This window comes from Pelobates fuscus, chromosome 6, assembly GCF_036172605.1.
Source record: "Pelobates fuscus isolate aPelFus1 chromosome 6, aPelFus1.pri, whole genome shotgun sequence".
NCBI lineage: Eukaryota > Metazoa > Chordata > Amphibia > Anura > Pelobatidae > Pelobates > Pelobates fuscus.
Genome location: NC_086322.1, coordinates 303,404,653 through 303,476,741, shown reverse-complemented (window position 1 = coordinate 303,476,741; position 72,089 = coordinate 303,404,653).

The window sequence follows — 72,089 nt, the reverse complement described above, 5'->3', positions numbered from 1 at the left end:
AATCAGGTGCCCCAGTGTTTAGATTTTACAGGTATACAGGTCAGCTTATTTGGACGTTCCCATTTCCCACAATAAAAGAGGCCGTATCAAGGTAAATGCAGCTTACAGACTGCCTCTGTATTAACACTGATCTCATACTGTGCGATCCCCAATCAGTGACACAGTAAGACCATTAACTACAAAGCTTGGCTGGTCCCGGCCTGCTGGGTCCCCTGCCCTCCCAGGCCCGGCTAAAATCCATTCCTCAGGGAACCTTTAAAAGTCCATCACAACCTGTTTTTCTTCTTTATAGATTCTCCTGTTTATACCTTTTGTCATTCTTCCTAATCACATTGTTTCTATCTCCCAGGATAAATTACTCTGCTATTAACAGGCCAAGCAGCCCCAGGGCGTATCTTTTACACCTGCTGGATCATGGCTATCCAACCTCATTGTATCAGGGGCCAAAATGGAATTCTGCTGTGAGTGATACACGTAGAAAGAGACACACAATAACACACACATTGACACACTGATAGACTGAGACACACAAACACATTAACACACACATTGACACACTGATAGACAAAGACACACACACTAACACACACATTGACACACTGATAGACTAAGACACACACACTAACACACACATTGACACACTGATAGACTGAGACACACACACTAACACACACATTGACACACTGATAGACAAGAGACACACACACTAACACACACATTGACACACTGATAGACAAGAGACACACACACATTGACACACTGATAGACTAAGACACACACACTAACACACATTGACACACTGATAGACTAAGACACACACACTAATACACATACTGACACACTGATAGACTGACACACACGAATACACATACTGACACACTGATAGACTAAGACACACACACACACACACACTAACACACACATTGACACACTGATAGACAAATACACACACACTAACACACACATTGACACACTGATAGACTAAGACACACACACACTAACACACACGCACATACTGACACACTGATAGACTAAGACACACACACACTGATAGACTAAAACACAAACTGACACACTGATAGACCAAGACTAAGACACACACACTGATAGACTAAGACACACTAACACACACACACTAACACACTGATGGACTACCACACACACAATGACACACACACACACTGATGGACTAAGACACACACACACACTAACACACTGATAGACTACCACACACACAATGACACACACACACACACACTGATAGACCATGAGAGACACACACACACACTGATAGACTAAGACACACACACACACAAACACACTGATAGACTAACACACACACACACACACACACACTGATAGACTAAGACACACACACACACAATAGCACAGACACCCACAGATGTACACACTAAAATAATATTTACAGACAGATGTGCACAGGGTTATTCAGAAAGTGTGAATTAATTTGTAGGGTGTTTGAAATATTAGGCTAAAACCTGGAAACAAAAAACAAACAAAAAAACAGCTGCCTGTAGAACTTTTTCAATTTTGCTATTGTAGTCTAAAATGTTACAATTGTTTTGAATTCCCAACAATTAATAGAAATAAAACTCACAGCAATGCGCAGAGTGTATCACAGAGCTCCACAGCAATAAAACTCCCAGTGCATCACAGAGCTCCACAGAAATAAAACTCACATCAATGTGCAGAGTGTATCACAGAGATCCACAGCAATAAAACTCACAGTGTATCACAGAGCTCCTCAGCAATAAAACTCACAGCAATATGCAGTGTATCACAGAGCTCAAAATAAATAAAACTCACATCAATGTGGGCGTAGGAACCGGGGGGGATGGGGGGACGCATCCCCCCCGGCAAATCATGCGGGGGGGGCATGTTATGGTGAAATCCCCCCCAGCTCCGCCGGCCCCCCTCATGCTGCAGCATGAGGAGAGGGGCTGACAGGAGGGAAACGCTCAGCGCTCCCTCCTGTCACTCCCTCACTGTAGCGTGGCCGAGCCCTGTATGGTCCGCCGGTACAGGGAGCATCTGTCTCCTGTACCCGGCCGGACTAACAGGAAGTGCACACTGAGTGTGCACTTCCTTTTAGTCCGGCCGGGTACAGGAAACAAAATCTCCCTGTAGCCGCGGATCATACAGGGCTCGGCCACGCTACAATAGAGGTAGGGGAGGGGGAGGAAGAAAATGACACGGGAGGGAGGGGGAGAAAAAGAGAGTGACAAGGGAGGGAGGGGGATAAAAAAGAGAGTGACAAGGGAGGGAGGGAGGGGGAGAAAAAAGAGAGTGACAAGGGAGGGAGGGGGAGAAAGAGAGTGACAAGGGAGGGAGGGAGGGGGAGAAAAAAGAGAGTAACAAGGGAGGGAGGAAGGGGGAGAAAGAGAGTGACAAGGGAGGGAGAGGGAGAAAGAGAGTGACAAGGGAGGGAGGGGGAGAAAGAGAGTGGGGAGGGAGGGAGGGGGAGAAAGAGTGACAAGGGAGGGAGGGGGAGAAAGAGAGTGACAAGGGGGGACGGAGGGGGAGAAAGAGAGTGACAAGGGGGGGACGGAGGGGGAGAAAGAGAGTGACAAGGGAGGGAAGGAGGGGGAGAAAGAAAGTGACAAGGGAGGGAGGGAGGGGGAGAAAGAGTGACAAGGGAGGGAGGGGGATAAAGAGTGACAAGGGAGGGACGGAGGGGGAGAAAGAGTGACAAGGGAGGGAGGGAGGGAGGGGAGAAAGAGTGACAAGGTAGGGAGGGGGAGAAAGAGTGACAAGGGAGGGAGGGAGGGGGAGAAAGAGTGACAATGGAGGGGGAGAAAGAGTGACAAGGGAGGGAGGGAGGGAGGGGAGAAAGAGTGACAAGGGAGGGAGGGGGAGAAAGAGTGACAAGGGAGGGAGAGAGGGGGAGAAAGAGAGTGACAAGGGAGGGAGAGAGATTGACATCCATCACACACACACACACACACAATCACACAATCATGCAACCCTTACACACACAGAAACACACAATGAATTCCTTACACACACTCAATGCACCCCGTACACACACTCAATGCACCCCTTACAGACGCACACACTGCATCCCGTACATACACAGAAACACACCTTGCAGCCCTTACACATACAAACACAGATTCACACAATGCATTCCTTACACACATATCAGGACATCCCCTACACACTCCATCCCCTGTGAACAAACTCATTGGTGGAACATGAAGGTGGACCCTGGGACCCAGACCTTGAGCTGTGTAAAGGGCCCCCCAAAAATGGAGCTGCTTCCCGTTCTCACAGAACATTGATTTTTGGGACCAGTTACAAACAGCTTCCAGAGAGCCTGTTCTACACCAGACCAGTGGAGCCAGACTGCAGCTAGAGCCCATCATCATCCTCATCTGGTTGTAAGTAGGCAATCTAGCATATTATTCGTGGCACTAATCTCTAATTTACCTCACATTAAAGAAACACTATAGTCCCCAGAAGCACTGCAGCTTAATGTAGTGGTTCTGGTGTCTATAGCCTGTCCCTGCAGGCCTTTTAATGTAAACACGGCGGCACTCCAGCACTGGCGTTAGTTAACATGGCAGAACAATAATTGGAAAGAGTTAGGGGGGCTACTAATAAGGATAGGGGGAGAGGGGTAGGTAGAAAAATAATTGGAAGCGTTTAGGGGGGCTACTAATATGGATGGGAGGAGGGGGGAGGTAGAAAAATTATTGGAAGGGGTTAGGGGAGTACTAATATGAATGGAAGGGGTAGGGTGGGTTATAATATGCATGGAAGGGGTTAGGGGGTACTAATACACATGGAAGGGGTTAGGGGGGTACTAATATGCATGGAAGGGGTAGGGGGGTTAGTATGCGTGGAAGGGGTAGATGGGGTTATATTGTGCATGGAAGGGGTAGTTCTAATATTCATGGGAGGGGTAGGGGTGGTTCTAATCAGGAGGATACCGGCGCTGTATCCGGGTAAGTAAAACCCCTTCCCTGTAGTGACCCTTTAATGTTATTATTTAATCATTTATATAGCGACTGCAAATTCCGTAGCGCTGTACAATGGGATAAACAACTCCTAGTTTACGGAATAAGAATATACCCGGCGAGTAAATATGCTATCCCCCCAGATTTTTTTGGGTTCCCACGCCCATGCCGTTTAGTCCCAGTCCCGCTTGCGCAGGTCTATTCGCCATATTACATTTTAAGTCAAATCACAGATTTGGAATATTAGAAGGAACATTTTCACTCAGTGTTTGATTTAACTCCTTAATAGCTGGTTTGTACCGGCTGCCATCTGAAATGTCCTCAATGGCCAACAACTTCTATCACACCGGACGCTATGGGGTGTAACTATCACTGGGTGGCTGAGAGTGATAGGTGCATATCAGGTCTGACATTGGGAGAGAGAAATGCAGGTCCAACGATGGAAACATTGCTGATACTATGAGCACTTACAAACAAGCCAAGTCTTCCCGGTGACATGTACGTCAGCAGGACAGGACGATTTTTTTTTACACATAAAAGTGGACTCATACACCGGCTGTATATAACGTAAATAATAATACGATTATTATTGTAATATAATTATATATAATAGAAGGATTCGGAGTTGCCATAAATTGAGCAGTTGGAATTGAAGGTTCTGCAACTGGATCAAGTGTCTCTTTAAGCAGGTGAACGGCGTGTCGCACTTAGTACTATCTGTGTTCGTCACCTGCAATATAAAAAGTGTTGTTTGTTCATTTTCCACTAGGGGGCTTGCAGCGTAAACAACAAACAGGATCAAATTCCATCGTGCTTTAACCCCTTCATGGCAAGGATATAGGCAAATCCCATTATACCACGACTTCACTTGTTAGTAACAAAGGGTCATTTTGAAACTTAATAAACTTAATAATATTTTTCATATCATTTGAAATAGGGGTTTAAAAAGTAAAAAATAAATAAAAGATGACTGCATGATTTAAAATAATATGAAAAGAAAATAGTGTAAACAAGCAATCCTCATTTGTTTGTTGATGTTTTAGCCAGCCCAACCCGCTGATCTGACGGACAGCAGTCACAGCGTTGCTTGTGTTAACCTTATTCTGATAACCTTGCTTGTGAAGTGCTGCGTAAACAAAAATAGATGTGACGTCAATGATTTCCCGAGCAATACGTCACCATATACACAATGTTATCACCAACGCCTCTCCTTTACATTGTCTGCTTCCTGCAGCCATACACCGGCACTTTCATATTAATGAGTGTGAAAAAACCACTAAAAGACTAAATGGATAAAACGAAAATATAAACCGGATGTGGTTAATGTTAAATGATTCTATTTTTTTTATGTAGTTTAGGCTGTTTGTGTCTTAGAAATGGATATGGGGCTGTATTATTAAGGGGCCAGGCTAAATAACATAATCTCTAGATAATCCATCCCCAGCACCCTCAGCCAAACCCAGCTGTCTATATTGGATGCAATCGATATTCTGTGAATCAATGTGTAAATTTAGCATTATGGAGATGGCTAGAAAGGGGGCTGTCTCTGACTGGCATGGACAAAAACCTGGGGGACTGTGCCCATAGAATGATAGCACCATAACCACTACAAGGAGCTGCTGTTATGCTGGTTAGAGCGTGGGGTGGCTCGTATTGCTTTTTGCCTATAATGTCCTTAAATTAAAGGAACACTATAGTCACTAGAACAACTACAGCTTATTGAATTTGTTCTGGTGAGTAGAATCATTCCCTTCAGGATTTTTGCTGTAAACACTGTCTTTTCAGAGAAAATGCAGTGTTTACATTACAGCCTAGGGATACCTCCACTGGCCACTCCTCAGACGGCTGCTAGAGATCCTTCCTGGGTCATGGCTGCCTAAAATGCATCCAAACATTCAGTATCTCCTCCCTCTGCATGCAGACACTGAACTTTCCTCATAGAGATTCATTGATTCAATTCATCTCTATGAGCAGATGCTGATTGGCCAGGGCTGTGTTTGAATCATGCTGGATCTGCCCCTGATCTGCCTCTTTGTCAGTCTTAGCCAATCCTATGGGGAAGCACAGGCCACCACATCTGATGATGTCAGCAGACTGTGCAGATCTACAACCTCAGGCTTGAATACAGGGATATTTTTACTATATTTGTGGAGACATGAAGGGCACAGGGGGGCTAGATGGTGGTGTTAACACTATAGGGTCAGGAATACATGTTTGTGTTTCTGACCCTATAGTGATCCTTTAACCCTAGCCATTTCAAGAGACCCTAACATTTTGGATTTGTAAAATGATATTCAAGATAAGGGCAAATACACCTTTTACATAACAATATGCGATGTAGCAAGATTGTGATTTTGGATAGATGGGGGCCAAGGTGGGGGTAAGACCTTGACACAATGCACGTCAGTGGCGTCTTGCAGCAGCAGAATTCTCAGGAACCTCTAACTCCTTAAAAATCCAGTTCTCTATCGATTGCTCCATGTTACGGATATACGAGATAAAGTCAGGTATTGCCAACTCCCACCATCTGCAAACAAAAATGCAAGAACCGTGTAGCAAAATATAAACACACATCAACATAATTCTAAAAACGATAAAAAAAAATGCTCATCTGTTGGTAAGGTAGATGCCCCCTAGTGGGAAATCCGGCCCTGTGTGTGGCTAGTGGTGGCTGTAGAGAAGAAGTGTGTGCCTTGCGCATGCACACTGGGTTAGCAAACAGCTCAGCAAGGAATCCTGCAATACAAGCATATTCTCACACGAAATCTTTTGCTTTGGCCTTTCGCTACACGAGCAAAAGCCGAACGAAGACGTCTTTAAGCCTCTTTAATGAAACCTTATTCCAAGGGCTTTACACACGTAAATGAGTCTCTTGTGGAGTCTTGCACCAGTTAAAACCAGAAATAAAAGCCTGAACAATCAGCCAGAGAAGACCGAATGTATTCTAGGATGAAAATGCTCTGTTTTATGTATAATAAATATTTAATGTAATCGCTTATGGAAATATATATTAACAGAAAAACACTTGGGAAAAAAATAAATAAAAAGCAGACAGTTTTCTCTGTTTTATTGCGTAAGGTAAAAAAAAATCCCATTATCGGAGAATTGTGGTGAATTGGCCACGGAAAACCAGATTTTACACCGAAATGGCCAAACGGGAACATTTTCTATCTCGGAAATCCTCCAGCTCAGCTATTTGGGATAAAACAAGGAATTCCATGATCAGTTCCTTCCAGTTTTAGTTAATAAGGCCTATATTCCAGGCGACATGGCCAGTTTAACCCCGTATTGCGAGTGCAATGCGGCAGAGAAAGGGTTTAGTTCCACATCGTCCAGACTGCGCAGTATGTAAGGAAGCAGGTGCTGTGAATTCTCCGAACAGATGCTACCTATTTCCTGCCCTAAGACATTTCTATAGCGGAGGAACACTGACTGCACTAAGGGTGTGTGTCAGGGCAATAAGCAGCTGGGAGGACAGACCGTGTGAGGTGCGGAAGCCGCATTAGCTCATACAGAATTACCTAATTGTTTTAAGCTTTGGGATATAGAAAGCACCAACAGAGAACTGCCGGACGGTCAACGCCAATGCATTGCAGGGGTCTTTGTCAGAAGAAATTCGCTCAGGGACGGTGCAGACAGAGTGTACGTCAGAAGACAATGCCCTTAGGTGTTTGTAGAATATGGCACAGAACGAACACTGACCTCTTTGTTGGTCACTCCATATCCCCAACATCTGTCCTGTTTGTGTACTAATATATACGTACAGGGTAACTTGCTACACTGAGAATTAACGATTTTTCCAGAGCAGCGATTTTGCTTTTTAAATATACGAGTTGGAGATTATTTAGCAATTTGGCGATTTTAGCCGAAAGTTTGTAATTCCTGTGTCAATTCTGCGGCGTTATCCTGTTTAGTATATAACAATGAATGCCAGCATTCTGAATTAGAATGTTATGGATATATAGGAATATTTATTTGGTTTCCATGGTGACCGCTACATTTTTAGAACTTTGTCCCGTCATTGATTTTTGTGAGTAAGCCTCCCATTGCTTAGTCAACAGGTAGAGATTCTCCTTGTGGGTGAATATTACCAATAATGACACAGAACAAAGATCTGTCCTAAGGATAATATTTATGTCCCGAGGTTTGTGGCCCCCATATACCTTTATTAAAATCCCTTGTATTATGGCGGGGCCAATGGCCTGTCCTATTCACAGTTTAACTCTTGCGTTTATTCACATAGCGCGTCCTATGTATTTCTATTAATTACTTTTAAAAGGAGTTTGTGTAAATCTAGAGATCGCCTTTCAGATGTTTTTAATTCAATAAAATAAAATGTGCTTTTAATAAAAGACGTGCCCGTAAGCTGCACTTTCTCTTTTTCTAAGCCAGCTGTCGCTTTGCCTTCACGGGGATAACCTGCAGCCTGGTGGGTTTCTGGACAATGAATATTGTACAGATTCTACATTAAGCGAATCCACCAATCCGCTGCCCTGTCCACGATTCTGCAAGACTGGGCTTTATTCACTAAACTGTTACAATTCAAAGTAAAATCGACAATTTAAAGTGGAAAACAATTACTGAAATCTACAATTAGAGATTGTTAAAAGTAACAGTTCTGCTGACATCATAATACACTGAGGAGTAAAGAAACTTTATCATTTTATTAAACAAAACATAAAACACAACAACATAACAAAACAAAAAAAAAATAAAAAAACAACAGCATATTTTTTTCTTCAGTTCCTCACCCATTCTAACAACCCGTCAACTTCCTTCTGGCAACTACAATCTGTCTTTGAGAAACAATAAACTAGCAAGCCAATAAGCTTTACATACTTGCAAAAATTCATGCATTTTCCTAAGAGCAAACAAAATAAAACAAAAATATTTATTTGGGAATTGAAGAAGTTTTTCATTTAAATTCACTTCGCTGGTTTTTATTATCCTGATTTTTTTTTTCTCTTTTGAGCTATTTTTGGCTGCTGCTCATAAAAACAATGTATTGTTCTAGAAAAAGAAAATATAGAGAATTGAGATGTTTTAGCTGAATTGGTCTATGGAAGAGGAGGGAACGGGAACGAGGAAGAAAAAAACAATCGTAAAAAAGGGGGGCGAGGGGGAGAGGATAACAGGAGTAAGAGAAAATATTTAAAAGTCAAGGGGGGGGGGGAAAGGAAACCTATAGAAAAATAATTAGAAAAAAATGGGGAAATAAAATATTATTTAAATAAAAATGAAGAAGAGGCAATTAGAGAGAGAGATACGTTAATTATTCTCAATTAGCCTAAGGAGTTTGAAGGTTTTTTGTGTATGGAGAAAGCGTAACATCTGTGCCTTAAATGTTACAATTTTTAAAACCTTCTAATAGCAGTAATTATGGGGCTTGGATTACTATGTTACTGTGGAAGGGAGGCCACAGACTGGGGATCACTGAAAGTAGTTTTGTGCTAAGGGCAATATAGGTGGGATTTGCTCTACCCATACATACCCCACCCTTACCTTGGAAGATATTTGTTTTCCCCAGAGGAAACGTAGCCGTGCTTGTAAGAAAGAAAAGAAAAAACTAAAAAAAAAAGGACAAAAAACCATATGGACAAGCAGATTGCTACCTTTCTCTATCTCAGTAAATCCTTTCTGCTCGCTTCTTGGTCTACAATGGGCAAAGTGCAGATTAAGGGGGATAGATAGCAAGATGTTGCAACCTGTTCCTGTAGGTCACACGGAGCAGGAGGCAGACTTTGTGGTGTTCGGATTACAAGGTGTCCTGTGTGATGGCCATATCGCCGGAGCAGAGGTTAATGATGGAGAAACCTGTTGGGTTTATTTGGTTGAATGGAATGGGGTATCAGGTGCCGCGTGTTGAATGTATCTCTGTGTAATATTAAGAATAGTCTACCTTCTATAGTTACCTCAACAGATACATTGATCGATGTCGTAATGGAGTGAGCCAACTCACACATTGTCAGAGTGCTCCAGAGCAGAAGAAGGGTTAGATCTATGAAGACATTATATGGCCTGCCGTACACCATCGTCTTTCATTAAACTACCGACGTGCTGACGAAGTTTGACATGGTCACTCTTTGAAAAAATATTATTTAATAGATTTGTAAATAGATTTTTTGTTTCTCCGTGTCTGAAAAATTCTCATTATAGGCCGCACCATCACCAATGTGTGATTGCCAGCTCACGTTGTATGTTTTATAATTTGAAATAAAAAAAGAATCTAAATCTTGGAGTGCCTGGACCTGTTTTTTATTACAGACTACTATTTGGGCCCTGGTGCTGGCACTTGGCTCGGCTGCACCAAAGTCTCTTTATATGGATGAGTGCCGTTCCTTGTTTGGCTTTTGAAACATAGCATTTTTTGTAAACATAATTTGGTGAATAGAAGAACCCCTTATCCATAACCCTTTACATGGGCGCTTATCTAGATAATTCACAGTGGCTTTACATGGGCGCTTATCTAGATAATTCACTGTGGCTTTACATGGGCGCTTATCTAGATAATTCACAGTGGCTTTACATGGGCGCTTATCTAGATAATTCACTGTGGCTTTACATGGGCGCTTATCTAGATAATTCACAGTGGCTTTACATGGGCACTTATCTAGATAATTCACTGTGGCTTTACATAGGCGCTTATCTAGATAATTCACAGTGGCTTTACCTGGGCGCTTATCTAGATAATTCACTGTGGCTTTACATGGGCGCTTATCTAGATAATTCACTGTGGCTTTACATGGGCGCTTATCTAGATAATTCACTGTGGCTTTACATGGGCGCTTATCTAGATAATTCACTGTGGCTTTACATGGGCGCTTATCTAGATAATTCACTGTGGCTTTACATGGGCGCTTATCTAGATAATTCACAGTGGCTTTACATGGGCGCTTATCTAGATAATTTACTGTGGCTTTACATGGGCGCTTATCTAGATAATTCACAGTGGCTTTACATGGGCGCTTATCTAGATAATTCACTGTGGCTTTACATGGGCGCTTATCTAGATAATTCACTGTGGCTTTACATGGGCGCTTATCTAGATAATTCACTGTGGCTTTACATGGGCGCTTATCTAGATAATTCACTGTGGCTTTACATGGGCGCTTATCTAGATAATTCACTGTGGCTTTACATGGGCGCTTATCTAGATAATTCACTGTGGCTTTACATGGGCGCTTATCTAGATAATTCACTGTGGCTTTACATGGGCGCTTATCTAGATAATTCACAGTGGCTTTACATGGGCGCTTATCTAGATAATTTACTGTGGCTTTACATGGGCGCTTATCTAGATAATTCACAGTGGCTTTACATGGGCGCTTATCTAGATAATTTACTGTGGCTTTACATGGGCGCTTATCTAGATAATTCACAGTGGCTTTACATGGGCGCTTATCTAGATAATTCACTGTGGCTTTACATGGGCGCTTATCTAGATAATTCACTGTGGCTTTACATGGGCGCTTATCTAGATAATTCACAGTGGCTTTACATGGGCACTTATCTAGATAATTCACTGTGGCTTTACATAGGCGCTTATCTAGATAATTCACAGTGGCTTTACCTGGGCGCTTATCTAGATAATTCACTGTGGCTTTACATGGGCGCTTATCTAGATAATTCACTGTGGCTTTACATGGGCGCTTATCTAGATAATTCACTGTGGCTTTACATGGGCGCTTATCTAGATAATTCACTGTGGCTTTACATGGGCGCTTATCTAGATAATTCACTGTGGCTTTACATGGGCGCTTATCTAGATAATTCACAGTGGCTTTACATGGGCGCTTATCTAGATAATTTACTGTGGCTTTACATGGGCGCTTATCTAGATAATTCACAGTGGCTTTACATGGGCGCTTATCTAGATAATTCACTGTGGCTTTACATGGGCGCTTATCTAGATAATTCACTGTGGCTTTACATGGGCGCTTATCTAGATAATTCACTGTGGCTTTACATGGGCGCTTATCTAGATAATTCACTGTGGCTTTACATGGGCGCTTATCTAGATAATTCACTGTGGCTTTACATGGGCGCTTACTAGATAATTCACTGTGGCTTTACATGGGCGCTTATCTAGATAATTCACTGTGGCTTTACATGGGCGCTTATCTAGATAATTCACAGTGGCTTTACATGGGCGCTTATCTAGATAATTTACTGTGGCTTTACATGGGCGCTTATCTAGATAATTCACAGTGGCTTTACATGGGCGCTTATCTAGATAATTCACTGTGGCTTTACATGGGCGCTTATCTAGATAATTCACTGTGGCTTTACATGGGCGCTTATCTAGATAATTCACTGTGGCTTTACATGGGCGCTTATCTAGATAATTCACTGTGGCTTTACATGGGCGCTTATCTAGATAATTCACAGTGGCTTTACATGGGCACTTATCTAGATAATTCACTGTGGCTTTACATGGGCGCTTATCTAGATAATTCACTGTGGCTTTACATGGGCGCTTATCTAGATAATTCACTGTGGCTTTACATGGGCGCTTATCTAGATAATTCACTGTGGCTTTACATGGGCGCTTATCTAGATAATTCACAGTGGCTTTACATGGGCACTTATCTAGATAATTCACTGTGGCTTTACATAGGCGCTTATCTAGATAATTCACAGTGGCTTTACCTGGGCGCTTATCTAGATAATTCACTGTGGCTTTACATGGGCGCTTATCTAGATAATTCACTGTGGCTTTACATGGGCGCTTATCTAGATAATTCACTGTGGCTTTACATGGGCGCTTATCTAGATAATTCACTGTGGCTTTACATGGGCGCTTATCTAGATAATTCACTGTGGCTTTACATGGGCGCTTATCTAGATAATTCACAGTGGCTTTACATGGGCGCTTATCTAGATAATTTACTGTGGCTTTACATGGGCGCTTATCTAGATAATTCACAGTGGCTTTACATGGGCGCTTATCTAGATAATTCACTGTGGCTTTACATGGGCGCTTATCTAGATAATTCACTGTGGCTTTACATGGGCGCTTATCTAGATAATTCACTGTGGCTTTACATGGGCGCTTATCTAGATAATTCACTGTGGCTTTACATGGGCGCTTATCTAGATAATTCACTGTGGCTTTACATGGGCGCTTATCTAGATAATTCACTGTGGCTTTACATGGGCGCTTATCTAGATAATTCACTGTGGCTTTACATGGGCGCTTATCTAGATAATTCACAGTGGCTTTACATGGGCGCTTATCTAGATAATTTACTGTGGCTTTACATGGGCGCTTATCTAGATAATTCACAGTGGCTTTACATGGGCGCTTATCTAGATAATTTACTGTGGCTTTACATGGGCGCTTATCTAGATAATTCACAGTGGCTTTACATGGGCGCTTATCTAGATAATTCACAGTGGCTTTACATGGGCGCTTATCTAGATAATTCACAGTGGCTTTACATGGGCGCTTATCTAGATAATTCACTGTGGCTTTACATGGGCGCTTATCTAGATAATTCACAGTGGCTTTACATGGGCGCTTATCTAGATAATTCACAGTGGCTTTACATGGGCGCTTATCTAGATAATTTACTGTGGCTTTACATGGGCGCTTATCTAGATAATTCACAGTGGCTTTACATGGGCGCTTATCTAGATAACTCACAGTGGCTTTACATGGGCGCTTATCTAGATAATTTACTGTGGCTTTACATGGGCGCTTATCTAGATAATTCACTGTGGCTTTACATGGGCGCTTATCTAGATAATTCACTGTGGCTTTACATGGGCGCTTATCTAGATAATTCACAGTGGCTTTACATGGGCGCTTATCTAGATAATTCACAGTGGCTTTACATGGGCGCTTATCTAGATAATTCACAGTGGCTTTACATGGGCGCTTATCTAGATAATTCACTGTGGCTTTACATGGGCGCTTATCTAGATAATTCACTGTGGCTTTACATGGGCGCTTATCTAGATAATTCACAGTGGCTTTACATGGGCGCTTATCTAGATAATTCACAGTGGCTTTACATGGGCGCTTATCTAGATAATTCACAGTGGCTTTACATGGGCGCTTATCTAGATAATTCACTGTGGCTTTACATGGGCGCTTATCTAGATAATTCACTGTGGCTTTACATGGGCGCTTATCTAGATAATTCACAGTGGCTTTACATGGGCGCTTATCTAGATAATTCACAGTGGCTTTACATGGGCGCTTATCTAGATAATTCACAGTGGCTTTACATGGGCACTTATCTAGATAATTCACTGTGGCTTTACATGGGCGCTTATCTAGATAATTCACAGTGGCTTTACATGGGCGCTTATCTAGATAATTCACTGTGGCTTTACATGGGCGCTTATCTAGATAATTTACTGTGGCTTTACATGGGCGCTTATCTAGATAATTCACAGTGGCTTTACATGGGCGCTTATCTAGATAATTCACAGTGGCTTTACATGGGCGCTTATCTAGATAATTCACAGTGGCTTTACATGGGCGCTTATCTAGATAATTCACTGTGGCTTTACATGGGCGCTTATCTAGATAATTCACAGTGGCTTTACATGGGCGCTTATCTAGATAATTCACAGTGGCTTTACATGGGCGCTTATCTAGATAATTCACAGTGGCTTTACATGGGCGCTTATCTAGATAATTCACAGTGGCTTTACATGGGCGCTTATCTAGATAACTCACAGTGGCTTTACATGGGCGCTTATCTAGATAATTTACTGTGGCTTTACATGGGCGCTTATCTAGATAATTCACTGTGGCTTTACATGGGCGCTTATCTAGATAATTCACTGTGGCTTTACATGGGCGCTTATCTAGATAATTCACAGTGGCTTTACATGGGCGCTTATCTAGATAATTCACTGTGGCTTTACATGGGCGCTTATCTAGATAATTCACAGTGGCTTTACATGGGCGCTTATCTAGATAATTCACTGTGGCTTTACATGGGCGCTTATCTAGATAATTCACTGTGGCTTTACATGGGCGCTTATCTAGATAATTCACAGTGGCTTTACATGGGCGCTTATCTAGATAATTCACAGTGGCTTTACATGGGCGCTTATCTAGATAATTCACAGTGGCTTTACATGGGCGCTTATCTAGATAATTCACTGTGGCTTTACATGGGCGCTTATCTAGATAATTCACTGTGGCTTTACATGGGCGCTTATCTAGATAATTCACTGTGGCTTTACATGGGCGCTTATCTAGATAATTCACAGTGGCTTTACATGGGCGCTTATCTAGATAATTCACAGTGGCTTTACATGGGCACTTATCTAGATAATTCACTGTGGCTTTACATGGGCGCTTATCTAGATAATTCACAGTGGCTTTACATGGGCGTTATCTAGATAATTCACAGTGGCTTTACATGGGCGCTTATCTAGATAATTCACAGTGGCTTTACATGGGCGCTTATCTAGATAATTCACTGTGGCTTTACATGGGCGCTTATCTAGATAATTCACAGTGGCTTTACATGGGCGCTTATCTAGATAATTCACAGTGGCTTTACATGGGCGCTTATCTAGATAATTCACTGTGGCTTTACATGGGCGCTTATCTAGATAATTCACTGTGGCTTTACATGGGCGCTTATCTAGATAATTCACAGTGGCTACCAATAACGTTAAATTCTCAAATTAAACTGGTATTGAGGAATCCCTTCCAAATGTTCTTTAAAACTCATCTCTTTTGAACTTTCACAGATACTAATATGGTACTATGTGTTGAATGTTGTAAGTCTTTTTTGTAACATGAAAATTAAGAATAAAGTATATTTAAAGAAAAACTATCTATTAAACACCAACAGCTATATAATCAGAATATTTACAACCCAAATCAACTATGATAATAGGCTGGGGGTGGACAACCTAGCATTAGCGAATCCCTAAATCATTAAGTATTATTTTTATTTTTTTTACAGGATCCCAGGGTTTAAAACACGGTGGATTTAAGATGACACTAAGTATACCCGGGGAGTGAGAACTGGATCGCATCAGAGACATGTGAGATATTAAACTACCGGCAGTAAAAGTACGATGTAAGAACGCTGACAATGGCCGAGGCCTTGACAAATGACACAATCCTCCTATGATTAGATGGCAGAGCGAGTGTGAAGGGGTAAAATGATTCTAGATACAAACAGATACAGTTTCACAAAGAGAGTTACGTTTTGGACACCTATTGCTCATTTTTGCCAATCCATTGATTGCGGACTGAAATTCCCAAGATACCTCATCCAACAGAATGGTTCTGGCCCAAACAGAGACCTGTAGTCCAAAGTCGGCCCTCACATGGCCCCTGTGTGCCTTACGACACATCTGGCCCTACAGCTGGGGAGTTTTTTTCCTTGCATCCCAAATTCCAGTTTCTGGTCATATATTTCAAGGTGTAACACTTGGGCAGTTTTAAGGGTTTAGAAGTATTTATATAAAATGTTTTACATGGCTCTCAGAATGACAGCTTTGTAAGTGATGCGTGTAGGATTTAAAAGCATTCCTGATGGGGGGCGGCGCCTGACTTCCGGTACGGATGGCCGCACACTGAAAGAGCTCCGTACCAAAGGGCCCTTAACGAGCAATTTTTAGCACGCATCACCGCCCGAAACCGACTGGGACCTACCTCCCTACCTCCCCAAACCACACACCAACCTCACCATGGGAAGAAAAACGAGACCGGACACGATGGTAGCGCCGATCTTCAGAAACCGCGCTGATAAAGGCCGCACAAGCGCGGCCGAACGGCGGGAAACGGACTCTGAATCTGAAACCAGCGAAACAGACAAGAGCAGCAGAGACCTTAAACCAATCACCAGGGGGGACCTGAAGGGGCTCCTGAGGGACATTAAATCCAACATGGCTGATGAACTGGCCAAGCATCTGGCCCCCATCAGAGAAGGCCTAGAAGATTTAACCAGGCGCACTCTGGCGGTGGAAGACAAAATGGAGGACGTCTCCAGGACGACCAGCAGGCATGACAGAGCTATACAAGATCTCCATGACCAGGTACAAGCCCTTGAGAGCGCACAAGAAGACCTGAATAACAGGTCACGCAGAAACAACGTCAGGATCAGGGGGCTCCCTGAAACAATCACGCCCGACATGCTAAACGCCACCCTCAGAGAAACATTCAGCAGCATGCTACCTGAGGCCCCCCCAGCAGAACTCATCATCGACAGGGCGCACCGGGCCCTCAGAGCCCAGCCTCCTACAAACACCCAGCCTAGAGATGTAATAGTGCGCCTCCACTATTTCCATGTGAAAGAGGCACTGATGAGAGCTGCACGGGACATCCCCGTCCACATAGACGGCCACCAAGTACAACTATTCCAAGACCTGGCCCCCAGCACGCTGCTCAAACGGAAGGCCCTCAGACCTCTGACCCAAGCCTTAACGAGACATAACATCAGATACGCATGGGGACACCCCTTCAAACTAATGGTCCGCAAGGACGACAGAACCTACACACTTCACGACGTAGCGGACGCCGAAGACTTTGCAGCCCAAATAGGCTTACCCCACGTCGAACCAGATTCAGACCGTCAGCGAGACCAGAGAGAACAACAACCCGCCGCGAGAGGGCACCTACTATCCCCTCAGAGGGGACGCAGACCCTCCAGACGAGAGCAACTACAACAATAAATCCAAGCACCGCCGCATGACCTCTGCCCGGCCGCCCGACCGACTACCCTGGGACCCCCCAGCTGGCAACTGCCCCTCACACACCTGAACAAGCGCCATCTGAAAGCCCCAAAGCTACAAGGCATCGCAACACCCCAAGCAAAGACCCCGAGGACTCCAGCATATGATAAGCTCAAACTACCACAACGCACATTCCTCCCACTAGCAAACCATAGACTCGCACCCAAATCACTCACAAGCGCCCCACCTATCGCTGACACCTGAAGGCTTATCACCAACACCCCACCACCCACACCTCTATCAAACAGAGCGGCCAAACACACGCTGCCACCCACCAAAGAGGTCAACAGCAACCGAGGGGCAACGAGCATGGAGACCAGAACAACAACCAGGACCCCATAAACTTTTACAACAGCACCATAAAACTGGGACATAATACCACCATACTATGGCTTATGGGAAATACTCATAACTATGTGCGGTAGGGGGAAGGGAAGGGAAGGGCCAACTAACACACCAGGCAACCATTCAGGCAACCATACACCTGAGACAGAGCCTTCTCAACCTCCCGACCATGGAAAGAAAGGCGCCACCTCTTGTCATCTCAGGCTCAATCACTACCTGTACACCCAGCGCCCCCTAGGGGGAGAACTGCCTCACCAAAGGGAGCTTTGGGGAGGGGGGGGGGAAACCAGCTCCACCAAGCAACCACACACCCAAAAACCACCCTCCCTAGCAGCAGCCTGAGCGACGACAAACCCCAAGCACACTCTAGCACTGGGAAGGGCCGCTCCTAGCAAAGGGATCTCCCCATCCAGAGGCGACCTATTGACTGGCAGAGACATAAAATAACCTAACCCAATCCTGGGAGCACCACAAGGGCCATGACCCAGAACTCCCCGAGCACAGACATCAGCTCACTGACCTCCCTGCCTGACTGACTTCTAGGCCCATAATACAGCACCAACTAGATATCCCCTACGGAAGGGAAGGCCCAGGTACACCTCACCAACTAACATACCGTAGCGTCACCCACTTAGGACCGAACTCAACAGACATTAAAAGGGGGAGACGAGACAGATTTCACGCAGCTCCCACCCCTCATTGATAACCCAAGAAGCAGGGACAGGACGCCCCCCCCTCAGGGCCCAAAGCACCAACTGCATGTAAGGCTATAACAGTAGAAGCACAAGGAAGCCTGGGGAGGGAAGGGGGATCCAGGCGGGGGGCACACGGCGGGCTTTGGAATGTTAAACCTGTTATACAAAAGTTATGTTTATGTCTACATTGTGTTCTAAACCTACCATTCAAATGTATGCTACTTTTAATGTCTAAAACTTTTTGTTCCCATAAAGGGGGAGGAAAGGGGAAAACCCAAATGGACAAAAGACAAACCAGACAAGCAGGGGTGCTCGACGAGGCCCTATGGAGACTCCCACTGTGGAAGACACACCTACTAACCACATCACCCCACCGCCAAGGACAATCCCAACTACGCTTCCTACGGAGACGTTGGACAAAACCCCCCACCGCCTGCTGGCCTAAACTGTAAGTCCAGCAGCAACACACACACACACAGACCCGGCTGGTCCGGGCAGCAGGGCCCCGCGCCCCTCCACTCCTCCTCCCCCACCCTACTACTACCTGTCCAACCCACCACCCCCAAAGAAGTCCCACTCAAACCAGCAACCAACATGCCACTCCACCTCAAATGCACCTCCATCAATGCAAAGGGCCTTAACTCACCCAAAAAGAGACACGCACTGCTTAGGTGGGCCCAGAGGCAGCAAACAGACATCCTCCTGGTTCAGGAGACCCACTTCACCACACACAAAAACTTCCCCCTCACGAACCGGTTATACAAGACTAGCTTCCTAGCCAACTCCCCAGTACCCAAATCCAAAGGAGTAGCCATCATCCTGCGATCCACATGCCCTCTGACAGAGATAGCCGCGAACCCTGACCCATCAGGCCGATTCCTCACAATCACGGGGAGAATAGGCACCAACCACTATTCCTTCTGCTCCATATACGCGCCAACTCAACCAGACCCAGACTTTTGGAATAAATTCTCTGCACACATAGCCACACTATCCAACACTCGCCTCATCATAGGCGGGGACTGCAATGCGGTACACTCCCCTCACCTAGACAGATCACACCACCTGCAAGACCCAGCTCTACCCGCCAGAACTGACACGCTGTTCCAACAGTTCCTCTCCTCTCGAAACTTAATAGACATTTGGCGCGCCCAGCATCCCTCCACCAAAGACTTCACCTTTTACTCCAACCCCCACAACTCCTATTCACGAATCGACCACTTTTTGATCACCCCTAATGTCCTATCCCAGACCAAATCCACGAGCATAGGAACGATCTCATGGTCGGACCATGCCGACATCAACTTAACACTGTGCATTGCAAACATAATACGACCGTGGACGTGGAAATTAAATCCCCTACTACTACATGACATCCCCCACACGGACGCCATCTCCAAGGACCTATCAGATTACTTTGAACTAAACTCAAACCCAGGGGAAACATCCCCCATAACCCTATGGGCCGCGCACAAAGCGGTCATACGGGGCAAACTAATAAGCCTGGCCACCGCCAGGAAAAGACGTAGAACGCAGCAAATCACTGACGCAATAGCAGAAATACACCGCTTAGAAGCCATCCACAAGGGGACCAGGGATCGCTATACCCTAGACCAACTGACTGAAGCACGAGCCCTACTGAAACGCCTAACTATGGAGGACACCGCAAAAGCCCTCCAATGGCTTAAACAGAAATATTATGAAAAAAGCAATAAAGCTGACACCATGCTAGCAAGGCGCCTAAAACGCCGCATCGAAGTCAACAAAATAACAAGCATACGCGACCCAGACGGAAATAAGTGTATCCATCCTGACCAGATAGGCAACATATTCCAAACTTATTATCAACAACTATACAACCACATGACACCACGACGAGACCCCATGCAGGACATCTCAGCCCTCACACAGACATTCCTAAACACACTCAAACTCCCAACACTAACTGAGGAGACAAGCCAGACACTAATAGAGGAGGTGACAGTGGAAGAGATGACCATAGCTCTCCGCTCATTTCAGCCCAACAAAAGCCCAGGACCCGATGGATTCGGGGCAATATACTACAAAACCTTCAGCCACCTCCTACTTAAACACCTCTGCCCGGTATTCAATGCCATGTTACGCGGCGAGAAGCCGCCGACAGACATGGTAGCAGCAAATATATGCCTCCTCCCAAAACCAGGCAAGACACTAGACGAACCAGGACACTTCAGACCCATATCCCTCCTAAACGTAGACCTCAAAATCCTCACAAAAGTCATGACCAACCGCATAAATCCCCTTCTCAAGGCCCTGATCCACCCCGACCAAGTGGGCTTCATCCCCCACAGACAGGCAGCAGACAACACTAGGAGGGCCTTAGACCTCATATGGTACACAACCCACAGACACATCCCCACGACACTGCTTTCCCTGGATGCCGAAAAGGCATTTGATCGCCTGCTCTGGCCCTTCCTCTACCAGACCCTGACCCACTTCGGCTTTCCCACACAGTTCATTTCATTCCTAGAAGCGGCCTACGCACACTCACAGGGATCCCTCCTCCTACCCAGCATCACCCCTCCCACATTCACTATCTCCAATGGAACGAGACAGGGATGCCCACTATCACCAATACTATTCGCCCTGTCCCTAGAACCCCTACTAGAAGCGATACGAACAGACCCGGACATCTTGGGTATAACTATCAGGGACCAGACCTATAAAGTCTCCGCCTATGCGGACGATATCCTCCTAACTCTGACAAATCCCAACACATCCATCACTCACTTAATGGCACTGATCCACTCCTACTCCCACATATCAGGATATAAACTAAACATCACAAAATAGGATTTAATGCCGATACATATCCCCCCCCCACGACCTCGCCAGCATCAAAGACCGATTCCCCTTGTGCATTCGCACAACAGCCATCGACTACTTAGGCATAAAACTCACCGCCGACATCTCCACCATATACCAAACAAACTACACCCCAATACTCGAACGGGCACACGCGGACCTCCAGTCCTGGGCCCCACTAGGGATCTCGTGGCTAGGCCGGGTGGCATCAATCAAAATGAACCTCCTACCACGACTCCTATACATATTCCAAACACTACCCATAGCAGTCCGAACATCAGACATTAAAACCTTACAAAACGCGGTCAATAACTTCATATGGAACCATCGCCGGCCCAGAGTCCGACGAGAAACTCTATACGTCTACCCAACTTCCTGCACTATCTCTATGCAGCCCACTTAACCCAAATCCAAATGTGGCACATCCCGCCCATGGAAAAACGATGGGTGGACATTGAACACTCGAGCTTCGGGCGGGACCACCCCTCCCAATACATGTGGACCCCCAGACAACATCGACTCCTGCCCCCTCCAACTGCACCCACCATATCGCACTCCCTTGACCTATGGGACAAACTACACCTAAAATATGACCTCTCCTCTGAAATCTCCCCAATTACCCCGATTCTCCGAAACAAACTCTTCCTCCCAGGAACTACAGCCCAACATTTTGCCCAATTCGAGAGGAGAGGAATAGTCAGGCTAAGCCACCTATATACAAATAGCCAGACCATTGCCTATGAGGACATACCCGAAGCCACCACACTTACGACATTTGACTACTTCCGCTATATACAACTCCGCAGCCTAGCAGCAATGCCATGCATCCAACAAGCAGGCAAATAACAGCCCACCAAGTTCGAACGAGACTGCACCACAGCCCCAACCAGGAAAAGCCAAATATCCGACATTTTCCTCACAATAGCGACCCACACAACTCACATCTCCCTCCCATACATCAAGGCATGGGAGACCGACCTAGGCGCACCGACAGACACAGGCGACTGGGCAGATATCTGGGAAGCCACAGCGTCTCTAACGATATGTGTGACATATAAAGAACAAGCCTACAAAATGCTTTTTCGCTGGTACCTCACTCCCCAGAGACTTGCACGCATGCACAAACTGCCCTCAAACCAGTGCTGGAAGCAATGTGGGGAAGCGGGCACCTTCCTCCACTGTTGGTGGGCGTGTCCAAAACTCAGACCCCTCTGGCACTCCATAGGTGCAATCCTCACTAGAGTTCTGACCAACCCCTGCCCCCTAGACCCTTGGACCATGCTCTTGTCCAAACCAATGGACACATTCACAAGAGCAGAGAACAAATTAATAGCAAGAGTAACCTTAGCCACACGCAGAGCAATAGGAGAAGTATGGTCCACCACCACAATACCGAAACAGCAGACAGTACTCCGAAAAATCCAAGACCATATAGACATGGATAGACTTACAGCCCAAATCAACGAAAATCCCAAATAAATCCACAAAATATGGGACCCCTGGCTCATGAGTGACACAACCCTACCTTGGTAAGACAAACCCCAAATATAAACTACAAATTACCGCCAACTGGGCGCAAACTACAACCTCAAAGTATCCCCAACACACGCCCCAAGGCCCAACCCAAGCAATACACCACTACTCCCCCCCCCCCCCCCCCACCCCCTACCACTGGGAGGGACCGCGGGACCCTGCAGAAGGACACACAACCACCACCTACAGCATACCTCCACCAGTACGAACACCCCTCCCCTCATAAACCAGACGAGGACACCCATATCCACCCTACCCCTAACGGACAATCCCCACTGGACAAACCCCACCTCACAACCCCCCCATCACACGAAACACGGGCAACAACGCCCCTGCACAGTCTGGCAAAGGATGGCGAACAACCCACCTAGATTACCAGGACAACCCTCACTAACACCCTCCTACCCAGACTACATATCTATCTCGAGACAGGTCCATTACTCACCTATCAACCACAAAGAACCGCTCAGATTACTCCTGTACCTGTAGGGAAAACCGTGAAGCCACACAACACCCCAATACCGACGAAAGACCACTCCCACGCGACAACCACTACCACCCCCGGGGACCTAACCGACAGAAAGACAGAGAGGGTCCTACGTGGCCACAACAACTGGGAATAACGATAAATCAGCATTGAAACTGAATATATATAAATCTATGTACGTTACTCCGATATACAATACCGCAATGTATGGACCCTCTAACCCCCTTTCCCTTTTATTATTCTGTATCCCCCCTTAAAAACCAAAATTCTACAAATAAAGAATTTTAAAAAAAAAAGCATTCCTGATGGACGTACAAGCTCTTTACTGGTCCTCACAGAGTGATGTGCCGTGTAATGGCAGATGTTCTGACACCGTCGCGCTGGACACGAATAAGAATACACAATTTAATGTCAGTAACTAAAACAGACAGAACATCTACACCTTAAAAAGCTACCAGGACCTCCGTATAGACTTGGGGTCCGTGGGATGTTTTTGTCTTGTTTTTACATTTATTAAAACTTACATGACATGGAAATTTTTTTTCATTTATACACAAATTGAGCACAATTTGGACGCACTTTTACCTCAAGGGGTTAAACCGTTCTTGAACGTGTTAACCCCTAAGTTGCCTCCAGCAGCGATGCCCACTCCCCCACCACGTGGCATCCGGCTACAGAATTTTCCGATTTAGGAAGCGCGAAGTACCGCTGGGCAGGGCATTGGCATACAGCGGTTAGCTGGCGCTCTCAGTCATTTTGTGACTCCTCATTCATTAAGCTGGCTTGGAAAAGGTACGGTTTCTTTCCTAGCCAGTTTAGTGGAAGAAAGTCACGGTTTCCGAGAACGGTTTACCCCTTGATGTAAATGTGCCTGCCAAGGCCTCCTGGCACTAAAACAGCTTCCTGCCGATTACGTTGTTCTGGTGCCTGGAATGTCCCTTTAAGCAGGGATTTCCAAAATGAATCCAATGTATAAAGCTGAACTCTCTGTATTACACAGCACTCAGCATTTCACTGAAATTATCTTTCATCTTGTAGAGCGTATTTAATGTATTTAACGTTTTAATTTTTAAGTTAAAATAATATATATTTTGACAACAATAAGACTAATGAGTGTATTTTTAAATTAATATTTGGCGATTCCTGTAACTGTGTACTGTACGTGTGAGCTTTTAATAGTAAGATTATAACTTTCTGGGTAGCCAATCGTTTTCAAGCAGGGCAGTGATTGCATGACTGCTGACCCATTCTCCTTATACCTTCCCGTTGCCCTCCCAATAAAACACCACACACTTTTCTTGTGGATAAGGGCAACGGCCACAGCTTTATTAAATCAAATTCAAAACCAATAACCATAACCTGTCAGCTGTTGGGCGGTTAACCCAACAGACAGTTCTCCACCTCTTTTATCCAAGAGCCTCAACAGCCGGCACTTGCCATCAGCCCTTGTGCGGTCTGTCGTCTCCCCAACTCGACTCCGTGTCTTTCTCCTTTACTCCCAGTTGCACTGTCCAGGGATCCCACCACCGCGATGCCCCTCCCTGCGCGCTACGCCGCGCTGGCATCGCGCCCCCCGCAGACAGTGCGGCCTCCACTCCCGATTGTAAACCCACATTGAAGATGTCCAACCCAATGGGAGATAAATGAACCCCGTCCTTTCTCATAACATTAGAATTATTCCCTTCTAGCTCCACATGCCTAATAACCAACCCTCCCAGCCGTCGCACAAATCTCGCAATAGTCATATTGACTTTGCGACGGCAGCGTTCCAAGGGCCTACCTTTTCCCGAAATCCCCCAAGCTGGACGTGGAATTATCTCCGACCATATTAGGGTCAGGTCCTGAAAGAGGGCATAAAACCTAGCCAAATCCTGCTTCATCTCATGTATCAAATCAATTGACCTCCTACGGCCAATATCATTCCCACCCGCGTGGAGCACTAACGTGACCGGACCTGACACGTACCGACTGAGCTGTACGCACTCAGCATACATCTGATACCACGACAAACCCCTAATACCCCTCCAACGAATTCGCACTAACTCACATGGCAACCCCAGATTACACCCATATGGTCTGGCTTCGGTCCGTCTAGCCGCCCAATAAACATAGGAATGGCCCAGGATCCATACGTATCTGGTGACCATGCCTGCGAAAACAAACAGATAACAACACAAACAAAAAGAAGAACGGGGAGTCGGTTATAACATATGAGGCCAAACATACAACTGAAAACGACCTGACTGCCACCTACCTAAACGCTTAAGCGCATCCTCCTGAAAGCCCATCATACTGGCTTGGGTAGCTGCCCCTATGCGAAAGGAGTGGGTAGTGTAAGAGGACGGATCCAACCCCACTCCGCTCACACAGGACCGCAGCACCGGCGAAAATTGAAAACGACTCAGAGAGGTCCCCTCCCGATGAAGAAGAAGGGACCCCTCTACATCTCCCCGTGCTATAAGGAACTCTTGGACCGCCCCGACGGGACAAAACGAACCGCCCGTCCTGCCATGCGAACTCGCGCCCCCACTCCTTTGGAGTCAGTCTTGGACCGACGAATGGACAGCACCAACCCTTGGTCAGAGATCAAGACGTCCGACAGAAGCAGCGCCGCCGGCGCCTTGGCCCGAGGGGCCACCAGTTCCCCGACCCGAAGGGCCCCAAAAAAGCATAACAGAAATGCCACCCGAAACAGTAGAACCTCGTACCCCGAAGAACAGACCTGCGGCAGAAATTATAACAACCTATAAAGCACCTCGAAGGAGATAGGTCGTCGAGCGTCAGGACGACGGCTCTTCTTCCAACCCTTCAAGGCCCGCGCAACGCAGAAGGCCTTCGTCGCATCCTGCTAACCAAACCATTGAAATAAAAATGAAAGAGCGGCCAAGTGCCGCCCTGCGACAGCCGACGACTTACCTGCTGCACATAAGTTCTCCAGAAGAGCCAGCGTGTTACGCAATCTCCCCGCCTCCGAGGAAAGATCTTCACTGGACCCCGCACTATACCAACGTTGCCACACCAACACATACGCAGACCACGTAGACTCCGATAACGAATCCCTCACCATATGCTTCAGATGTCTGAAACCAGATCCCATATGTCCCTCGGGCAAGGCGTCCCTGTGTGTGACGCCTCCGGAGCCGCCTCTCAAAATCGGTCCCACTGAAACCGAGACAGAGAGTCGGCAATCACGTTCAAGGTGCCAGGAACGTGACGCGCCACAATCCATACATTACGCTGCAGACACAGCAAGACTAATCGCCTAAGCAGCGCCAGCACCGGGGGAGAGGCAGTCGAGGAGCGATTGATCACATGCACCACGCTTAAGTTGTCCGTGTGAACAATCACCTTACGATTGGCAAATTCACCACCCCACAGCTCAACTGCCACCACAATGGGAAAAAACTCCAGGAAAGTTAAATTACCCATGAGCTCCCTACCACGCCAGTCCTGAGGCCAAGGCTCCGCACACCAACGTCCCTGGAAGTATGCCCCGAAGCCCAAAGACCCCGAGGCATCCGTAAACAATTCCAAGTCCATATTGGAAATAGCAGACCGTAACCAGCAGGACTGCCCATTATACGTCCCCAAGAACGAACTCCAAGTCTGGAGATCGTCCTGGAGCCGTCCAGTGATGCGTATAAAGTGAAATGGTAGGGCCACCCCGACCGTCGCTAACGACAACCTACGAGAAAATGCCCAACCCATGGCAAGAACCCGACACGCAAAATTAAGGTGCCCCAACAAAACCTGCATTTGGCGCAGCTGTACTTTCTTTGCGCCTTTTACCTGGTCCACCAGACGCACCAAGTGCGTCAGCTTATCCTCAGGCAGCCGAAACACCATTTCGCCTGAGTCAATTTCAATCCCCAGGTACGACAACACCCCTACCGGCCCGACCGTCTTACCCGCCGCCACCGGCACGCCAAAATCCGACGCCACGTTTTGAAAAGACTCCAGTAGCACCGCACATCTCCTGGATCCACTTGGCCCCACAAACAGGAAGTCATCCAGGTAATGGGTCAGAGATGTCAGACCCGCCACCTGGGACACCACCCATTCTAGGAACGAAGTGAACATTTCAAAATATGAGCAGGAAATGGCGCAACCCATGGGCAAACACTTGTCAAACAAACCTTGGAAATGACACCCCAACAAATGGAAACAGTCCGGGTGCACCGGAAGGAGGCGAAACGCCGCTTCAATGTCCGACTTCGCCAATTGGGCCCCCGTTCCAGCGTCCCGCAGCAATTCTAGCGCCCGATCAAAAGAGGCATACCTGACCCTAGACACCTCCTTGTCAATCCCATCATTCACCGACCCGCCCGAGGGGTACGACAGGTGGTGAATGAGGCGAAAAGAGTCCGGCTCCTTTTTGGGAACCAAGCCCAGAGGGGAGATCCGCAAATTGGGAAACGGCAGGTCATCAAAGGGGCCCGCCATACGACCCAGCCGAACCTCCCTCTCGAGCTTGTCTCCCAAAATGGTTTCCTTCCCCACCACCGACCGCAAATTACCCGCAAAGGTCGGTACGGACGAAGGCACAAAGGGGATCCAAAACCCAACCGAAAACCCGTCCAATAAAACGTGCGCTTCTCGACGTCTAGGATACAGGTCAAGCCATGGCCGCATCCTTCCCACGCTCACCGGCGTCCTCCGACTGAGGTACGTCGTCCTTACCCGCGCGGGGCCCCTGCTTCCCCTTCTTAAAACATCTCGAGGCCGGGTGAGCCCCGCCGCAGTGCGAGCACTCATGTCGAAATCTACAGGACCCATACCATCGGCAATGGCTCTCGTTAAAGAGCCAGCATATTCCTTTTCGCGGTCCCGCCGACGCTCCAGCGTGCGTGCTGGCGGCTCCCTGAAATGGCGACAAGGGGTCATCAGCAGCAGCCATAGGCTGCCATCCTGCACCCCGAAATCCATCCCCGGACTCACCGACATTTTCTGGCGAAACTGCTGGTCATAACGAAACCAGCACTGACCCCCATAAATTTTATAGGCCCCCCAAATCAAATCCAGGTATCCGAATAACGACGGGGCCCGCTCTGGCCACCGCCACAAGATAATACCTGCGTACACACAGAAGCCCTGGAGCCAATTCCCAAAGGTACGCGGCAACTGCTTACCTTTTTCACCTTACCCCATCTCCCCTCGCCGCGGCCTGTCCACCGATTCACGGTCCGTAGAGACCAAGGAGAGGAGATCCACATACTCACCCCTTAGAATTTTGTCCTTGACGTCCACGGGAATGTGCATCCCCAGGGGTGACAACTCACACCCCGGCAGGCACGGGCGCGCTATGCCCGCCACGCCTGCTTGACCGACCGCCACGGGTGAGGGTACTGAGGGAAAAGGGGGGCCCGCACCAGGCAGCCTATCCAGGACAGCCCTCAACAAACTAACCACTTCCCCCTGTCCCTGCCACCCTTGCCCTCTACCTTGAGCACCCTGTCCTACCCCTGACCCCCCTGCCAGCGCATCCCAAGCGCTAGCGCAATACTCACTGGTCGGTGGTGGGGCAGGATCTGGCCCTGGGACTCCATGGAACTCCTCAGCATCCGATGCCGACTCTGTGCTCTCTTCTTCCGAAATTTCCGGGGACCCGCGGTAGCCTGCTGGGTCCTTCCGCGGTCCGGCTCTCCTTCTTCCGGTTCCCACTTCCGGCGCACTCTGCAGTCGCACAGTGACGTCCGCGCTCTTCCCCGCGGCAACGTCACGTGCCCGCTGTGCGTGATGACATCCGTAGGTGGTGCACGCACGCTACGTGCCGTGCGTGCCGACGTCACTACCTGTGGAGCCGGAAGAGAAGCGCGCGGACTGCGCGATCTTCCGGTGATGCCGGCGCCATCTTCCTCACCGCCATCTTGGGCCCTCTCCACTCCGACCGGCCGGGATCTTCTCCGCCTACCTCCTTCCAGCACTGGGGACGTTACCACCACAGCTCCGGCACCTCCGCTCTCCCGATTCCGCCGACTTCTCCGCTCACCGTGTCGCACCGGGCTCGGCGATAAGCGCGACGGAGGCCACGACCGCCGGGCCCTCCGCCCGCCAGCTCCATCCACCGATACCGTCTCCTCGGGGCCAGTCCCAGGGACCGCCGTAACACCGGACACCAACGCCTCCAGAGCTCCCCGACCATGGGAGACCTGGTATTCCTGCAGCAGCCTCAGCAGGTCAGGTTCCGACATGTGTGCCATGCGTGCGGGTATGTGGAGGGGGGGGCACAGGGTGACAGGCTGCAATTCAGGGAACTAACTAACTTTCTTTTTCTAACAGGGCCTAATCCAGCCAGCACAGATTTTTTTACCAGTTTTCTTCAGAGTCTCTGCTGACTGGTAAGTCTCCTCCCCACTCCTTTCCCCAAACCCCATAACTTTGCAACATTGTATACACTTTAGCCCAGCCCCCCTTGCATACATGGGCAGCAGTCATGATCCCCCTTCCCAAGGTGTACAGGGGGAAACTTTTCCTATTGGCTAGATGCAGTACTGGGATCTTAATGCCAGTTTGCCAATACATTCGGCAACGTTTACAATCCTATTTCCTACCAGCGGTCTATATAGACTCGCAGTTACGGAGTCATACACTCAAAGAATAACCAAATATCTACACCCACATTTTATTTTATCCAATTTAGCAGATAATACCCTTTGCTTTTTGCTGGTAAAACACAATTTGCTAAATTGAAATTACTCCAAAAACGATGCACCGCAGAGTTCTACCTAGGAAAATACATTGTATGAACAATACGTGCTCAGTTACTTTGACCACCACAACATGAGAGATCCAATGTAAACACAATACGCATGCACACACATTCACAAGTCATAAGTCAATTATATTACTTAGCTTTGAAACTTATGGTATAATTGTTTAAGGATTGGAGGCCTAACTCTTGAGGCATAACAGATTCAGTTTTATATCGAAATTACGACTCTGGAAGACCTTAAATCAGAAGTATTGTTCCCTAACGCAGACTAAAGAGAGCCTCTTAAATCAATTAGATTTAGGGGAATTTCAGAATACTTTGCACTGTATAGATCTAAGTGCATCGATTTGAATTGGCAAAAATAGGAAGAAAATTAGGATGTTATTCATCCGTTTGGGGCGGGAATTGCTGGATCTTGGGGTTAGGAGCAGACCCAAACTCTTTTTTCTTTTAACACGGGAGGGAGTTACACAGAGCTCCCCACACTCCGGGAGATCAGACGTTGCTCTGAAACAGCTACAGAGCAACAACTAAAATAAATTAAATGAAATGAACGAAGGCTTTGCGATGGCTTATCCATTCTCTACTGTAAATAAAGCTCTATGGAAGCTAATTGTGCTCACTCTTGCCAATGCTTATTTTAATTATGCGGTAGAACAACAGATGTATTATGGGATACGGGATGAGAACCATCTGGGGTGGCCTTTGCCGATGCCAGGATTGATTGTTCAAATTTACTGCTTTCATTTTTTCTCGTTTTCTGTTGATTTATTTATTTCTTTTTGGTTGGGATGGGGGCACATTTCCTTTTATTTAATATATTAGAGATTATCAGTGATGTAAAAAGAGTAAAAATGTCCAAACATATAAATAAATAGAACTAATTGGCACTTTGGAATAAACGCATAGGATGTCGGTTTAATATTTCGGTATAAATCCTAGAAAACTGGATTACTTTCTAATTCAGTTCCTAAAGTAGATTCATTATTTGGCTGCTAGGAAACATGTTTCGCCCATTCTTTTTTAAAGGGGGCCATTCACAGACTGATTCTTCAAGCTATCAGGAGGCATGCATTATGGGTGGATAGGAGGTACGCAGTCTGTTTCAGTCAATGGCTCATGTAGTGGCTATGGTGCCAGGGGAACCCTGACAATGTCCCAAGGTAAGATGTCAAACTGTTTAAGTAGACTTTTTGGGTCTTGTTGGGTGCAAGCGTCACATCCACCGCAAACAATCTTATCGTGCAGGGACAGCGCCAGGGCACTCCATGCACCATAATCACTTCAGTGGGCTGTAATGGTATTTTGAATTGGTATTCGCCAGACTCCGTTGTAAAGTTAGTTTAATTGATCCATTCTTTAATTGTCATAGTATATATTATATAAAATATTCTGCTAACACATTATTAGACTATTTTTCCTTTACTGTTAACCCATTAACGAGGGTAATTTCCTAGTCCTTAGTTTTGGAGCCGGATCCTGGGGTCAGCATTGGTGTTTTGATGACGGCAGAGATTCACACAGGTACAGTGGGGACTTGTAAAACTTAACAGAATATAAGCGGCCCGCCATTAAAGTAAAATGTAACTGACAGCAGAATCCCAAGCCATGCGCGACGCTGGAAGGACTGTCCGCCAGTATATATAAAACACAGTTTAGATGATTAATCTGCAATGGATAGAATTCACTTAGGACCTACCACGATTGGGGTACTTCATGGTGGGCTAAAAAGGAAATGTCCACATAGTGCAACTGCACCGCAATATATGTCATCTAACCATTCTATCAATCTGGAATATATAAAAACCACTGGAAATCCCACATTATGAATATACGTCAGAAAAGCATTGTTCCATTTATTTATTTAATTATTTTTGTATTCCACTAAAAACATGTGATGGTGGTTTGAAGGGGGGTTAACCGCTACCTGGTGCGACTTTTAATAACCCCCTTAATTTTCACTTTCTATCCAACGGCTGACAGAAGGAAGATGCAATTGTCACATTAACCCACCTGTTCTCATTTGGAGTTTGTCCAGAGAGTAGATGACTGGAGCAGAGTGTTTAGCACGATCCCATGCAGGGGGAGGTGACGGCGTGGAGATGGGGCAGTTTATTTGGCACACTTGGCTTTTGGCACAATGGTCGAAGGCAATGTGTTTACGCTGGCATGGCTGAACGTTGGTTGACAAGTACGTATAAATGTTAATTAGTTGGCATTTATTAATAGACTCACGCAAGCCAGAATCCGTTCTGGCACTCTGAGAAGTCGCCTGAATATACTTAGATACAGTCACAGTGCTTTTACACTGAATTAGTCTCCATTGAACATATTGCATCCTACGAGCTGGATTGTAAACAGCCATCTGAACGCAGTCCGCAGTCTCACTCCCGGCTTTTTTTATTATGCTCTTCTTCTTAAAATAAAACTAAGTGCAGTAGGTATACAGTGTATGTATATTTTATTTATATAGAGCTAACAGGTGTACTCAGTACTTTACAGGTTACATTACAGTAGAGGGAGGTACAGTAAGTGCAGTAGGTATACAGTGTATGTATATTTTATTTATATAGTGCTAACAGGTGTACTCAGTACTTTACAGGTTACATTACAGTAGAGGGAGGTACAGTAAGTGCAGTAGGTATACAGTGTATGTATATTATATTTATATAGCGCTAACAGGCGTACTCAGCACTTTACAGATTACATTACAGTAGAGGGAGGTACAGTAAGTGCAGTAGGTATACAGTGTATGTATATTCTATTTATATAGCGCTAACAGGTATACTCAGCACGTTACAGGTTACATTACAGTAGAGGGAGGTACAGTAAGTGCAGTAGGTATACAGTGTATGTATATTTTATTTATATAGCACTAACAGGTATACTCAGCACGTTACAGGTTACATTACAGTAGAGGGAGGTACAGTAAGTGCAGTAGGTATACAGTGTATGTATATTTTATTTATATAGCACTAACAGGTATACTCAGCACGTTACAGGTTACATTACAGTAGAGGGAGGTACAGTAAGTGCAGTAGGTATACAGTGTATGTATATTATATTTATATAGCGCTAACAGGTGTACTCAGCACGTTACAGGTTACATTACAGTAGAGGGAGGTACAGTAAGTGCAGTAGGTATGCAGTGTATGTATATTTTATTTATATAGAGCTAACAGGTGTACTCAGCACTTTACAGGTTACATTACAGTAGAGGGAGGTACAGTAAGTACAGTAGGTATACAGTGTATGTATATTATATTTATATAGCACTAACAGGTGTACTCAGTACTTTACAGGTTACATTACAGTAGAGGGAGGTACAGTAAGTGCAGTAGGTATACAGTGTATGTATATTTTATTTATATAGCACTAACAGGTATACTCAGCACGTTACAGGTTACATTACAGTAGAGGGAGGTACAGTAAGTGCAGTAGGTATACAGTGTATGTATATTTTATTTATATAGCGCTAACAGGTATACTCAGCACGTTACAGGTTACATTACAGTAGAGGGAGGTACAGTAAGTGCAGTAGGTATACAGTGTATGTATATTATATTTATATAGCGCTAACAGGTGTACTCAGCACGTTACAGGTTACATTACAGTAGAGGGAGGTACAGTAAGTGCAGTAGGTATGCAGTGTATGTATATTTTATTTATATAGAGCTAACAGGTGTACTCAGCACTTTACAGGTTACATTACAGTAGAGGGAGGTACAGTAAGTACAGTAGGTATACAGTGTATGTATATTATATTTATATAGCACTAACAGGTGTACTCAGTACTTTACAGGTTACATTACAGTAGAGGGAGGTACAGTAAGTGCAGTAGGTATACAGTGTATGTATATTTTATTTATATAGCACTAACAGGTATACTCAGCACGTTACAGGTTACATTACAGTAGAGGGAGGTACAGTAAGTGCAGTAGGTATACAGTGTATGTATATTTTATTTATATAGCGCTAACAGGTATACTCAGCACGTTACAGGTTACATTACAGTAGAGGGAGGTACAGTAAGTGCAGTAGGTATACAGTGTATGTATATTATATTTATATAGCGCTAACAGGTGTACTCAGCACGTTACAGGTTACATTACAGTAGAGGGAGGTACAGTAAGTGCAGTAGGTATACAGTGTATGTATATTATATTTATATAGCGCTAACAGGTATACTCAGCACGTTACAGGTTACATTACAGTAGAGGGAGGTACAGTAAGTGCAGTAAGTATACAGTGTATGTATATTATATTTATATAGCGCTAACAGGTGTACTCAGCACGTTACAGGTTACATTACAGTAGAGGGAGGTACAGTAAGTGCAGTAGGTATACAGTGTATGTATATTATATTTATATAGCGCTAACAGGTGTACTCAGCACGTTACAGGTTACATTACAGTAGAGGGAGGTACAGTAAGTGCAGTAGGTATACAGTGTATGTATATTTTATTTATATAGCACTAACAGGTATACTCAGCACGTTACAGGTTACATTACAGTAGAGGGAGGTACAGTAAGTGCAGTAGGTATACAGTGTATGTATATTTTATTTATATAGCGCTAACAGGTGTACTCAGCACTTTACAGGTTACATTACAGTAGAGGGAGGTACAGTAAGTGCAATAGGTATACAGTGTATGTATATTTTATTTATATAGCGCTAACAGGTGTACTCAGCACGTTACATTACAGTAGAGGGAGGTACAGTAAGTGCAGTAGGTATACAGTGTATGTATATTTTATTTATATAGCGCAAACAGGTGTACTCAGTACTTTACAGGTTACATTACAGAGGGAGGTACAGTAAGTGCAGTAGGTATACAGTGTATGTATATTTTATTTATATAGCTCTAACAGGTGTACTCAGCACTTTACAGGTTACATTACAGAGGGAGGTACAGTAAGTGCAGTAGGTATACAGTGTATGTATATTATATTTATATAGCGCTAACAGGTGTACTCAGCACGTTACAGGTTACATTACAGTAGAGGGAGGTACAGTAAGTGCAGTAGGTATACAGTGTATGTATATTATATTTATATAGCGCTAACAGGTGTACTCAGCACGTTACAGGTTACATTACAGTAGAGGGAGGTACAGTATGTGCAGTAGGTATACAGTGTATGTATATTATATTTATATAGCGCTAACAGGTGTACTCAGCACGTTGCAGGTTACATTACAGTAGAGGGAGGTACAGTAAGTGCAGTAGGTATACAGTGTATGTATATTTTATTTATATAGCGCTAACAGGTATACTCAGCACGTTACAGGTTACATTACAGAGGGAGGTACAGTAAGTGCAGTAGGTATACAGTGTATGTATATTATATTTATATAGCGCTAACAGGTGTACTCAGCACGTTGCAGGTTACATTACAGTAGAGGGAGGTACAGTAAGTGCAGTAGGTATACAGTGTATGTATATTTTATTTATATAGCGCTAACAGGTATACTCAGCACGTTACAGGTTACATTACAGTAGAGGGAGGTACAGTAAGTGCAGTAGGTATACAGTGTATGTATATTATATTTATATAGCGCTAACAGGTGTACTCAGCATGTTACAGGTTACATTACAGTAGAGGGAGGTACAGTAAGTGCAGTAGGTATACAGTGTATGTATATTTTATTTATATAGCGCTAACAGGTATACTCAGCACGTTACAGGTTACATTACAGTAGAGGGAGGTACAGTAAGTGCAGTAGGTATACAGTGTATGTATATTATATTTATATAGCGCTAACAGGTGTACTCAGCACGTTGCAGGTTACATTACAGTAGAGGGAGGTACAGTAAGTGCAGTAGGTATACAGTGTATGTATATTATATTTATATAGCGCTAACAGGTGTACTCAGCATGTTACAGGTTACATTACAGTAGAGGGAGGTACAGTAAGTGCAGTAGGTATACAGTGTATGTATATTTTATTTATATAGCGCTAACAGGTATACTCAGCACGTTACAGGTTACATTACAGTAGAGGGAGGTACAGTAAGTGCAGTAGGTATACAGTGTATGTATATTATATTTATATGACAGGTGTAAAGCCAGTAGTTGTACCTTTCAGCCGTTTCAGATTGGATTTGATTTTGAGGCTGCTGATGACACCATTGTGACCCAGGATTAGGAATTGTTTGCTGAGAACTCATTATAATGCAAGGTACTCACATCCTGTATTAAATACTTTGTTTTCTTTTTTGTTTTGTCACAAACACTTCGCTTCCATCTGAAAGAATCCCTCACTTTCTTAACCTGTGATTCAGCCTCCGAGCCGAATTGTCATTATCCCCGCTCGCCGGATCGCTATCAGTACATAGCTTTACATTTCACTCTGTTTCCATTACAAAGATGAGAATTGCAGGGGCTGGGAGCGATGTGGTTGTATTATTAGCCCTCTGTTATACAGAATGGGAACGCAGAGAGCCTGCAGTCCCAAATTTCTTACTAATCCACCAGTTTGTTTAAACATTTTGTGCCAAATGCACTTTTATATCCTAATTTCTGATATTTATTTTTCTTTTAAAGAGATTAACCAAGTTTTATAGTATTTGATTTGCCGGCATGAGATGAGACCATTCTGGGTGACAATTAGGCACAAATAATGCAAATAAAGATATATTAATTGATAGATTTATTTATTTTCTATTTTAAATATCAGTTACGAATTAGCGGATTTGTAGCAGTGCCTATTGCAGACATTCATTAACTACAACTCCCATGAAGCTTATTCAGCCTGACGTTACTAGCTTTCAATCCTGTTTCCCAGAATATTTTTAAAAAATACAATAGGTGCCACATGACCAGTTTGCCAGTGATGTCTGGAGCGAGTCCTGCTGTGACGAAGCTTTCAATGCAGATCTCTATGCGCCCTAACACTAAGATGCTATTAGAGACATGTTATTATGCACTAGACAGGCAGGGATACAGGGGTTCTTGCATATAGGAGCCATGTGATCCGGTTATACCCCCAGTGCAGTCTAGTACAATAGCCCCTCAACATATTGTGCTTCCAATCTACTTTGTATTAGTCACTGTGTAACAGTAATGCTATATTGTGTCATTATCACACTATTCATAATGGGGAGCGTTATTACAGTGCTGACACAGGGAACAGAAGTAGGTTTAGGGGTATCTAAACCTAGCCCCTGCCTGCTATCAAGATGCCAAGAACTGTAAATCCCATGATTCCTATCAGGCTGATGGGAGTTACAGCCAATTAAAATTTAAAGGAAGGTACCCCTAAGTATATAGACACCCAGCCTTCGGTGTGATACATAAACCTGTCCATTCTCCTGTCGTCCCAATATTAGTGATTGCTTGTACTTCGTATTAACCCCCCAGGCATCTATTAACTCCTTAATTGCCTTTACAGGTTCGCTGGGGGGAGGGGGTCCCAAGGAGCTACCATGTTTACTAACACAGTGCCTTGTGGATTGTAGGCCATGACATGAATTAAACTTATTGTAAATCATTGGATATACTGGAAGTTCATCGTTTTTTAAATTAAATAATAGGTTTCTACATGTCGGATTAAATTCAGATGCCCCTCTGTAACCTTTGTACAGCACAGAGTAAACAGCCGAGCATTGCAAATAAACCTTTCCAATCAAGCTTGATGCTCGCAATTATGTTCGCTCTTATCCTTTTAATCTTAAAATTCTTTTCCCTCATTGTCTGCATTCACGTTCGCCACTTATTAGCTTCAATGACCTCGGGAAATGCCGATATGAAGCAGCTTCCCTCCTGATCTCTTCACAGGTGAATGAGAAGCTACACCTGAGGCAGGTTACGTTGTATCTCTCCAACCACGCCTGCGAGATATGTTTTCTGCTAAATGACATAGCTCGCCAGGCGTGTCTGTTCCTGGCAGTGATCAGCAAACACAGTCAGCCCAACCCGTAGAGGGATCAAGGCAGTCAATACAACAAGGAGTCACGGTCTCTTCTCAATTTAACAAAAATCAGGAACGACGTGACATAAATGGTTTTTATATTAAAAAAAATAGAAAAGTTAAAATTTGTCAAATAACCGTTATAGGATTTGGGGTTTGCGTGTTTTATTGATGCAATAAGTCCTGGCTATTATAGAAAATTAGCATTTATTAAATGGTCATATAGGCCATGAAAACGGTTTGATTTCTGTATTCTGATTGGATATGTATTTTCAGCCAATCGGAATACAGTTATACTACATATCATGGACAGTATTAAGATTAGGAATAAGGTAACGGATAGCTGGGTATTGTGGGATATATTTAGATTAAACACCTGCCATGGCAAGTTTGGCCATCACGGCCGTCCCTATAACCTGCACCTCCTTCCACAAATACATGCTTTAACAATGAATAAAGAAAAGGTCAAAAGACGGACTGTTTGGCAACCGAAGAAAGTGTCATTGCAAGAAGATAACATTTCAAAGAGGGCAAGTAAAAAAAACGCAAACATTAATGGCCTAAGCAAAATATCTCGTTTGATCTTAACTTGACACACTGACTACAATCCCAGTATGAGTCATAAAAGGTTTGCTATTTACTAGCAGAAAATGGAACAATAGCACTCAACGCAGTAAATAATGTATCTGACTACAGTGGTGTCGAGAAATAGACATTCATTTCTGCGATCTGTGTCTTTTTCCCTCTCAGGTAGGTAGAATAGTACAAAGCTGCTAGCACCAGGTAACTAGACATGTCCCCGGGCAGACATTGCAAAATGCAACTTTCTATAAATTTCACCGGCCCAAGTAGGATTGTGTTCAAACATTAATATACGGGCAACCTGGTTCTATGTTCTCTACGTACGCGGAAAATGTTTTATTGCTCAAAATGGGAATGTAGTCAAATTATCAGATACAGAAAAATATTGTGTGTGGTGGTTAAAGAAGTGTTTACTTGGTTATTCCCAGTGTATAATGGCGTATTCTTTGGAACAGGTGTCCTGTGGGCACGGAGGGTACCACACAACCTGGTGGTGTACATGTCTTGGCTGGGGTCACCTGTCAAGCTGTCAACGTTTCACTTTGGAATCTCGGGAAAAGCCAACAGCTCAGGGAGTGTTTTATCTGCACAGAAACTTTACTGGAAGACCTTCAAGCCTTGTCTATTCATCAACAAGTGACTCATCCTTTATACCCTAAAGGGACTAAAAAACATCCAGGGAGAGAAGGAATACCGGCTAACCCTTACACTGCCAGTCCCGGGGGCTAATGTTTCAAGGAGGAACATGATGTATTTATAAAGCACTTTACTCCACAGATGTTACAATTACCAAACTTAATTGCTTTCACTTTATTCAACCTGGGAACCACCAAAGCCTAAATCTAGCCTGCTGGGAGGGAACCTTCAACTCTGACGTTTGAACAGATTATAGAACCTGCGTTTATCCATTTGAGAAAAAGTGATAAACGATTCAACAAAATTGCTATTTCTAAATTAAAAAAGAAGCCCCCAAGTCCTAGTTTCTGCATAATGTATATATACGGCATATCTCTCAAACTGCTCCCGCGTCTAATTATATCTAAAGCAGGATTGATTAAAATGCAATATGGTGCATTACTACGTTTTCTGACGGCTGACGTGGCTGATACGCATTACACGTTCCACTCAGAACTTCATCAGAGTCCGTGTCACACTATTTGGAGTTTCAGTTTGTGGCTATGTTAGCCGTAACGTGTGTTCTGGGCAGATCTGATGGAATGTGATAATGATCCGTCCCATTGCCTATTCACTTATTACAACTCACAGAGATATCTAGAGTAGGAGGCTAACGTGGGCGGCTTTCCCATATGATGCAACATTGTAGCCAGTTCCGCAAGCCTGTAGCTCTCCAGCTGATACAAACTACATCTCCCATAATTCTTTTTATAGGGTATTCCCAGCACCCCAGTAAGTGGCTTCAATATCAAAGAGGTCTTTTTAAATAAATATTGCTAACCAAAAGTTACACAAAGGGCCCGTACATGTTACATATTGCCCCTGTGTGGTTGATTTACCATACCGCGATCCTGTCCCATACAATGCCCTACCACCAGGGCCGGCCGTAGGCCATTAGGCGCCCTGGGCGAAAAGTCTTCATGGCGCCCCCCCCCCATCCGCCCCAGTCAGGAATCTTCATCCATGTATGTGTGTGTGTACCGACATGTAAGTTTGTATCTGTGATTTGTTCAATTAATGATTTAAAAACAAATATTCGTTCCCCCTTCCCTGTTGTTACCCTGCAGTGAGGGGGGAATATTTATCTATGGTGTTCCAGTGCACTGGGAATCTTGACATGCGCACAGTCGTTATTCGGCAGGTGCGATATTTACCCCAACACCCCAATAACTTACAGACACCGTATTTCTGTTGGAAATATAAAAGTCCACAGCTTTATTTATTATAATAAACAAGGTAACAAATTGGGGTCATTGCCACATAATGTACATTTTCCCACCATCCCCCACCGTACATAAATTACCCCCGGCAATGACCCCGCCCAATAACAATAAATAACATTATAAATAACAAATAACACATAACACATGGCCTACCAAAGAGGCCCCATATCTATAACTTTATTAACTGTAGGGGTGTACCGAGACCCCCCTACACCACCTGGTTCGGAGCCACCGATGAGCTCGAACCCACAAACCATTTAACACTCCGGTCTAATCCAGCCTAACTTTAGCCTAACCACTTGATACTCCTCCTACCTTCCAATTACCCAAGCCCTATCCCGCCGCTGTGACCAAACGGGAACTCCAATACTACAGGGAGGGTGGGAGGGACAATTAACAGGTAAGTGAAGGTTCTGTTAAAATGTCCCCTACTCTAAAATGGCTGCTTAATATACTCCCTATTCTTCCAACCCCTTTTTCAGATAAACACACCCCTTTAACTAGTAACTCCCCTTCCTACTCCCTGGCTCTGTCAAGGTCCACTCCCCTGACTCCGCTGTTCCATGGGCTTCAGGACTGCCCCTTCACCTGGTGCAGACTATGAGTAACTGTTTTAATTAACTCAGGCATTTACAATGTCAGAGCTTTCCTCTGATTATCCGCAGCAACGCACTGATTGGCCGGAGCTTGGAAGACAGCTACTTATGGTCTGCAGCCAGAAGAGAAGTGGAGGCCAGAGGTGCCAGACTGCCTCTGCTGGATTACAGAGGGGCAAGCTAAGTATGTCACATAATACTGTGACACACAGTTACAGGCAGACAGTCACACACACACAAACACTCAGTTGTCTGTATACAGTCACACACACAGGTAAAGGCAGACAGTCATACAAACAGTTACAAGCAGACAATCAGACACGCTCAGTTATAGGCACACAGTCACGAACAGTTACAAGCACACAGACACACACACAATCACAAGAAGACAGTCACACACACTCGGTTACAGGCAGGCAGACACTCACGTACATACACAGATAGGCACACACACACACACACTCAGTCAAACACAACCATTGAAGTCACATACAGTTGCAGTCACACATACAGGCACAGGCACACAAAAAGGCACAGCTACAGCCACACACACAGTTAAAGTCACACACACAGTTACAGTCAAACATAGGCAGACAGTCACACACAGGCAGACAGTCACACGTACACACACACATGAAGACAGTCACACACACAGGCAGACAGTCAGACAGTCATACAGACAGACAGACACACTCACACACCTCTTTCCATTATTGCTGGAAAGGGGGGAGGGGAGGGTGGAAGCGATGCAGCTGCAGCCTAGTCGTTGGGGAAGCAGGGACTCCTTCCTGCTTCTACCTTCCTGTGCCGCAGTTACCAGGGGCTTCTGGGAACTTTTAGCTCAGCCTCTGCATCATGTAAGCCCATCTCCGCCACTCGTAATTAATCCTCCACCTGGGTACCTGATTTACTGCCCTCCCTACCGCCATGTCTTTCCACAGCCCTGGCACCGGAGACAGCACAGCCAGGCCTCAACCAGGATCCTAGGGGGCTGAGCTACATTAGTCAGGAGGGTGGCAGGGAGGAGACAGATAAAGGGAGGATGGAGACAATTATAGCGACTGGAGGGAGATGGCGAGAGAGCCAAGATGGGGTAAAGATATGAAAAAGACAGCACAGAATGAAGAATTGGGGGCAGAGGACACAGGAGCTGAGGAAGGAGAGAGAGAGAAACTGAAAGGGGGTAATTTAATCCATTATTTCCATAATCATTTGAACACAATGTTTGTATTTGTTTTACAGCTCTGACTCTCACAGGAAGCATTGCACAGCCCAGATCACACAGAAAGTCGCTATTACATTCATTTTAGTGTGGTTTATTTCATTCCCCAGCTGTTACATTTCTAAGTACTGCGAGAGAGACAATAAAATAACAGAAAATAAAATAATTTCGTAAGAAGGCGTCAGACCACCACATAAATATTGTTTTCCATTAATCAAAGTGTGGCATTCTCTCCTATTCGTTATGGAATTCCATATATTTTTATTGGCAATTTCGTGTAATTTTTTTTGTGGGTTTTTTTTAGAAATAAGGAGTGAAACAATGTAGCGGGCTGGTTGCACCCAAAGGGCGTATTGGTGCTATACCCCCCCTGAACATTAAGGAGTCTGTTTCCAACACACATTAAAAGCTGCATTTTTAACTTTTAAATGATCGCTATATCATTAGAGAACATTGCACCTGTGTTCATTATTAAGTTAACCCTCTCTAATTTGGGCACAATGCTTTTTCCAAAAAAATATGTAATGAGTTAGTTTTGGCACATATTTATTTGAAAAATCAGAAATCCTCACTGGTTCACATGTTATTTACTCACAAGGAGTATGTATCACGGTCACTTGCCTGGGCTGTTTATGGGGAGCAGGGTCATGTATTAGTAAGCAGAGATGTAAACATGTCCTTCGTATTGCTGGATGGGATTTACATCTTGGAGGCCCAAACACACAGGATTTTCAAATATTCCCTAAACTGCACTGGGGAAAACGTTTTATACAAATCGCTTAAAGGAACACTCAAATCATCTTAAAGATTATGGTTAATTGTCTATGGTGCTCGGAATGACCTGGTAACTCCCAAGGCAAGCAGTTAATCCATTTGCCAAAGTTTTAACAAATTGCTTGGGGTCCGCCGAGAGTGATAAGCTGACGCTCTCAGTGACCAGGTGGCCATGCACGGCCCTTGTGACTTGGTTTGGGGGAAAGAAAAGGATCAGAAGAGACTCAATTACAGAAGGTCATACTTGCCCACTGTCTATGTTTTTTCTCTTACCAATTTTGTATGCCATGTATACATTGTTTTGACTGTTGCCGCTTACGTCAGCTGTCGTGGCTACGTAAGCTCGTTGTTATGTCATGCACAACTGAAAATAAAGAATTAAAAAAAAAAAAAGAATCAGAAGGACCATGGCTAAGAGTCACCAAAATATATGTATAATAGCAACTCTGGATGAAGCACAAGCCATTCTGCAATGAGTTTCCCCTTTAGGGAGATTTACGTCTGAACTCCATACACCTTATTGCGTTAGGTCCTTATAGATCTGTTACTGTCAGTACATTTTTGAAACGTCTACACCTTTGTTTTGCCAGATCATTTCTAATGAACACAAAACATTTGAAGCTCAGGATATGAGCCATCTGCTCGATGAAAGGGTTAAACAGCTTTAACGTGTGACGTCATATTGCAGTTAAGCATTTTCACGTTTCAACCACAGGTCATCCTAAGGAATGGTGGCTATTAAGACCATTTATTGTCCTCGGAGAGAAGAGAATACACAAGCCAAGCCAATGAAAACAAAAATTGTCTTACACAATAGACAGGTAAGGACAGGGTTTAGGGCAAGCCTCCCAACACTCCTGACAAGCAGGTGCAAAGCTACGGCCCGGGGGCACAGCGTTCCACACAACTAAGCAACATCCAGCTTAAAGCACACGACTGGCTTGCTGTCTTGTAATAAGAGACGTGCATTCTTCCTCTGAGAATGTGCGTAGCCTAGAGCGGAATAGATACACAATATAATGCAACTCAGAATGGGTTTCCATGCTCTCAAGCTAGCACAAGCCCAAACAAGCTTCAGAATGATTAAGTGTCACTCCCATTTAAGGTGCATATTTCGGCATTCGGAGGCAGGTGAACATTCCATTGTAATTCTATTTTCCGACAAGTGTCCCCCCCATCACACACCAGCCTCCCCTGTGTCTGCGCCTTAACAGGTGTCTGCGTTTACACATCATGAGTCAAATCGGTACGCGCCCCACACACAGGCATGTCAGCTGGGTAGCCAGTTAAATCATAGAAGCGTGTGCCGAACAACGCCTTGTAAAGGTGGTGCACCCAACTACCGTCTTCTAAAACCTAAAGTTTCGATGTTTTACAGTAAACCGCTCTCTTCTTATGACCTTGGAAGAAAGCAGCAAAATCTGCAATTTTTGAGAGAAAAACAAAAACAATGACAGAAATAATGCATTTGCAGAATTCATGGATTATTCTAGTGATTTTTACTTTGTAGCAGAGATTCCAGTGTAGTAACACTTTTGCATTTACCAATATGTATAGAATGCGGAGCAAAAATAGACCAGCAGTGATCAAGTATTTGGTACTAAAAATATACACTGATAAAGTAACGATCTAGTATTTGGTGCTAAACCTTTTCCATGGCACAGTTACAGTGTAATTATTAATAGGTGTCATGACCACTGTTCTAACAATATAGTATTTAATAATGGACATTAAGAACCAAATAGCAAGAAAATGCAGCTATCAGTATACTGCTATAAAATGACATTATGTATATATTTTGCAGCACACCGATCACTCACTTTTCACACCTATTTAGTTTGTTCTCCTAAATCGGCCAAATTTTGAGTGTCCCGAAAAACGTTCTAACGTCGGAAAAAATCGATTCAGCAGAACTTGAGTCTAATGAACAAAGTGAGTGGTGTATAATAAATATTATAACTCTTTACAATAAGCTTATGCAGCGGTATAATAATGATCTAGTATTTAATGATGTACAGAACCTGCACTGTGACAATACAAATAGCATATTAGTGGCGTAATGCATTTGACGTGCATTTAATAGCGAAGAGGCTCAGAGAACGGGTACCCTGAATCTTTGCCATATGGTTCCGTGGTGATTTGACGTAGAATGTTCTTTTGTCAGCCAGACCGTAGTAATGGAAGCAGAAGCACCAGATGTGAGGTCATTCATTTTTTGAGAAAGACTGTGAATAAGGTCTTCCTGATCCCACAGACTATATCCCCAGGAATCACCAAGGACAATGCGCTTTCCAGAACACGACGCACAGAATTATTGAAAGTCCGGTGCGTGTGGATTGTAGTAGTAAACAATGTTTCATAAATGCCAAGGGTTTGTCAAATTCTTTAATAGCTGGACATGTAGCATTTTATTGGCCCTTAAGAGGTTAAAAAACTAACATGGGAACAAATCAAAATTAAAAAATTAAAAAACATAGAAAAAATAGTTCATATAAATTAATTCTTAAAACACACATACATACATACATACATACCGGTATATACCGTATTTACTCAAATCTAATGGCAAAATAACGTTTCCAAAATGTTAGTGCGCATTAGATTCGATGGCATTAGATTCAAGTAAACTCACCAGCGAATTTCACTAGTGATTTTCACACGGGCAAATTACACCACAGAAAGAGGGCGGTCCTTGCCTAATGACCGTCATAGGGATTAGGTCGTTAAGTGTAGAGCAATTTGAGTAGTAAGGAGCAATTACCCCCAAAAAATTAAAAAATAATGCACACACAAAAAAAAAAATAAGCTTCCTGGTTTCAAAAATTGAGGTGCGAATCAGATAGGTAGATGGGTAGTGGATGCATGGAATAGCCTTCCAGCTGAAGCGGTAGAGATTAACACAGTGATGGAGTTTAAGCATGCGTGGGATAGGCATAAGGCTATCCTAATTATAAGATAAGGCCAGAGACTAATGAAAGTATTTAGAAAATTGGGCAGACTAGATGGGCTGAATGGTTCTTATCTGCCGTCACATTCTATGTTTCCACGTTTTTATGATTCAATGGCGCAATAGATTAGAGTATATAATCGTAGCTTGTTTTTACCCTAAAATGATCAAATCTAGTTATCAAATCACTGAAATCCTATGCGGAGATTAACACCTTGAGTAATACAGTAAAATGTTTGGAAATATGTATCATACACGAAAAAACAAAACAAAAAAACAGAAAAAAGAAAAAGGAGACTTGTAGTTGGATGAGCACCCACCCACATTATTTGGAATTGCAGGGCATCCAGACTTTTTAATGGCATTCAGCAAGTGTTTAGAACTGCTTGCCTGGGGGAGCTTGCTTGCCAGCAAAGTCAAAGATTAGCCCAACCCACAGGGTGAGGTTGAAACACCTGCCTGAAGTCATTCCAAAAAGGTGGATCTTCTTAATCTGGAGAGACAGGCCATTACAAGCTGTATCCTCCCCATAATGGCGACTATTGACATACTTCTGTGTTTTATGTTCGATGATGTCGGTGACTAATGAATGTCCGTACTTTAAAAAAAAAAAAAAAATAGGCTGACACAGGTAACCTGTCAGAATCTGCTGGTAAAGAAAGGAAAAGCTTAATTGAAGTGGAAAAATGTTGGTCTTATTATTATGACCTCATGGTTACAGGCAGCAACGCTGTAACAAGTCCCAGTTCTTATTTTATGTTTCAAGGAGAACAGAAAATGTATTGTACGCGGGGCACGGCGGGCTATAGACTTCTTGGAGAGGATTCCAATCCCAAGAAGAGATTGGAATTTGCATGAAAGAGAGAAAGCAAACTGATTATCTGAACCAGCAGATTTTTCTATGGGGTCATTTCTTCGTACCATGACGGTGTGGGTTACTTTGTAAAAACATTTTAATGGCCCCATGTGGAAAGACCAAAACGGAACCAACAAAATGGGATGGAAGTCAGAGCGGACCTACAAAAATCTGGATACTCACAGTGGGTACAAAAACTGACATTTTAAGAAACAGACAAACAAAACATGCCACCTTGATATTGGATTGCACACCCAACTTGAAAAACGGTGTTGTCCTCATCCAAACGATGGACATTCACGGCTTGTTTTATAGAAGTAGACAGTACAGACTCTCTCACCATCACTACATGTACTAGTGCCTCTTAAAATCTAACTGATTCAGGAAGTTCTGGGAGGGGAACCATCTCTAGAATACACTGCGTGAATTAATGAGGTTATATTTTAAACACTGTGTACGTGGTTATTAAAAAAATAATATTAATGTATGTTTGTGTGTATGTATGCTTTATACAGACCAATTTTTTACTATTACAAATATGCTAATTTTGATTAATAGGTAAACACATTATAAAATCTTAGTTCGCAGAGGAGACCACGGAGAGAGCTTAAGGCTTGAAAACCGGCTTCATGTTTGTGGCTGCATAATAAACCTCTTTAAATAAACGCTTAATTTTCAACACCTACTTAATTCTCCACGGGCTACGTCTATCTCGGCAGACATGAGCTAATGCAGACTGGTAAATACACCGTCTTACACCCATGAATTCCCACAATGGGGCCCACACAACAAACACAGCCCAGTTAACCTAAGGTTGGACACTGCTTAACCAAAACGGCAACTGAGAGAGCTCAGCATGGGTCTCCGATAAGATGGAAATTCGTATCTCTTATTACAAGGATAAATGTTTCAATGCTTAAACAGCTTCTGAGGGAGAGTGTGTCTCATTGTTTGATAACTCAACTGGTTTTATTGAAGACTGAAGATTTACCGAGAATACTTGCTCTGGCAGTCCTGGGCCCCACTTTCCCTCTCTGCACACATAGCGAATATCGCTATCTACGTGTGCAGCCGCGGGCCCTCGGCTCCCTGTTACCGCAGAGGGGGCCCAGGCAGCAAACAGCTTCTTCTCCTCTCTGCTAATAACTCTCGCGAGACCCGGTTGCCATGGCAATGCTCCGCGGGTCTCGCGAGAGTTATTGGAAGAGAGAGAAGAGGAGAAGCAGTGTGCTGCCTGGGCCTCCTCTGCGGTAACAGGGAGCCGAGGGCCCGCGGCTGCACACGTAGATAGCGATATTCGCTATGTGTGCAGAGAGGGAAAGTGGGGCCCAGGACTGCCAGAGCAAGTATTCTCAGGAAATCTTCAGTAACAGGGAGCCGAGGGCCCCCCCCCCACCGGACCACCAGGGATGGAATCTCCCCCTCCCTGGACCAGGTAAGCAGGGAGGGGGGAGAAACATTGAATTAAATTACATTTTTTTTATTTATGTGAAAATGCCCCTTCCTCCCCCTTAGATTTCACATTTACACACACACACACACACACACACTACATACACTGACACAACACACACACACTACATACACTGACACAACACGCACACACTACATACACCAACACAACACACACTCTGCATACACTAATACAACACACACTCTGCATACACTAACACAACACACTGCATACACTGACACAACACAACACACACTGCATACACTAACACAACACACACTCTGCATACACTAACACAACACACACTCTGCATACACTAACACAACACACTCTGCATACACTGACACAACACAACACACACTGCATACACCAACACAACACACACTGCATACACTAACACAACACACACTCTCCATACACTAACACAACACACTCTGCATACACCAACACAACACACACTGCATACACTAACACACACACTGCATACACTAATACAATACACACACTGCATTCACTAATACAACATGCACTCTGCATACTCTACACACTAACACACTCACTGCATCCACTATACTGACACACACTCTGCATTCACTACACATTAACACACTCTGCATTCACTACACTAACACACACTCTGCATCCTCTACACACTAACACACTCTCTGCATTCACTACACATTAACTACACTAACACACACTCTGCATCCGCTACACACTAACACACTCTCTGCATCCGCTACACACTAACACACTCTCTGCATTCACTACACATTAACACACTCTGCATTCACTACACTAACACACTCTCTGCATTCACTACACATTAACACACACTCTGCATTCACTACAAATTTACACACACACTACATGCATTACACTGACACACTCTGCATTCACTACACCCTAGCACACACTCTGCATTTATTACACACTAACACACACTCTGCATTCACTAAACTATGCACACACTCTGGATTCACTATACTGACACACACTCTGCATTCACTACACTAACATACACTCTGCATTAACTGTACACACAGCATCCACTACACAAACATCCTGTATTCACAGTACACAGACACTGCCTCTAATACACACACTAAATCCACTACAGACACTGCATCCGCTAAACACATTTCATCTAGTACATACACACACTACATCCACTACACAAACACACACTACATCACTGTACACACACTACATCCACTACTCAAACACTCTCTGCATTCACTACACATAAACACTCTGCATTCACTACACATTAACACACTCTCTGCATTCACTACACATTAACACACACTCTGCATTCACTACACATTTACACACACTCTGCATTCACTGCACTAACACACACACTACATTCATTACACTGACACACTCTGCATTCACTACACACTAACACACACTCTGCATTCACTAAACTATGCACACACTCTGGATTCACTATACTGACACACACTCTGCATTAACTGTACACACAGCATCCACTACACAAACATCCTGTATTCACAGTACACACACTACATCCACCACAAATTGAAACACTCTGCATTCACTATACACAGACACTGCGTCTAATACACACACTACAGACACTGCATCCACTAAACACATTTCATCTAGTACATACAAACACTACATCCACTGCACAAACACACACTACATCACTGTACACACACTACATCCACTACTCAAACACACTCTGCGTTCACTATACACACTGCATCCGCTACACAAACACACACTCTCTGCATTCACTGCACAAACAGTATCTAATACACACAAACACTACATCCATTACACACATTCTAATTCACTTCCACTATACACACCACATTCAGTCCTGCATCATTGTCAGCGGACTAGGTAGGGCGTGGGCGAGCCCGGGGGGGGGGGGGGGGGCAAACCTTGTGCTTTATCAGGGGCCCCAAAATTTCTGATGGCAGCCCTGCACTGCTACAATGTAAAGCAGTAAGTGTACAGCCTGTATAGCAGTGTCAATTTGCCGTCCCCTCAAAATAACTCAGCACACAGCCATTAATGTCTAAACCGTTGGCAACAAAAGTGACTACACCCCTAAGTGGAAATGTCCAAATTGGGCCCAAAGTGTCAATATGTTGTGTGGCCACCATTATTTTCCAGCACTGCCTTAACCCCCATGGGCACGCAGTTCACCAGAGCTTCCCAGATTGCCACTGGAGTCCTCCCCTTCACTCCACCATGACGACTTCACGAAGCTGGTGGATGTTAGAGACCTTGCACTCCCCCACCTTCCATTTGAAGATGCCCCACAGATGCTCAATAAGGTTTAGGTCTGGAGACATGCCTGGCCAGTCCATCACCTTTACCTTCAGCTTCTTTAGCAAGGCAGTGGTCGTCTTGAAGGTGTGTTTGGGGTTGTTATCGTGTTGTAATACCGCCCTGTGGCCCAGTCTCTGAAGGGAGGGGATCATGCTCTGCTTCAGTATGTCACAGTACATGTTGGCATTCATGGTTCCCTCAATGAACTGTAGCTCCCCAGTACCGGCAGCACTCATGCACGCCCAGACCATGACCGTTCACCATGCTTGACTGTAGGCAAGACACACTGTCTTTGTACTCCTCACTTGGTTGCCGCCACACACGCTTGACACTATCTGAACCAAATAAGTTGATCTTGGTCTCATCAGAGCACAGGACATGGTTCCAGTAATCCATGTCCTTAGTCTGCTTGTCTTCAGCAAACTGTTTCGGGCTTTCTTGTGCATCATCTTTAGAAGAGGCTTCCTTCTGGGACGACAGCCATGCAGACCAATTTGATGCAGTGTGCGGCGTATGGTCTGAGCACTGACAGCCTGGCCCTCCACCCCTTCAACTTCTGCAGCAATGCTGGCAGCACTCAAACGTCTATTTCCCAAAGACAACCTCTGCATATGATGCTGAGCATGTGCACTCAACTTCTTTGGTCGACCATGGCAAGGCCTGTTCTGAGTGGAACCTGTCCTGTGAAATCGCTGTATGGTCTTGCCCACCGTGCTGCAGCTCTGTTTCAGGGTCTTGGCAATCTTCTTATAGCCTAGGCCATCTTTATGTAGAGCAACAATTATTTTTTCCAGATCCTCAAAGAGTTCTTTGCCATAAGGTGCCATGTTGAACTTCCAGTGACCAGTATGAGAGAGTGTGAGAGCGACATGACACCGGGGAAGGAAAATGGCTAATTGGGCCCAATTTGGCCACTTATGGGTGTAATCACTTTTGTTGACAACGGTTTAGACATTAATGGCTGTGTGTTGAGTTATTTTGAGGGGACAGCAAATTTACACTGTTATACCGGCTGTACACTTACTGCTTTACATTGTAGCAGAGTGTCATTTCTTCAGTGTTGTCGCATGAAAGATATAATAAAATATTTACAATTAATACAAAATACATGTGAGGGGTGTACTCACTTTTGTGAGATATTGTATATTGGTAGAGTAGGACCTGCCAAAAATGGGGTACGTTGACATTGTGGCAGGCTTATGCAAAGTATGAAAATAGAATATAACAAAAACCCCATTATTTTTGCCTAGATTAGGTGTTAAAAAAAAAAAAAAAAAAATGAAATCTGTGAGCTTTGAAGTTGATGTTTAGTGGATAAGTGAGTGCGCTGTATCTTGTGTATTGGTCCCAGTAGCACCCCATTTATGCATGTTCAGGTGAGTGCAGCCTCCCTCCCTATTTCATATATATATATATTTGGGAGTCTAGCCAACTCCTTGGTTTTGCACCCCTCCCTGTTACAGGTGCCTCATCTCAGGTCCCTATTTAGCCTTGTACTGCAGAGAGCCTCAGATGGAATTTTTCCCCCAAGTAAGTGGGTTAATCTCATAAGAGCAGACATTAGACTGTGAGAGTAGGACCTGCCAAAGATGGGGTACATTGACGTTGTGGCAGGCTTATGCAATGTATGATCATATAATGTAACTAAATCCCCATTATTTTAGCCTAGATTAGGGGTTTCTAACAAAAATGATAAATCTGTGAGATTGGTTGTTCTTAAATGGATGAGTGAGTGCGCTGGATCTTGTGCATTACCGGTATATAAATATATATATATAAACATTTTTTTTTTTTTTTTTTAATTCAGCTGTGTTAAGAGTACTTTTTAAATCTGGAAAAGGAATCCAAAAACATTAGTTTGGCAGCTCCCGAACGCTGTGGGGGAACTCCCAACAGAACACAGATTTAGGTGGTGAGATGATGAAATAGGAGCGCCAAAGAGATGGTTAATACGCCAGCGTTAGTTTGAAAGTCAATAAGCCAAGACTCCAAGGAAGGGAAATATTTACCGAGCCCAACTCCGTGATTTAATCTCTCCTCCAACTGGCGCTGTAACTGGCGAAACAGACACATTTAAAAGGCATTGTGGGTAAAAACAAACAGGGGCGGCAGGACCATCCAAACAAATTGGGCAAGGCTGAGAAATGTCACACGGGTGGGAAAAATTAAATCTATAATCTCCTTATATGATTAATATGGTTTTTAAAGGGGCACCACCTCATGTTTGAGTAGTCATGCATTCACACTCCGCTGCGCAAAACAAAGCTCCTCTCATCTAACATGGGGTCATAATGGTCACGCTTTTCTTAAAAAATAAATGTAAAAAATGCCATTTACTGGGTACTGGAACAAATCTTAGTACAATGTACTAAAGTAGTACAAACATTTTTTTTAAATTAAATGATGTAGTGGAACGATATATCTTGTGAAAATGTTCCTTTAACACCACAAACTTGTGGCAGGATTTTAGACCACAATACCCCGGGCCCCCTACAGACCAACGCAAAGAAAATACGCATTAATCCAAATCTCTGCCTATACTTCAATCTGATTGGCCAGCTTCCATTTCATGCCTAAGCAGTGATTCAATAGACAGTGTCGCTGTTAATTTAGTGCAGATTATTAATCTTATATCCTGTTGACAAACTTTATCTTAATGATTCCAAAGAACTATATTTATTTCAAAACATGCCTTTCCAGTGCCAACTCTGTATCTAGTTATTGAACGGATGGAAAGGAAAGGTTTTACAAGATCCTACAACAATAAAATTCTCCAAAAGATTTGGGTTCATTTACTCCTCATATGGAAGCATTATTAGTGTGTGGGTGGGTAGGAGAGCGCGCCTAGCCTTTGGCATTAGATTGTTCAGCTCAGATTGTAAAACGAGAGCTCTGAGTACGGGGTGCATAGAATCTCACGCAAAACGATTCACTTATTAAAAATGCATACCTTGCTTTAATGTATATTAATAAAAAGCTTCATTAGGGGAACGTTTAGAGGCTTTTATTGTATTGAACTGAAAACGTAATTGCTAAATATTGGCCACAATAGCGGACATTCTCACAGTGAACTACATTGTTTGCTATTTCGGCATAAAATATGACATTTATTGTAGTTTAAAGACACATTACTGGGAGTATTATTGCTGTGGAGCTCTGTTATACACACAGACACATTACTGGGAGTATTATTGCTGTGGAGCTCTGTTATACACTCAGACACATTACTGGGAGTATTATTACTGTGGAGCTCTGTTATACACTCAGACACATTACTGGGAGTATTATTGCTGTGGGGTTCTGTTATACACTCAGACACATTACTGGGAGTATTATTGCTGTGGAGCTCTGTTATACACTCAGACACATTACTGGGAGTATTATTGCTGTGGAGCTCTGTTATATACACAGACACATTACTGGGAGTATTATTGCTGTGGAGCTCTGTTATACACTCAGACACATTACTGGGAGTATTATTGCTGTGGAGCTCTGTTATACACTCAGACACATTACTGGGAGTATTATTGCTGTGGAGCTCTGTTATATACACAGACACATTACTGGGAGTATTATTGCTGTGGAGCTCTGTTATACACTCAGACACATTACTGGGAGTATTATTGCTGTGGAGCTCTGTTATACACTCAGACACATTACTGGGAGTGCTATTGCTGTGGAGCTCTGTTATACACTCAGACACATTACTGGGAGTATTATTGCTGTGGAGCTCTGTTATACACTCAGACACATTACTGGGAGTATTATTGCTGTGGAGCTCTGTTATACACTCAGACACATTACTGGGAGTAGTATTACTGTGGAGCTCTGTTATACACTCAGACACATTACTGGGAGTATTATTACTGTGGAGCTCTGTTATACACTCAGACACATTACTGGGAGTATTATTGCTGTGGAGCTCTGTTATACACTCAGACACATTACTGGGAGTATTATTACTGTGAAGCTCTGTTATACACTCAGACACATTACTGGGAGTATTATTGCTGTGGAGCTCTGTTATATACACAGACACATTACTGGGAGTATTATTGCTGTGGGGCTCTGTTATACACTCAGTCACATTACTGGGAGTATTATTGCTGTGGAGCTCTGTTTTACACTCAGACACATTACTGGGAGTATTATTGCTGTGGAGCTCTGTTATACACTGAGACACATTACTGGGAGTATTATTGCTGTGGAGCTCTGTTATACACTCAGACACATTACTGGGAGTATTATTGCTGTGGAGCTCTGTTATACACTCAGACACATTACTGGGAGTATTATTGCTGTGGGGCTCTGTTATACACTCAGTCACATTACTGGGAGTATTATTGCTGTGGAGCTCTGTTTTACACTCAGACACATTACTGGGAGTATTATTGCTGTGGAGCTCTGTTATACACTCAGTCACATTACTGGGAGTATTATTGCTGTGGAGCTCTGTTATACACTCAGACACATTACTGGGAGTATTATTGCTGTGGAGCTCTGTTATACACTCAGACACATTACTGGGAGTAGTATTACTGTGGAGCTCTGTTATACACTCAGACACATTACTGGGAGTATTATTACTGTGGAGGTATGTTATACACTCAGACACATTACTGGGAGTATTATTACTGTGGAGCTCTGTTATACACTCAGACACATTACTGGGAGTATTATTGCTGTGGAGCTCTGTTATACACTCAGACACATTACTGGGAGTATTATTGCTGTGGGGCTCTGTTATAAACTCAGTCACATTACTGGGAGTATTATTGCTGTGGAGCTCTGTTTTACACTCAGACACATTACTGGGAGTATTATTGCTGTGGAGCTCTGTTATACACTCAGACACATTACTGGGAGTATTATTGCTGTGGGGCTCTGTTATACACTCAGTCACATTACTGGGAGTATTATTGCTGTGGAGCTCTGTTTTACACTCAGTCACATTACTGGGAGTATTATTGCTGTGGAGCTCTGTTATACACTCAGTCACATTACTGGGAGTATTATTGCTGTGGAGCTCTGTTATACACTCAGTCACATTACTGGGAGTATTATTGCTGTGGAGCTCTGTTATACACTCAGACACATTACTGGGAGTATTATTGCTGTGGAGCTCTGTTATACATCAGAAAAACCAACAATATGGAGCTTCTTCTAGAAAAGAGAGACAAAGGGACCTGAGCCCCAAATAGTGAATGTTGCTCCTAAACAGGGACACTTGGGAGGTATTAGTGTTTAGTAAAAACATTGTACAGAATGTTATTATATTTTGGATACAATGCTAAAGTCAGACAAAGCTAATAGTTAAAGAACATTACAGTTCTTTAAGTAGATCTCTGCTTAAAGGGATTAATGCCAGGAATACAAAGCTGTATTCCTGGCACTACCGATCCCTCTGCCCCTCCGTCGCGCCCCCTACCCGGTAAATAAAGGGTTAAAAATAATTTATTCACTTACCTGACCCTAGCGCCGATTCCCCTCGGTGCTGGATGGAAGCCCCGCCCCCTCCTCCGTCCCGTGACGAGCAATGCGCGCATTAAACCTCCCCATAGGAAAGCATTGAATCAATGCTTTCCTGTGGGGAAGAATCTGACGCTGGAGGTCATCATGCAGAGTGTTAGGACGTCCAGCATCAGATAACGAACCAAAAGTCCGTTACGATTCCGTAAGCTCCCCCAGTGGCTGTCTGTTAGCCACTGAGGGCAGACTTAGAGCTGCAATGTAAACATTACAGTATCTCTGGAACGGCAATGTTTAACATAGCAGCACTAGGTGCAAAAGGGTCACAGCACCCAGACTGCTTCAATGAGCTGAAGTGGTCTGGGTGCCTACAGTGTCCCTTTAACTAACCCTAACGGTTTCTATATCTTGTGAGTATCCCAAAACATAATGCCCCCCAAATCTGTAGCCTCGTCAATTGTTCCACATTCATATTTTCTTCGGGAATAATTATTCCTAGCCTGTGGTCATGTGACGTTTGGAGAGTTTATCAATAGATTTAACAGCTTTGTTGCCAAAACAGAAGACGAGGAACTTTTTAAAAAATCATTCTCAGATGGAAATCACTGTCCTGAAGAGCTTGCAATCAAAACAACAATTTTTGTGAATCGCAAGCATTGTGCAATGCGACCAACAAGGCTGGAATATTAAACTCACTGGGACAAATGTGCGTTTTTATTGTCACACCTGCTTAATGTTCATAGTATGCGGTCTGAATGAATTGCTGGCTCATATAACTCTGAATAAAATATTCCTCATCCGTGCCAAATGGAGGATATTGGATATCTAGGACAATAATAATTGATGGATATCGTTATCCAGGAAAATTTCATCAAGTCAGACTTGGCTGTTCTTGTTGAGACAAAACATATATCTTTCTACGTGAGAATCCTTCCCTCAGAGCAACTAAACCTCGTGGGGATTGGAGAGTAGTAAGGTTCATTAAAAACAAGTTAAAAGTCTCATTTCAAACTAACTATTTCTGCAATGGCAGAGGATGGCATTTTATGCAAATTAGGTCTGGTCCCATGAGTCATTGCACCTGTGCACCTCTTCCAACCACATGCTACAGCTGTAAGTTGTATTCTGATTTTTGTTTTTTTGTCATGATGTTAGGAGCTCATTAGCAATATCTTTAATTACATTTATTTTTAATGAAAGGTACAACTTCTTTTGTTGAATATTGTGGAGCGGGGTTGGCCGCAAGGTAAATACTATCTACAACTACCACTCCCATGATGCATCACCAGCTTTAAGGCTGATAAAGTTTTATAGACTGAGGAGTACAATGTAGGTTAGTATAACACAGAGCTAGCCCACGGTTCTTCTGGGTGTCATTGCTCTATGATGCTTGTACACTCATACATCTGTTTAGAAAAGTCTTGGACAAGTGCATATTCCCTGAACAGTGCTGTATACACCCACGTGGACACTCACAGCTCACAGTATTGTACAATGTGGGATACAAAGTCAGGACCGCTGGTAAATAGAGTTAAAACATATAGTGACTGTCCCATTTGAATTTTTTTAAAGGGACCAGAATTACATACCTGGCTTTAGCTGGGTGACACTTTCCTCGTTGGTTAAATTAGCTTAGAGACCTTATCCTTACTGTGAAAGGCAGTGCTTTCACAGTAACTCTTTATTGTAGACACTTACCTGGGGTCTAATGAATATTCTAGAGGTTATGTATAAAGAGAAATTCTGGTCCAACGTTATAAAAGTCTGCAGCCTTTGCAATCCTTCCCCTTCTAACCCCGCCCAGACTTTCTGTGGCTGTCCAATCACAGGCTTCCCAATGCAGCTCAATGAGAAGTCTTTGCAAGGCAGGTGCTCTGGGCAGTTGCGGCTGAGCTTACCAAACCAGGAAGTAACAGGACCGGGTGTCTGATTGACAGCCAGGGGGTGTAACCAGATTAATTTATAAAAGTGACAATTTCTATTGAAATCTGCACTTATTGCAAAATAGAAAAATAAGAACAACACTTACTCAGAATTTCAGCAAAATATACTTCTTTAGAGATCTGGAGAGCCACCATTTAAGAGCCACCATTTTAATTCTGCTCATTGCTTTGCACCATCTGAATTAATGACAAGTCTGGTAAACCAATAAAATATCATGAGAACCATTTTAGGTTGTGGGAAGCAGTAAAATCTCCATTTTGTGATCTTTATTGGAGAAGCAGGGCTGCATGAAGGTGGCACATCTAGCGTGAAGAGGAGTGAGATGCATTAATATATAGGTGTGAAGGAGCACGGATGGAAAGGCTGCCGTATGATCAGTCTAGTTAAATCGATCATCCGTGCACAGGAAGGCGTCTTCACCCCAAACAATGACTTATCAGGAAATCTCAGCAAACACACAACTCTTACCTAAACGGCCAAATATTGGGATTTATATACAGACAATCTGTAGATGGCAATGGGACCTTGGGGAAACAAAACATATGCATAAATAACAGAACATATTTAATACTTTTAAGCAGGGATTTTAGCCTTAATTCGCTGTAAATGTTCCAGTTTCCTGCTGTTTGAACCTATTCAGTTACAGTATTCTGAATATACATGTAAAAACAATCAGAATAAGGTCGGTTCAAGGCGCGAAAGGAGTGTACATGCCAATATGGAAATTTAACAAAAAGCTAAACATTTCCACTGGAGGATATTGCTTATAATAGGCTTATTCAGTACAATCGGAATTGTCAGAAATTCAGAACGTTTAGCCAAACTAGTACTGGGGGTAAAATATCTTCAAGTCAACTAGGTTTGCGAATCAGTGATATTGAACGAAAATGCGAAGTTCCTCTACATCTCTCTCACAATGTTTGTAGGGGGTGTAGAAGGCGTGACACGGAAAAGGAAAGAAATATTACACATTACAGCGTCCAACTGATTTACATCCAACACTGTCCCCAAGAGCTTGCAATCAGGTCTTACCATCCGTTTAGTGTAGATGGAAACACACACACACGAGACTAGATGTTACAAATTAAAGGCTGGAATAAGGCAGATGACTTATTTTGCAGGCTTTATTGGGATTTATGATTTTTTTTTTTTTTAAATTGCACTTTTTGCTGAGTTGCACAAAGCGTGGAGCAGCGAGTGGGAGTGAAGCGGCCAGTTAATTCTCCGTTTTCTTTTCCCTGAGTTATGCATTCTCTCTCTCTTCTTGTTGTGGATTTGTTGTCTGGCTCATTTGGTGGGCTCTAGGAAAAGCATTGCGAATCCTGCCAACATCACGACTACGCAGACATACTGTCTGCAAAGGGACTTCCTGTCCCTAGTGGGACTTAAGCTTAAAAAGACTTTAAGAAACCTTAGAGCAGTTTGTTTCTCGCAGTCTCTCTGCTTGTCTCTGTTATGGATAAATACACCAAAATTTCAACTAAATTAACATCTCACTTAAAGTATCACATCTAAGTGGGTTCTGTCAGAATGCAAATAAATTGGGAGATTCCCTGACACCGCCACAAGCAGACTAAGCTAATTTTTATTTAATTCTTGTTATTTCGTGCAGTAAATTCGATATTTTTCTCCCCCAAGGCAGAAAAAGATCACTTGCTTGCAAGCCGGATTATATTTAATCATTTTAGAGACAAAGAAAATATAAGAGCACATTAAAATTCACCACAATCCACCCCTCTCCTGTTAACGAACTATAATTCCCACTTTCTGGATAATGGGCATTGCAGTCATGCTGGCTGGTTATTGTTGGACTGCACTCTCAAGAATTGGGCTGACCAGGAATTCTGGAAAATTAAGTGGAGCGTCAGGTGGGGGGCAAAGGTCAGACACCCCAGTTAGTCCTCTGAGCGAGTCGGTGTCTGACCTATGACCTCTGCACTTTAGTCCTATGGGTATACTGCTCCTAAGAAAATATTTTAAAATAAACGACTGATGGCAGAACCTTTTTATTTCGAGCAGTTATAAAATAATTGTTTTCTGTCTGCTCATCAGTGCCAGACAGGATTTTAACGTATCCCTATAAAACTATTTTAATGAGGTTAGAGGCTATGCTGCCTTAAAAAGCTTGGCTTAAACATACAGGATCATTCTGTACAGCACCAGATACCATCGTCATAAACCATCATTGTAAAGTCTCACTGCATTTTTTAACTTGTTTTGCTCAGTCATTAATTTTGGAATGGTAGGTCGTTCTGTGATGGATCCATACTCTATCGTCCCCCCATCTAAAGCCCCCCACAGTCCTGCTCTGACTCTCCTTTTCCCCATTACGCATGTATACCTCCCAGCTGTCCCAGATCTGGTGATAGAGTCCTGATTTGGAACCATTTTTGCACCGTAACGTTTTTCTCTGTGGACCCACTTCCTCATGTCTTGGAATGTTAGGTTTTAGCCGGCTCAACGTGGGATATCGTGGGTTTGCAATGGCTCCAGCATTGACTATTGGCCATCAGCTTCACAGTTTACCAATCAAAGATAGATACTTCTAAACAAATAAACAAAAACAAAACACCACAATCACTTCGAGCCATGGAACATTGTCCAGTATGAAACAAGGAGTTCCAGTGGGACACTTTACATCACTGTTATATCCACGTGGTCGGGACTGGATGAGCATACTAGGCTTATGAGTTCACTTGGCGGCCACTGTATTTGTGCAGGGAGACTTTAAATAACTATTGTAATCCTCACTGAAAACACATTGCTCTTACAATGAAAGTGAAAGAGGTAAAAAAAAAAAAAAACCACCATCATTTTAGAATTTCGTTTTGGCCTCCCTGTGATCTGGGTCAGCACTTGTGAATATCCAATACTACAATCATCCCTTAGCAATAAAATCCAGGGATAGTCCCATCTTCAACATGCGTTGGTCTTCACTCGCCAACCCTGACGCCATTAAATCCCACGCGAGCAGCGTTCGTGGTGTTTTAATTAATGCAACTAAGAGGTGGGGTGCAGCTGACCTCATGTTTTACTGGTTAACTCTGACGCATCAACACAAATCATCTTATTGGTTCCTATTCCCACTGGCAGAAAACATATATTTATAACTTTGATGAACGGTCATCTTCTATCTCCGTGGTTCAAGATGTCCACAGCTGCTTCGAATTACAGAACTACGTTCGCAAAGTCGTTTATTTCAGTTTAAACGCTTCGTTACGCATTTATTATTTAGACTTTGACAGAACAGAACATTCCCAAACAATGCTTAATAAAAAGAAGATTGTCCCTAATTTATCTTTCGAGGGGATGAAGGGATGTACACTTCAAAGTCCACTTATCCGCGAATCCCCCTTCTTAACACACCAGGCTGAGGGAGAGATGCGGAAACTTGACAGCTATTTTCTGATTCTTGTTAAGGGGTCGACGACCCCCATATCACATGACACTAAATAAAATTAAATCGGGAACGTGGGTTTACCCACAATATTCCCAAACAACAGAGGAAAACACAGTGTGAGCACGCCATGTGTACACCTTGTGTTGGAGAACTGTACACTTTAACCCTTGCAGTAGATTAAAAACACCAATGCTGATCACCTCACTTGACTTCATTTTTGGAAGCACTTGTATTGCAATGTTTTTTTCCCCAACTTGAAAAACGTGGTGAAAACAAACAAACATTGTAAAATGCACGTCAGCACTTTACGAAATAACCCATAACACGTGACTGATTCCTGATACAATGTTTAAGAAGTTAAATTGTAGCAGAATTGAACGTTTTTACCGGAGAACGAGGAAATCTTAGTTACACTGACGGTTTCATTTATACCCTCAAGAATTAGGCCGACGTTGGCACTGCCAGACAGTTATTAGAGCTATTCACTAACGTGAGAATTCATAGTGAATTGAAAATTTAAGGCCAAAATCGCTGAATTGGAAAAATTCTCAAATTCAGCTATACTTCCATTGTGGCTACTTTGGCCTAGGAATTCGAAATTTCCTTTAAATTCTCACGTTAGTAAATAACCCATAATTCTTGATGTCTATACAATGTGGCCATTCTTGCCTGGTTACATTATTGGGAGAGGGGATGGAATTTTGCCACCAGACACATGTACCCCTTTTATTGTCCAATCCTCCATCCAAAAACATTTATACATTTAGTATTCAAGATATTAACCAACCGTTCTTTACTTCCAGGCTAAATTTCACTAAGTCCATTTTTAATGTTTAATGATGTACTTTTACATCGCATCAACCAAAAACGGAACCATTTCATTTCATTTCAGTTTGAATTTTTTAGAATCTAATTTTACTTACCATAAAGTCGAACATGTTTTGTGCCAGTTATATTGAAACCCAGCGTGCCCGAGGCGCCCAACATATAATACAGGAGCTCGCACACAGTGGTCTTTAGGTAAGAAACCCTCACCCTAAAATGAAAACATTGTTAAAAACAAATAAACAGAAGTGATTAAGTGAGCACAATAACAACATGAAACACTTGGGGTAAGTGGGGTAAAGTGGGGGTACAAATTTCCAGGGGGATAAGCTCCGTACCCCAACACAAGAAAAAGATAGAAATGGAAAGCAAGTTATTTGAATTATTCACTATTTACAGTTATACTTCACATGCTTTTATGTCCCTGGGGGACCTTTATAGAACAGTTTCCCTACTGGGCCGGTGTCCTGAAATTAAGTCATTATAGGGTCATACAGCTGTCTTGGGAGTCCGTGTACGTGACCTAAAATAAGATTAGAACTTCCATACACACAGTGTCACTTAACTCAAAAAATCCATCTCCATCCAGTATACTGTACCCCCTAACTCCAGGGGATGGTCCCCATAGACTCTCCAGTATACTGTACCCCTAACTCCTGGTGATGGTCCCCCATACTCTCCAGTATACTGTACCCCCTACTCCTGGTGATGGTTCCCCATACTCTCCAGTATACTGTACCCCCTAACTCCAAGGGATGGTCCCCATAGACTCTCCAGTATACTGTACCCCTAACTCCTGGTGATGGTCCCCCATACTCTCCAGTATACTGTACCCCCTAATTCCTGGGGATGGCCCCCCATACTCTCCAGTATACTGTACCCCCTAACTCCTGGTGATGGTCCTCCATACTTGCCAGTATACTGTACCCCCTAACTCATGGTGATGGTCCCCCATACTCTCCAGTATACTGTACAGCTAACTCCTGGTGATGGTCCCCATACTCTCCAGTATACTGTACCCCTAACTCCTGGTGATGGTCCCCCATACTCTCCAGTATACTGTACCCCCTAACTCCTGGTGATGGTCCCCCATACTCTCCAGTATACTGTACCCCCTAACTCCTGGAGATGGTCTCCTAGACTCTCCAGTATACTGTACCCCCTAACTCCTGGGGATGGTCCCCCATACTCTCCAGTATACTGTACCCCCTAACTCCTGGAGATGGTCTCCTAGACTCTCCAGTATACTGTACCCCCTAACTCCTGGGGATGGTCCCCCATACGCTCCAGTATACTGTACACCCTAACTCCTGGGGATTGTCCCCTAGACTCTCCAGTATACTGTACCCCCTAATTACTGGGGATGGTCCCCTAGACTCCTCAATATACTGTACCCCCTAGCTCCTGGGGATGGTCCCCTAAACTCTCCAGTATACTGTACCCCTAACTCCTGGAGATGGTCTCCTAGACTCTCCAGTATACTGTACCCCTAACTCCTGGGGATCTCCCCCCCTAGACTCTCCAGTATAATGTACCCCTAACTCCTGGGTATGGTCCCATACACTATCGATTATACTGTACCCCCTAGCTTTTGGAGATGGTCCCGATTGACTCTCCAGTATAATGTACCCACTAACTCCTAGAGATGGTCCCCATAGACTCTCCAGTATACTGTACCACTAACTCCTGGGGATGTCCCCCCAGACTATCCAGTATACTGTACCACTAACTCATGGATGTCCCCCCAGACTCTCCAGTATACTGTACCACTAACTCCTGGGGATTGTCCCCCCGTCCCCGTCCCCCCAGACTCTCCAGTATACTGTACCCCCTAACTCCTAGGGATTGTCCACCCCAGACTCTCCAGAATACGTAGTTTACCCCTAACTCCTGGTGATGGTCCCCCATACTATCCAGTATACTGTACCCGGTCAGTCACTGTTACATACTCTACGCCTCGCTACAGTAAGTCACTGTGACATACTCAATGCCTCGCTCCGGTCATTCACTGTTACATACTCAACGTCTCGCTCCGGTCGGTCCTGTTACATACTCTATGCTTTGCTTTGGTCAGTCACTGCTACATACTCTACGCCTATCTCCGGTCAGTCACTGTTACATACTCTACACCTCGCTCCGGTCAGTCACTGTTACATACTCTATGCCATCGCTCCGGTCAGTCACTGTTACATACTCTATGCCTTGCTCCGGTCAGTCACTGTTACATACTCTACGCCTCGCTCCGGTCAGTCACTGTTACATATTTGATGCCTCCCTCCGGTCAGTCCTGTTACATACTCTATGCCTCCCTCCGGTCAGTCACTGTTACATACTCTATGCTTTGCTTTGGTCAGTCACTGCTACATACTCTACGCCTCGCTACAGTAAGTCACTGTGACATACTCAATGCCTCGCTCCGGTCATTCACTGTTACATACTCTATGCTTAGCGCCCCGTCAGTCACTGTTACATGCTCAACGTCTCGCTCCGGTCGGTCCTGTTACATACTCTATGCCTCGCTCCGGTCAGTCACTGTTACATACTCTATGCTTTGCTTTGGTCAGTCACTGCTACATACTCTACGCCTATCTCCGGTCAGTCACTGTTACATACTCTACACCTCGCTCCGGTCAGTCACTGTTACATACTCTACACCTCGCTCCGGTCAGTCACTGTTACATACTCTATGCCATCGCTCCGGTCAGTCAATGTTACATACTCTATGCCTTCGCTCCGGTCAGTCACTGTTACATACTCTATGCCTTGCTCCGGTCAGTCACTGTTACATACTCTACGCCTCCCTCCGGTCAGTCCTGTTACATACTCTACACCTCGCTCCGGTCAGTCACTGTTACATACTCTACACCTCGCTCCGGTCAGTCACTGTTACATACTCTACACCTCGCTCCGGTCAGTCACTGTTACATACTCTATGCCATCGCTCCGGTCAGTCAATGTTACATACTCTATGCCTTCGCTCCGGTCAGTCACTGTTACATACTCTATGCCTTGCTCCGGTCAGTCACTGTTACATACTCTACACCTCGCTCCGGTCAGTCACTGTTACATACTCTATGCCATCGCTCCGGTCAGTCAATGTTACATACTCTATGCCTTCGCTCCGGTCAGTCACTGTTACATACTCTATGCCTTGCTCCGGTCAGTCACTGTTACATACTCTACGCCTCCCTCCGGTCAGTCCTGTTACATACTCTACACCTCGCTCCGGTCAGTCACTGTTACATACTCTACACCTCGCTCCGGTCAGTCACTGTTACATACTCTACACCTCGCTCCGGTCAGTCACTGTTACATACTCTATGCCATCGCTCCGGTCAGTCAATGTTACATACTCTATGCCTTCGCTCCGGTCAGTCACTGTTACATACTCTATGCCTTGCTCCGGTCAGTCACTGTTACATACTCTACACCTCGCTCCGGTCAGTCACTGTTACATACTCTATGCCATCGCTCCGGTCAGTCAATGTTACATACTCTATGCCTTCGCTCCGGTCAGTCACTGTTACATACTCTATGCCTTGCTCCGGTCAGTCACTGTTACATACTCTACGCCTCGCTCCGGTCAGTCACTGTTACATATTTGATGCCTCCCTCCGGTCAGTCCTGTTACATACTCTATGCCTCCCTCCGGTCAGTCACTGTTACATACTCTATGCTTTGCTTTGGTCAGTCACTGCTACATACTCTACGCCTCGCTACAGTAAGTCACTGTGACATACTCAATGCCTCGCTCCGGTCATTCACTGTTACATACTCTATGCTTAGCGCCCCGTCAGTCACTGTTACATGCTCAACGTCTCGATCTGGTCGGTCCCGGTTACATACTCTATGCCTCGCTCCGGTCAGTCACTGTTACATACTCTATGCTTTGCTTTGGTCAGTCACTGCTACATACTCTACGCCTATCTCCGGTCAGTCACTGTTACATACTCTACACCTCGCTCCGGTCAGTCACTGTTACATACTCTACACCTCGCTCCGGTCAGTCACTGTTACATACTCTATGCCATCGCTCCGGTCAGTCAATGTTACATACTCTATGCCTTCGCTCCGGTCAGTCACTGTTACATACTCTATGCCTTGCTCCAGGCAGTCACTGTTACATACTCTACGCCTCCCTCCGGTCAGTCCTGTTACATACTCTACACCTCGCTCCGGTCAGTCACTGTTACATACTCTACACCTCGCTCCGGTCAGTCACTGTTACATACTCTACACCTCGCTCCGGTCAGTCACTGTTACATACTCTATGCCATCGCTCCGGTCAGTCAATGTTACATACTCTATGCCTTCGCTCCGGTCAGTCACTGTTACATACTCTATGCCTTGCTCCGGTCAGTCACTGTTACATACTCTACACCTCGCTCCGGTCAGTCACTGTTACATACTCTATGCCATCGCTCCGGTCAGTCAATGTTACATACTCTATGCCTTCGCTCCGGTCAGTCACTGTTACATACTCTATGCCTTGCTCCGGTCAGTCACTGTTACATACTCTACGCCTCCCTCCGGTCAGTCCTGTTACATACTCTACACCTCGCTCCGGTCAGTCACTGTTACATACTCTACACCTCGCTCCGGTCAGTCACTGTTACATACTCTACACCTCGCTCCGGTCAGTCACTGTTACATACTCTATGCCATCGCTCCGGTCAGTCAATGTTACATACTCTATGCCTTCGCTCCGGTCAGTCACTGTTACATACTCTATGCCTTGCTCCGGTCAGTCACTGTTACATACTCTACACCTCGCTCCGGTCAGTCACTGTTACATACTCTATGCCATCGCTCCGGTCAGTCAATGTTACATACTCTATGCCTTCGCTCCGGTCAGTCACTGTTACATACTCTATGCCTTGCTCCGGTCAGTCACTGTTACATACTCTACGCCTCGCTCCGGTCAGTCACTGTTACATATTTGATGCCTCCCTCCGGTCAGTCCTGTTACATACTCTATGCCTCCCTCCGGTCAGTCACTGTTACATACTCTATGCTTTGCTTTGGTCAGTCACTGCTACATACTCTACGCCTCGCTACAGTAAGTCACTGTGACATACTCAATGCCTCGCTCCGGTCATTCACTGTTACATACTCTATGCTTAGCGCCCCGTCAGTCACTGTTACATGCTCAACGTCTCGCTCCGGTCGGTCCTGTTACATACTCTATGCCTCGCTCCGGTCAGTCACTGTTACATACTCTATGCTTTGCTTTGGTCAGTCACTGCTACATACTCTACGCCTATCTCCGGTCAGTCACTGTTACATACTCTACACCTCGCTCCGGTCAGTCACTGTTACATACTCTACACCTCGCTCCGGTCAGTCACTGTTACATACTCTATGCCATCGCTCCGGTCAGTCAATGTTACATACTCTATGCCTTCGCTCCGGTCAGTCACTGTTACATACTCTATGCCTTGCTCCGGTCAGTCACTGTTACATACTCTACGCCTCCCTCCGGTCAGTCCTGTTACATACTCTACACCTCGCTCCGGTCAGTCACTGTTACATACTCTACACCTCGCTCCGGTCAGTCACTGTTACATACTCTACACCTCGCTCCGGTCAGTCACTGTTACATACTCTATGCCATCGCTCCGGTCAGTCAATGTTACATACTCTATGCCTTCGCTCCGGTCAGTCACTGTTACATACTCTATGCCTTGCTCCGGTCAGTCACTGTTACATACTCTACACCTCGCTCCGGTCAGTCACTGTTACATACTCTATGCCATCGCTCCGGTCAGTCAATGTTACATACTCTATGCCTTCGCTCCGGTCAGTCACTGTTACATACTCTATGCCTTGCTCCGGTCAGTCACTGTTACATACTCTACGCCTCCCTCCGGTCAGTCCTGTTACATACTCTACACCTCGCTCCGGTCAGTCACTGTTACATACTCTACACCTCGCTCCGGTCAGTCACTGTTACATACTCTACACCTCGCTCCGGTCAGTCACTGTTACATACTCTATGCCATCGCTCCGGTCAGTCAATGTTACATACTCTATGCCTTCGCTCCGGTCAGTCACTGTTACATACTCTATGCCTTGCTCCGGTCAGTCACTGTTACATACTCTACACCTCGCTCCGGTCAGTCACTGTTACATACTCTATGCCATCGCTCCGGTCAGTCAATGTTACATACTCTATGCCTTCGCTCCGGTCAGTCACTGTTACATACTCTATGCCTTGCTCCGGTCAGTCACTGTTACATACTCTACGCCTCGCTCCGGTCAGTCACTGTTACATATTTGATGCCTCCCTCCGGTCAGTCCTGTTACATACTCTATGCCTCCCTCCGGTCAGTCACTGTTACATACTCTATGCTTTGCTTTGGTCAGTCACTGCTACATACTCTACGCCTCGCTACAGTAAGTCACTGTGACATACTCAATGCCTCGCTCCGGTCATTCACTGTTACATACTCTATGCTTAGCGCCCGGTCAGTCACTGTTACATGCTCAACGTCTCGCTCCGGTCGGTCCTGTTACATACTCTATGCCTCGCTCCGGTCAGTCACTGTTACATACTCTATGCTTTGCTTTGGTCAGTCACTGCTACATACTCTACGCCTATCTCCGGTCAGTCACTGTTACATACTCTACACCTCGCTCCGGTCAGTCACTGTTACATACTCTACACCTCGCTCCGGTCAGTCACTGTTACATACTCTATGCCATCGCTCCGGTCAGTCAATGTTACATACTCTATGCCTTCGCTCCGGTCAGTCACTGTTACATACTCTATGCCTTGCTCCGGTCAGTCACTGTTACATACTCTACGCCTCCCTCCGGTCAGTCCTGTTACATACTCTACACCTCGCTCCGGTCAGTCACTGTTACATACTCTACACCTCGCTCCGGTCAGTCACTGTTACATACTCTACACCTCGCTCCGGTCAATCACTGTTACATACTCTATGCCATCGCTCCGGTCAGTCAATGTTACATACTCTATGCCTTCGCTCCGGTCAGTCACTGTTACATACTCTATGCCTTGCTCCGGTCAGTCACTGTTACATACTCTACACCTCGCTCCGGTCAGTCACTGTTACATACTCTATGCCATCGCTCCGGTCAGTCAATGTTACATACTCTATGCCTTCGCTCCGGTCAGTCACTGTTACATACTCTATGCCTTGCTCCGGTCAGTCACTGTTACATACTCTACGCCTCGCTCCGGTCAGTCACTGTTACATATTTGATGCCTCCCTCCGGTCAGTCCTGTTACATACTCTATGCCTCCCTCCGGTCAGTCACTGTTACATACTCTATGCTTTGCTTTGGTCAGTCACTGCTACATACTCTACGCCTCGCTACAGTAAGTCACTGTGACATACTCAATGCCTCGCTCCGGTCATTCACTGTTACATACTCTATGCTTAGCGCCCGGTCAGTCACTGTTACATGCTCAACGTCTCGCTCCGGTCGGTCCTGTTACATACTCTATGCCTCGCTCCGGTCAGTCACTGTTACATACTCTATGCTTTGCTTTGGTCAGTCACTGCTACATACTCTACGCCTATCTCCGGTCAGTCACTGTTACATACTCTACACCTCGCTCCGGTCAGTCACTGTTACATACTCTACACCTCGCTCCGGTCAGTCACTGTTACATACTCTATGCCATCGCTCCGGTCAGTCAATGTTACATACTCTATGCCTTCGCTCCGGTCAGTCACTGTTACATACTCTATGCCTTGCTCCGGTCAGTCACTGTTACATACTCTACGCCTCCCTCCGGTCAGTCCTGTTACATACTCTACACCTCGCTCCGGTCAGTCACTGTTACATACTCTACACCTCGCTCCGGTCAGTCACTGTTACATACTCTACACCTCGCTCCGGTCAGTCACTGTTACATACTCTATGCCATCGCTCCGGTCAGTCAATGTTACATACTCTATGCCTTCGCTCCGGTCAGTCACTGTTACATACTCTATGCCTTGCTCCGGTCAGTCACTGTTACATACTCTACACCTCGCTCCGGTCAGTCACTGTTACATACTCTATGCCATCGCTCCGGTCAGTCAATGTTACATACTCTATGCCTTCGCTCCGGTCAGTCACTGTTACATACTCTATGCCTTGCTCCGGTCAGTCACTGTTACATACTCTACGCCTCCCTCCGGTCAGTCACTGTTACATACTCTACACCTCGCTCCGGTCAGTCACTGTTACATACTCTACACCTCGCTCCGGTCAGTCACTGTTACATACTCTACACCTCGCTCCGGTCAGTCACTGTTACATACTCTATGCCATCGCTCCGGTCAGTCAATGTTACATACTCTATGCCTTCGCTCCGGTCAGTCACTGTTACATACTCTATGCCTTGCTCCGGTCAGTCACTGTTACATACTCTACACCTCGCTCCGGTCAGTCACTGTTACATACTCTATGCCATCGCTCCGGTCAGTCAATGTTACATACTCTATGCCTTCGCTCCGGTCAGTCACTGTTACATACTCTATGCCTTGCTCCGGTCAGTCACTGTTACATACTCTACGCCTCGCTCCGGTCAGTCACTGTTACATATTTGATGCCTCCCTCCGGTCAGTCCTGTTACATACTCTATGCCTCCCTCCGGTCAGTCACTGTTACATACTCTATGCTTTGCTTTGGTCAGTCACTGCTACATACTCTACGCCTCGCTACAGTAAGTCACTGTGACATACTCAATGCCTCGCTCCGGTCATTCACTGTTACATACTCTATGCTTAGCGCCCGGTCAGTCACTGTTACATGCTCAACGTCTCGCTCCGGTCGGTCCTGTTACATACTCTATGCCTCGCTCCGGTCAGTCACTGTTACATACTCTATGCCTTCACTCCGGTCAGTCACTGTTACATAATCTATGCCTCGCTCCGGTCAGTCACTGTTACATACTCGACGCCTCGCTCCGGTCAGTCACTGTTACATACTCTATGCCTTCACTCCGGTCAGTCACTGTTACATAATCTATGCCTCGCTCCGGTCAGTCACTGTTACATACTCTACGCCTCGCTCCGGTCAGTCACTGTTACATATTTGATGCCTCCCTCCGGTCAGTCCTGTTACATACTCTATGCCTCCCTCCGGTAAGTCACTGTTACATACTCGACGCCTCGCTCCGGTCAGTCACTGTTACATACTTTACGCCTCGCTCTGGTCAGTCACTGTTACATACTCTACACCTCGCTCCGGTCAGTCACTGTTACATACTCTATGCCATCGCTCCGGTCAGTCCTGTTACATACTCTATGCCTCGCTCCGGTCAGTCACTGTTACATACTCGACGCCTCGCTCCGGTCAGTCCTGTTACATACTCGACGCCTCCCTCCGGTCAATCACTGTTACATACTTTACGCCTCGCTCTGGTCAGTCACTGTTATATACTCGACGCCTCGCTCCGGTCAGTCACTGTTATATACTCGACGCCTCGCTCCGGTCAGTCACTGTTACATACTCTATGCCTCCCTCCGGTCAGTTCTGTTACATACTCTATGCCTCGCTCCGGTCAGTCCTGTTACATACTCGACGCCTCGCTCCAGTCAGTCCTGTTACATACTCTATGCCTCCCTCC